Below are 71853 nucleotides of genomic sequence, written 5' to 3'. Positions count from 1 at the left end.
TTCAGGCAGTTAAGGAATTAGTATAAATCCTCCCAAGGTATTCGATCCCCTGAACTTCTACCAGTTAGCAGTTGTCTGTTGACCTGTGTGCATTCAATCACTACTCTTAACCCAGGGGACAGCAAAACATGGTGCGCATAGAGAAGTCCACACAGAGAAGAGGCAGCAGAGCTGAAGCCAACCAAACGTGAACACTGACCATCCAACACGTGTTTCCTGGGCTGTTGGAGCAGGTGCAGGAATGTAGGGATACATGATGCAGGTGGTCTGGGTTCTCAATCCCTGATCCAGGCAGATTACCTTCGTTTTTGTGAGTAAATGGCTTTATTTTCTATATTGGTGAGCATGCTTTTCATAGGAATACATGTCCATCCTAAGAGGAAGACTATGCCCCTAGACCCATGCCCAGCCTCATATGAGCATTTAATGTAGGTCTATAGAGCACAGTAAGAATTAGAGAACAACTTTATCACAACTGGGGAAACAGGCATCTTCAAAGCCATGGTTAACAAGTCATGAGGGTCTTGTCCATAGAGCATGGACTGGCTCATCTACCCCTGTTCTAGAAAACCAAGGTGTTTTCTCCACTCTCTGCCAAAGAGAGACATGGCTGAAATATATCTGGCACCACACACACACACACACAACTGAATGGATGGATGAATGGGTTTTTTTTCATCTACCTGAAGCAGATCCAATATACAAAAACAAGTTTGGAAGGAAAAAAAAACCTTGGGTTTTATCATGTAACAAGTTAAACATTACACTATTTTTGTGTCTAACACCTTCCTTCAAGAAGCTATGAAGACGTTCGACATCACTTATGTCAGAATAGACAATCCAGCTAAGATAAAGGGATATGCCCAAAACAAAGATCATATCAAATATATGACACCAACTTTAAAGCTTCAGGAGTTTACAAAAAAGACAGTCACTCCAGGACCAAGTTGACTGATAGGATATGGAGCAGTGGGTGTTGAAGGCCTTGAAAGATAGTAGGCTTTAGATTACTAAAGGGGTAGAGGAGGCATTTTGAAGAGATAGAACACAAGCCAAGATCTAGCAGCAGAAACAAGCCTCCTGTTTGCCGATAGCTAGGACAGCCCCGGCCCTGACCAGGGCTGCAGGAAATAGGGCTCATTATAGGGTGGAGGCTGGCCATAGAGGAAAAGCTAACAAGCTGCCTGAGAAATTGATTTGCTACCTCGGGGAATCATTTTAGGGTCTTGAGTAGGAGTAACAGGGTGTTTCCACAGGAAGGAGAGAACTCACCCCAGGACTGCTTTAAAGAACACACTCCCCTTGACCCTGAGTCAGTGATTTCATTTGCACTCAGCTTTTCAATATCCTGTCTCAATGGTTCCCATCTTACAGGCCACAGAGTTACGGCAGCGGTCCCCGAAGTCAAGTAAGCGCTGCCTGGAGAATGACTTGCTCCCGGAACATGGCCGCTATCGTGTTCTCATAAATGTAGACACAGTGTGAGACCTAAAATGCAAATTCACTGAAAAGCAACAGTAACCAGAGTCACCCCAGGCACCAGCCCCGGTGTCACTGGCACCAATCTTGCCCTATTCAGCCGTACTTCAGCCTCCACCAAAATGCACTCTTCAAATAAATAAAATGACCCTCAAGCGTTTCTAGGAGTTTCCGGGAATTTTCTACCTGTGCCTGCAAATGAGTTCATGCTCTCCAGACAGCCGCTGGGTGGCGCTGCGTCTGCAAGGCTCTGTCTCCAGCTCCTTCTCGCACCCTTTGCCCCAGACCCCTGCAGGGCCAGAAGCTGCAGGATGGTTGGTTCATCGAGAGCAGGGGAAAACCCTGCTTGCTTTCTTTTGAGCTACCCCTCCCAAAGCGGGCATCTTTGTGCCACACATACTATTTTACCAAGGAATTTTTTTTAAGGTTTATTTATTTTTGAGAAAGAGACGGAGCATGAGCAGGGGGAGGGGGATAGAGAGGAGACAGAGAATCCAAAGCAGGCCCTGAGCTGTCAGTGCAGCAGAGCTCAATCTCACCAACCATGAGATCATGGCCTGAGCAGAAGACGGACGCTTAACAGACTGAGTGCCCCACCAGGGAATTTTTTTTTTTTTTTTAAACAAAAAGACTACTTCTAAGGTTTTCATTACATTCCCTAAACTATAAATGACAACCATCCGATACAGGTGGGTCAGGAAGACGAATACCGGGGACAGATCCCATTCTATGCTCGTCATGGTCTCCCATACACTGCTGTCAGAAAGCAGATCCTCTTTGACCCGAATTAAATATCAGAGCGTGTGAGTGAAAAGTGTGGGAGGATGTTCACTACAGATCCTTAGTTAGCATGCCGAAGAATACCAGGTATAGAAAGGGTTGTGACATTTCTATGGTAGGATGACAGGGGGCTATTAAAAACGAGGAGGTTAGCTCAACAGTACTGCTATGGAAGATCCAAGGTGCATTCAGTAAAACCAGTCTGTCGAAACCGGTAACCAAAGAGTTAACACGGCAGGTAGGCACAGCCCCACGCTTTTACCCCAATCTGCTCATTCTAGGAATGCAGCATACTACACTTTTCTCCCAGATTCTTGCCTGACACCATGATAGGCAAGCGTTAAGCGTTTTTGCAGATACTCAGGTTTCAAGAAGCTGGCCAGAACCAGTCAGGACCACTGACCTCCTCTTTGAGTACAACAAAATGAAAAACCCTCCCCTACGTAGTAACTTCCCTTATCTGATTTTGAGTCACACAGCTCCTATCCCCTTCACCCAGACCCTTTTCCACATGCCTTTAAAGATCATGGGGGGCACCTGGGTGGCTCAGCTGGTTCAGCACCCAACTTCGGCTCAGGTCATGATCTCGAGGTTCGTGGGTTCAAACCCCACATTGAGCTCTGTGCTGACAGCTCAGAACCTGGAGACTGCTTTGGATTCTCCCCCTCTCACTACCCCTCCCCTGCTCACACTCTGCCTCTTTCTCACGCTCTCTCCCAAAAAAAAAAAAAAAAAGATCCCGGACTCTTCCCCTTCCCAGAGGTGGATTTGAGGCTTACCATCCTGTCCCCTCCTGTGGCTACGTCTTGAATAAACCCCTTCCTCACTGTGTACTTGATGTCTCAGTGATTGGCTTTTGCTGCATGCGTGGACAAACGTGGGTTCAGTTATACAATCAGGAGACATTAGGCATGTGATCCCATTTCAAAATGGAGGATGGTGGAGGAGGAAAGAAAGGGGTATATGTGGTATACGTCAGGAACAAAGCCTGTTGTAGTAGTGACATTTCCCCCACCCCCATTCCTAAAGCGGAGTGGTTTCTCACTACACGGATCCATTTTAGAACTTACCTGGGAGACAAAGACAAGTGCTAAGAGCCCTCAGTTGGCTGAATTGTCTCCAACTGCTTAAAATCTGGACCATGGGAGGAGAAAAATCTGGCTGAAGTAGGATGTAAGCATCCACCGCTTGGTCAAGTCCCATGTAACCCCTCCACGGAGTCTGCCAATAAACCCATGACCAAGATCTAGAACACCAGTGAGGTTTGGGAATCAGGCTTGTGTTTCTTTTGCCTGTTTCTGTGCTGCCTATGAGGTGAGAATAAGGAGCCTAGTCGAAGGCTGCAGGTTTAAGAAAGGACCAAGGAAAGACATTCCAGAAATTGTCCCAGTGGTTACCTCTGCAAAGTTAGATTAGGTACTAATGGACTTTGTTACAACGAACACGTATTATATTCATGCTCTTAACAGCTCTGTCTCTTACTAACACTCAGACAGGAATTTGGGTGAGGCAAGTAGGGTGCAGAGTTTAAGGAAGCATTGGCTCTCAGGGTCTTGCCAGCTCAGTCAGCAAACGCCCCCATGAGGGACTGCTTGCTTAAATTTAGCACCCTAGCCACCCTGCTGGCCTCACCCCAGTCCTCGCTTTTCCAGTTAACTCTCAGAGCTCTGAATCCCAATTTTTTTTTTAATTTTTTAATGCCTGTTTGAGAGCATGTGAAAGCATGAGCACAAGATTGTGCAAGCAAGGGAGGAGCAGAGAGAGGGAGACACAGAACCACAAGACTGTGACCTGAGCTGAAGTCGGACACTCAACCAAATGAGCCACCCAGATGCCCCCCGAGTCCCATTTAAATTCAAGCTGGATGCTATCTGCCACACACACAATACAGAGCACGCGGTCATTGCAAAAGTATTTTCATATACCTATTTCACTGATTCTTTACAATAATCTTGGAGGAAAACAAGATAGGTATTGTAATTCCCATTCTACAGATGCAAGACTAGAAAGGTTAAGACACCCATCCAAGGGCGCACTGCTAAGTGGCATAGAACTCAACCCAGTTCAGCTGACTCCAATGATTCCCACCCCCTAGTGTTTCCATGGCACTGGGCACACATGAAAAAAATGATACTGTTCTCGTATCAAAGAGAAGTGAATTTCTGAAGTGAAACGTAACCCAGATATTCACATCTTCCATCAAATAAGGCTGTGCATCCGCCTTGCTCCCTTAGCAACCACAGCAAGCAGAAGCCCATAGAAGATGAAGGCACCCTCCAGTCAAGATGGCCGCACCACCAGGAGCAACCTTTCATGAGGGCTTACAAGCAGGTCCATGGCTGTGGGTTGGGACCAGGTGCGAGCCATAGAAAGTTTTTGCAAGCCTGGGGGAAGGGGTGCACTGCCCAGGAGACCTTAATCCAAGAGAATCTGAGTTAGAAAAAGCTAACAGGAATGCAAGCCACTGCTGGTGGTCAGCACGTCCAGGGTTTCTCTTTGACATTAGCCAAAGGGAAAATATAGCACCATCAGCCGCAAACCCAAAAGCTCAGCCAGGTGGCCTGGTGACCTGGAAGTTGGCTTAGGGAGTTCGTTCAGGCAGCCCCTGAACGGCCCTTTCTGTCCAGCGCCGTTTTAGGGTATTGCAAGATCCCAACACTGCACTTGATAAAAATGAAGTCTATCTCTCCCCCCCTGCCTTCTGAGGATTTGATTTTTCTCTGTTCCCAATGGTACTCTTTTAAAACTGAAGTAAATAAATAAGAAACCGGAAAAATACTCTGGCTTGCTAAATGTGTGTGTTTCCATTCACGGAGGCTGTATCACAGCTGGCAGAATTCTTCCTGTTCTTGTTTACCTGCTCCTTTAAGAAGAAAAACAACTCATTCCTCTCTAACCTGGGGTTCAAGTATACTGTTTAGCCAAGTCTTTGCCTCCCTCTTCTGTTGAAAAGAGAAATGACATGCAGCAAATCCAAGTTCGGAATTTGAGAAAACTCTTGCGAGGAGCTCTACCCTAGGATGTTTACATAAGCTGTGTAAAGTGGCTTTAAAGAGAGTCTGGTATTACAGTGTTATCCATATAACACTCAGATTAATACTTCCCAGAAAAAATAAACTTTAAATCAGAAAAAATCTGGGTAAATTGCACACCACCTGGGTAACTGAACAAAATCAATGGAGAGATTCCTTGGCCACTGGACTAAAAGATTCAAGATTGATTTTTCTCCCCTTTTTAGTAAAATACGAAACTCCCCAGCAACCTCAAGTATGACTGGAGGCTTGTATCTTGCAAGAATTTATGTGGCAAAGACATAGCAATTTATCTAAAAACTTTCCTTCAACAGCTATACAGAAGGCTGAATTTGCATGATCTCATCAGGCAATGATTTTTGAAAGCATTAACTTCAAAACTGGGGGGGGGGGGGAGGGGACTCAAGTTTCCTGCCAAGTATCAGAAATCTCTTTTTTTTGTAAACTCAGTTATATCCTAAAGTAATCAACTGTGACCTCTTGCAATATTCAGGGATACGCAGGGCACTGTGAATTTTCTAAAGGGCCTCATGCTTCCATAAAGGCATGGAAGATTCCTTTTAAGGGAGTTTTTCTTTTTGAGGCAGATGTCCGCGCACCATGGCCTACTGCTGGGCCCACTTTAATTACGAACTGTTTCCACAGTGGGGTCATCTGGTAGCCACACAGTGCTGCTCCTGACCACTACTGAGCATTGTATTAGGCACCGTGCACATATACAATGAGTCATGATTCTTTTCTTTCCCAGCCTAAGAAACAGAATTTAAAGTAACTTACCTGAAACGGCAGGTTAGGTGAGAGGCAGAGCCACGGTCCTAGACAACGGAAACTGGATGTCTGTGCTCCTGAGGGCAATGCCGCCTCTTTGGGTTTTTTTAAGTTTATTTACTTCTTCTGACAGAGCGTGAGCACGTGGGAGAGAAGGAGAGAATCCCAAGCAGGCTCCATACCGCCAGCACAAAGCCCGCTGTGGGCTTCAACCCACGAACCTTGAGACCACAACGCGAGCCAAAGTCAGAGGCTCAACCAACTGGACCACTCAGATGCCCCTACACCACCTCTTTTAAAAGCTCCTCCCTTACCAGGCAAGAAAGCACACCTGAGACCAGTATTTCTCTGGTGATAAGAATCACCTGGAAAGCTTATCCACTACAGTTTCCTGAACTCCCTGCCCTGGAGATTCTAACTCCTCAAATGCCAAGAAACCGTGGTTTTAACAAATGATCCAGGTGATTCTTATCCTGAGAAAATTACGGGAATGGTCTCAGACCAGGGGTCAGCAAGGTAAAGGGCCAGAGAGTATTTTTGGCTTCGTGGGACATATGGTCTCTCTCACAACCATTCAGTTGTCATGGTAATGCAAAAGTAGCCAGAGAAATTTCATAAATGAATGGCGTGGCTGTGGTCCAATATTTAATTTACAAACAACAGGTGGCTGGCTCTAGTTTGCTAGTCCTTATCTCAGACGTTCATGGTGTCGTTAAGAAGAGCCATTAATGCTTGCTGTTTGTCACCGTACTAAGGTTGCTTCTCAACTGGGTGACTGATCCAGTGAAAATCTCCCCAACACCATGAGGCATCACCTACATCAAGAGGTATAGTCAAAGTTGTGTCTTCCCTCCCTCTTCGGGGAGCAGCACTTCTAATGTCGGATGCAGGTTTGTGACCAACTCTGTCATTGCAACTCATGACATAGGGGAAGACATACGTAGGTCAGGCACAGGCCAATAGGCAAAGCTTTCACTTCCGCCTGTTGGTAAGTGCGGTAGGCAGAATTCTCCGATGGCCCCCACGTTTTCCAGCTCCCTGAAGACACACCTTCTTCCAATTATCTGATTACACAGGAATTTAAGTGCCTCTCTGCGGCAATTTTGCAGATGTAATTAAGGCCCCAAATCAGTTAATCCATACCTTAAGATATGGAAATCATCTGGGGCGCCTGGGCGGCTCAGTCGGTGAAGGTCCTGGCTCTAGGTTTCAGCTCAGATCATGATCTCACAATTTCATGGATTTGAGCCAACACCGGGCTCTGAGCTGATGGTGCAGATCCTGCTTGGTATTCGCTCTCTCTCGAGTGCGCTCTCTCTCTCTCTCTCTCTCTGCCCCTCCCCCAATCGCACTGCCTCTGTCTCTCTCAAAATAAATAAATAAAACAAAAACAAAAACAAAGAAGGAAATCACCCTAGTGAGCCTGATGAAATCAATTAAGTCCTTTAACCCTGAATCCAGAAGTTATGGAGTCAGAACCAACATGAGAGGAAGATATGACTTGAGGGCAGAGTCTATTATTGGTGTTGCAGATAGAGAGGGCCACGAGGCAGGAAAAGTGGGTGACCTATAGGAGCTGAGAGTTCCCCAGCTGATAGGCAGCCAGGTTAGGTGTCCTCAGTCCTACAACCATAAGGAAACGAGTTCTTCCAATGACTAGTGAGTTTGGAAGAGGACGCGGGACCCCAGGTGAGCACCGAACCCCAGCCAACACCTTGACATCAACTGGGTGAGACTCCAGCAGAGCAGAGATCCAGCCACGACATGCCTGGGCTTCTGACCTCCAGAAACTGTGAGACAATAAAGTGATGTATGGAAAACTGCCAACTTTGTGCTCATTTGTTGCACAGCAACAGAAACCTATTACAGAGAGGCCCAGGGCTTTGGTGTCTCCATGACTGTTAGAGATTTTTAAGTCCAACAATTTCTGGGTTTAAATATAGGTGGATGTGTCCTTTATAGCCATATTCATCCATCGTGCCTGCCTCCTGTGATGCAGGCCTGTGTGCACTGCCCACCTTCCAGGAGTCTAGTTAAAGATGCCTACTGCAAGGGGTGCCTGGGTGGCTCAGTCAGTTAAGCGTCTGACTCTTGATCTGAACTCAGGTCATCCATCTCACAGTTTGTGAGTTCGAGCCCTGCATGGGGCTCTGCTCTGATGGTGTGGAACCTGCTTCGGATTCTGTCTTTCTTTCTCTGTGCCCCTCCCAACTTGGGCACAGCTCTCTCTCTCTCTCTCTCTCTCTCTCTCTCTCTCTCTCAAAATGAATAAACAAACATAAAAAAAAAAAAAGATGCCTACTGCAATGATGTTTATCCAAGATCAACTTGCAGGCTTCTTTCAACACACCTGTCATATGCAAAGCATCAAACCAGGTATTGGGAGGTGGATGGGAGATCAGCGATGAAGTTTACATCTTGGATGAGTGAGGGACAGATGTTTGAAAAAATAACTGCCAGGGAGGCATTATAACTGAAATGTAAGAAAACCGTACAGGGGCTTGGAAAGCAGGACAGTTAATTCCCATCAAAAAAAGATGGGATTTACCTGAGAGGCCACCATCTAAGCCAGAGAAAAGAAGTGCACAGTATTTTAAAGAACTAGAATGAGGTTGTAAGGGTAAAATGTTAAAGATGGTGGGGGGCTTTGGACTATGTTCTTTGGGTAATGGACCCCAAGGGCCCCAGATCTCTTCCTACGTCCTGGTTACTAGTAGCTCTGGCCACCAAGTAATCTTTCAGGGCACCTACTTTTCACTCCTACATCAGGATGACTGATACTTGGCTGAAGCCCGAAAAGCATGTCATGTGCCTGTTGTCCTCTGGGGACGCCCCTGCCCAAAGGCATGAAAAGTCACTCAACATCACAGACCATTCAGCCACGAGTGTGAGGGCCTCTGTCATCTTATACAGCTCACAACAGCCAACAACCTCTTAAGATGTCCCCCCAGTGCAAGACACAGAGGTGGGAGGGCAGGTGGCAAGGAGGGTGTGTGGCTTCATACAATGGAGTTTCTACTGGCACCGACTCCCAAGCAACCTTTTAACAGAGATGTTTAATTGATCTTTATTGAGCAGAACCTTCCCTTCTGCTTATAAAAGAAATGATGGCCCTTCCCCCTGGTTCTGTCTGGAAGACTTAATAGCCCCAGTTTCCTCTTGTAGCAGAGGTACTTAACGACAGGGAGACCATCATAAATAGAGCTCATTGTCCGAGATACAAGCCATGTTCTAATCAGCCTTCACACTGAGATGACTTTGGTTGTGTCTGTTGATTTTTGAAGGGGCTTTTTCCAGGCTGACAAGTACACTGCGCTTGTCCATTCAGGGTCTGCTGACAAATTAACAAATGGCTTCAGCAAAATAATCCATAGGGCCTTGCCAAAGACCCTTGAGGATGCCATAATGGGTATTGATTGGATCCCCTCGTGCAGTAGCTCCTAGATGAGGTCCAAGAGCCCAGCCATAATCATTTGCACGCAGTGTGCACAGATACACAATGTGTGTGCGGGTATGAAGAGGCTCATTGCAATACTGTCAGGATTCAGAGAGAATTCCAGGAGTCGGGACAGATAGAACCATGCTTGGTGAGTGATAAAGAGTGAGAGGAAAGGTAATACTTCCTACATTACTTTGGTTCCTTCTCAAAGAGCTTTATTCATGTTAGCATCACTCCTTGAAATAACTTTCAAACAAGCAAGTATTAATACTTCCATTTTGGGGTGCCTGGGTGGCTCAGTCAGTTAAGCATCTGGCTCTTGACTTTGGCTTAGGTCATGATCTCATGGTTCATGAGTTCAAGTCCCACATTGGGATCCACACTGACAGTACAGAGCCTGCTTGGGATTCTCTTCCCCTCCCCGCTTGTGCTTTCTTTCTCAAGATAAATAAATAAACTTAAAAAAAAAATTGGGGGGGGCAGTGCCTGGGTGGCTCAGTCGGTTAAGCATCCGACTTTGGTTCAGATCGTGATCTCGCAGTTTGTGGGTTCAAGCCCCGCGTCGGGCTCTGTGCTGACAGCTCGGAGCCTGGAGCCTGCGTCAGATTCTGTGTCTCCCCCTCTCTCTGCCCCTCCCCTGCTCACGCTCTGTCTCTGTCTCTCAATAATAAATAAATAAATGTTAAAAAAAAATTTAATACTTCCATTTTAGCTAGGAAATTTTGTATTGAATGTTCCTACTAGTATGATATTTAAGGAATAACCTAGAGGCTAGTACTCAATGCCATAGAAAACTGTTATTAGTATTTGGGGATTTGTTCTAGAGTTACAGATTTTCTCACTCTTTTTTTTTTCTCTCCTCCCTCTGGCTGACCTCGCCCACCTGTCACCTGCCCATCCCTCCCCATCCTCCAAGTGGCCATCTTGATATGTTAGACACCTTGGCCATAATTCCTAAACCAAATTTTGGAAACTGTTTTATAAAAAATACAAGTGTTCTTAAATGGACGCGAGCACAGAATTTTTGAAATCAAGACTGTCCAAAAAAATCTAAGTTATATGATCACTCTAATAGTGAGGCTCTGACATATCTCTCAAACAACTAGCAGGAGGTTTGGTAAGGGAAGCACCTGTCATTTATTGACACACAAATATCATTAAGGCAGACATAAAACCTGGGCCTGAGGTCGTGCCTGAAACATAAGGCTTTCCACTTGAGATGTTGGCTTTCCCCCCAGTGTTATCGAGATATAACTAAGGAATAACATTAGTTTAAGTTATACAACATAATAATTTGATATATGTGTATTTGTGTAATGACCACCACACCAAGTCTCGTTAACATCCATCGCCTTGGGGCGCCTGGCCGGCTCTTGATGTCAGGGTCATGAGTTCAAGCCCCACATTGGGTATAGACAGTGCTTAAGTAAATAAATAAACTTTTAAAAGAATCCATCACCTCACGTGGTTGCAATTTTCTTGTGAGGAGCACTTTTCTACTTAGCGATTTCCAAAGAAACAACACAGTATGAGCTACAGTCACCATGCTGTACATTACATCCCCAGGACTAATTTTAATTTTTTTTTTAATGTGTGAGTGGGGGAGGGGCAGAGAAAGAGGAAGACGCAGAATCCAAAGCAGGTCCAGGCTCTGAGCTGTGAGCACAGAGCTGGACAGGGGACTCAAGCTCATGAACCATGAGATCATGACCTGAGCTGAAGTCAGACATTTAACCGACTGAGCCACCAGGGCGCCCCTCCAGGACTTATTTTATAACTGGATATTTATACCTTTGACGCCCTTCCCCCACATCGCCCCTCCCCTACCTCTGAAAACCACCAGGCAGTTCTCTGCGTGTAGAAGCCCAGTTTCCTTAGATTCCACATGTAAGTGAAAACATACAGTATTTTTCTTTCTCCGGCTTTTTTCACTTAGCATGATGCTCTCAAGGTCCATCCTGGCTTTTTCAGTTGGTATCACAGTTAAACATTAAGGACCATGTTGGTGTTATTACCAGGTGCTTGTCAGGTGTTGTGGGCTGAATTGTGTCTCCCCGACTCATATGAAGCCCTAACCCCAGTACTTCAGAATGGAACTGTATTCGGAAACAGGGCCTTCAAGGCGGTAATTAAGTTAAAATTAGGCCACTAGTCCAGTCTGACTGGTGTCCTTATAAGAAGAGGAGATTAGGATCCAGGGATGCCCACAGAGAAAAGACCATGTGAGGATGCAAGGAGAAGGTGGTTGTCTAATAGCCAAGATGGGAAGTCTGCAAAGATCCTTCTCACAGCCATCAGAAGGAAACAACCTCGCTGACACCGTGATCTTGGACTTCCAGCCTCCAGAACAGAGCAAAAATAAATCTCTACTGTTTATACTACCCCAGACTGTGGTGTTTTGTTATGGTAACTCCAGCAAACTAATAGAGTGCCCCAAAAATGAACATGGAAGGAAGTATGGGACAGCTGGTACATGACAAGCACTGAACTAAAGACAAGGCACTATTATTCTCAGCCCCATTTTACAGATGAAGAAACTGAGGCACAGACGGGTTCAGTGAGGTGCCTAAGGCCATATGTCTAGCATGTGGAAAAACCGGAACGTGAAGCCACTTACTGGTCTGGGAGTTCTATTTTTCCTCAGATTTCTGCCGGTGGGGTGCCTGAGTGGCTCAGTTGGTTAACCATCTGACTCTTGATTTTGGTTCAGGTCACGATCTCACGGTTTGTGGCCTCGAGCCCCACACTGGGCTCTGTGCTGACAGTGTGGAGCCTGCTTGGGATTCTGTCTCCCATTCTCTCTCTGCCCCTCCCCTGCTCTCACACTCTGTCTCTTGGAAAGTAAATAAATAAACTTTAAAAAAGTTTCTGCCTGTATCTCCCTAACGGCCATCGACAAAACTTTTCAAAACTGGCCTAGGAGGCAGCATGGAAAGCAAACGCGAGGATACCGTGCCGCCTCTTGAGAGGCTGGGGATCGCCAGCTGGGTAGCATTGGAGAGAGCAGGAAAGCCGGCTCCTCTTGAAGGCCCGTGGGACGGAAGGAAGCTCCACGTGGGCCTGATGCACTGAGGGCCCAGAGGCAGGAAGGTCTTCCCCACCATGGCGGTCATCCGGAGCCACAGCCCTGCCGGCAAGGGGCCTTGGGCTCTTCCAGGCATGTTGGCTCCAGTGGGCACATATACCTGATGTGGACTCAGAAGTGGCTCCCTCCCTCTCCAGCAGCTATTCCTCCAGAACGAGCAGGGGAAAAGATGCCAGACTGAGAAGCAGGGAAGACTGCCTTCGTCCTCCAGGCCAGAGTTTCTTGACCCTGGCTCTAGTGACAGTTTGAGTTAGATCTTTGTTTGTTGGGAGTGGGAACGGTTGCCATGTATGCTGTAGGATGTCTATCGGCACCCCTGGCCCCTACCGACTAGATGCCAGTAGCACACCACCCACTTGTGACAACCAAAAATGTCTCTGGACACTGTCAAATACCCCCTCGGGGATAAAATCGCACCCATTGAGAGCTTCTCTATCCTCTAAGAAAAAGAGCAAACAGTACTTCCTCAAGACACGACTTCCATCTGTCAGAAAGCTGTCATAATAACACAAGCAAATGTTCTACATCAGTGTTGTTGTAGAGTGCACAACCTGCCCAAATGCACAGAGCAGTCCTCTTCCTCCTCGTTCCCTCTCAAGACTCAAAAGAGAATGAGGCTAATCTGCCCCACACTGCATCATTCCTTTCTATTTCCCATACTTGTAAGACGCTATGAGGAACCTGAGAGCTGACTACACTGTCAAAATTCTAGCTTCCTGACCTAAGCTTGGGATCGGGTTTGGGATTGACCTTTCTCCACCCTGAGGTAAAGATTAAGAAAATAAAACCCATACTAATCCTTCTGATTTTCTAGTCCAGCCATTAATGTGACAGGCATGAGGTGCTAATAACATTTTTTCTCCCTCATTGCTGAAGCAATAGATAAAACAATTTTATAGCTGTGTTCCCCTACCCCTAAAGCAGGAAGTATTAATTAGGAAATAAAGCAGTGACAGGGTGTGCATTAATAGGCTATTAATGCCTGCCGTGGGTGCCCGGCATGGTCTGAAGCCAAAGGCCAGGCAATTTCCACCGCCCAGTAAGCGCGCTAATAGCCAATTAAAGTCTGTCCTAAATCGGCTCCTTTCTCTTGGTCGGGAGTTTTTTCAATTTAAAAAGTCGTGAAGTTTCCAAGTAAGCATAGGTTTGTTTTAATGCATGCTCCTTCTCCCTTGCAATAAAAGGTGAATGCACCCACAGGGGAGAAGGAGAAGAAATGAAATAAAGAACAGGAATGACAGGGGCTGACCTTCTGACCCTGAAAGCCAACCTTTGACCCTGCCTGCTGGAGGCGAGAGGCCCCTGGTGTGGACTTATTTACGCCACCAATTTCTCCGCTGTGCATCCCAGCTGCAGGAGGCCAGAAGGCTCACATTCTGTAGGAACGTTTGTCTTACAGATTCCTTAGTTCTGCTGACATCTCGTCTTCTAACAGTACTTGTCTCCTGGTAAAAATCAGAGCTAAGGTAACACAACCTGGGTGTTCACTATGTGCCTGTGCTGTTATCTCATTCAATCCCCATAATAGCCCCTGGGAGATTATGATTATCTCCATGCTGCTGATGGAGATACAGACACAGAAGGTTAAATAATTTACCCAGGAACACACAGCCAGGGGATATGAGAGCCAGTTTTTATTTGTATTTTTATAATGTTTATTTTTATTTTTGAGAGAGAAAGAGAACGCGAGCAGGGGAGGGGAAGAGAGAGTGGGAGACACAGAATTCGAAGCAGGCTCCAGGCTCTGAGCTGTCAGCACAGAGCCTGATGCGGGGGGCTTGAACTCACAAACCCTGAGATCATGACCTGAGCTGAAGGTCAGAGGCTCAACCAACTAAACCACCCAGGTGCTCCTAGTTTTTAAACCCAGACTCTAGGGGCGCCTGGGTGGTGCAGTCGGTTAAGCGTCCGACTTCAGCCAGGTCACGATCTCGCGGTCCGTGAGTTCGAGCCCCGCGTGGGGCTCTGGGCTGATGGCTCAGAGCCTGGAGCCTGTTTCCGATTCTGTGTCTCCCTCTCTCTCTGCCCCTCCCCCGTTCATGCTCTGTCTCTCTCTGTCCCAAAAATAAAATAAACGTTGAAAAAAAAAAATTAAAAAAAAAAAACCCAGACTCTCTGCCTCCAATTCCAGGTGCCGGAAATCAGACCCACAGCCTACAGGTCTCTTTTGCTCTCCTTGACCTGCTGGCACAGGCCTCTTGCCTGTGAGGGAAATAGGTTTCAGAAATCCCATTACAGGGGCACGTGGGTGGCCCAGTCGGTTAAGGGTCCGACTTTGGCTCAGGGCATGATCTCACGGTTCATGGGTTCAAGCCCCGAGTCGGGCTCTGTGGTGACAGCTCAGAGCCTGGAGCCTGCTTCGGATTCTGTGTCTCCCTCTCTCTGTCCCTCCCCCACTCATGCTCTCTCTTTCGCTCTCTCTCTCTCTTTCAAAAATAAATAAACATTAAAAAAAATAATACTTCCCATCACAGAAGTTTTTTCAGCAGCAAACATCTGGTGCCGGGACAAAGACAAGAGCCCCTCACCTTTGCCATTACAAGTATGGCCCACGATCCAGCAGCAGGACCATCACCTGGGAGCTTGCTGGGAACAGACCCAGGCCCCACACCAGAACTACTGAATCAGATCCTGCATTTTCACAAGATCTACAGGAGATGCAGACAATATTAAAGTTTGAGAAGCACCAAGCTAGAGTCCAAGTGGCCCATCCCTAGGGCCAAGTTCTTCTCTGCCACTCATTAAAAGGAGGAAAAGATTCATTCCATGCCTACTCTGCCTCAGTCACCTGGTACCCCACAAGCTCACTGAACACCCACCCGCCCCAGGACTTCAAATGATACCGAGGGTCAGAGTGGTCAGGCACCCAACATTCTGCCAGAGAACGTGACCAAGGCACACTGGAGCCCAGAGCCCCTGTCAGAAAGGCCCCTTAGCACAGGGCCACAGCACAGCGGCCCAAGCCGTGCGTCAGGACGGCGGGTTCACACCACTCTGCCAATGTCCTCAGCAGAGCACGAAACAAAGGAGAGAAGGAAATTCTTATCATGGAATCTCTGAATTTCGAGATTTAAAGAAGAAAAAAAACTCTTTTTCTGGGCTGGTTAAAACAGTGCTACCAGGGAGTAAAGAGAAGGTGTCTCAAGGCCCTTTCTGGACGGAGAATTTAATACCTATTTATTGAGAACCTCTCTGTGCATTTGCTCAGTACTACATCAAAATGGACTCGTTCTCTGTGCCCTAAAAGCTTATGATCTAAAAAGGCCACAGAAATGGGGGAGACGTAAAAAATGCCAGAACAATGCAACAGCCTTAATCAGACCATCTTTGCTTTTCTTTGCTTGTAAGTCACTGGCTTTAAATTTAATATAGTGTCATGTCTTCATTTTTCTTGAAGTTTTCTTAAAAGACCATATAAAGATTTTCTTCCATGGTAAGACTTTTATATTGTATTTTTCTTAAAATGGAGTATGGTACATTTACCCTTCATCAGATGATTGCTTATAACTCACCTTGCTTTATTAAGAACACTGCTAGAGGCTTCTAGGCCCCTAGTAATAAAAATGTATTTTCAGGCCCATTCAAACCAATGAAAATCTGAGTTTGCAGAGCACAAGATAATGAAAATTCTCTAGATCAGTGTCTTTTACTACTTTTAATCTGTTAACAGACCCTGAGCGTCTCAGATGAAAGGTACTCTAGCGTGAATTGCTATCGTTAATAGCATTCCATACAGGTAACTCTTGATTATTCCAATTTCTCACAAATTTGGACACTTTTACTACCTCTATAACATCTCTAGGGGGTGTGAAAGAAAAGAGGACTGTACAATTTATTTCTCAAAATATACACAGAAATATAATTGCTCATACACAGAGGGAACCTTCTCAATAATGTATGAGGAGTGGTAGGATGTCAATCCCAGAACTCCTCATTTGGAATGACAACACCGGTCTCAAAATGCCCCCTCACCCAAAGTGATGGGGAATCTTAAGGGACCACCAAGCAGAATTCTAGGAATCTGAGAGGTCTGGAAAATGAAGGTTCCTGACCACCACTTTGAGGAAGGCAACAGCTGTCTTCCAAAACTGCAAAAATGGCCCACATGATCTCCTTGTATCCTCATCCTTGGCAAGGTGACTTTATAGCTTCTCCCATGGAGAGGTAGACGCAGTTTCCCCACCCTAGAATCTGGTTTCACCATTTTGCAGGCAATGGCCAGTGGAATGTAGCAGGGACGACGGTGTGCTAGTTGAGAGCCAGGCCTCGAGATGCAGTGTCTACTCTGCCTCCTGGAAGCCTGTCACCACCGTGAGCACAAGATCTGCTGAGGGATGAGACACGTGGCCCCAGCCCCACTGACAGTCAGTCCTGAGCTGATCCCACAGGTGTGCGAGCAATCTCAGCCATGATAAACTGGGTTTTAAGGGATAATTAACAGCGTACCATACGCTGTATAAACTGTTCTGCAAACAGGAGTGCTGGGTGACTCAGTCGGTTGGGCGTCTGACTTCAGCTCAGGTCATGATCTCACAGTTCGTGAGTTCGAGCCCCGCGTCCGGCTCTGTGCTGACAGCTCAGAGCCTGGAGCCTGCTTCAGATTCTGTGTCTCCCTCTCTCTTTGCCCCTCCCTGCTCACATGCTTTCTCTTTCAAAAATAAAATTAAAAATTAAAAAAATATATTTAAGCTGCTCTGCAAACATAAGATACTACTTTTTATTTTTTTATTTTTTTTTTAATGTTTATTTTTGAGAGAGAGAGAGAGAGTCAGAGTGTGAGTGGGGAAAGGGGCAGAGAGAGAGGGAGACACAGGATCCGAAACAGGCTCCAGGCTCTGAGCTGTCAGCACAGAGCCCGATGCGGGGCTCGAACTCACGGACCGCGAGATCATGACCTGAGCCAGAGTCGGACGCTTAACCCACTGAGCTGCCCAGGCACCCCAAGATACTACTTTTTAAAAGTATTTTACTGTTGTTGTGAATCCTGCATGGGCATCTTAAAGGCAGCACTCTGGTCAAAGACTACTGAGAGTAAAATATACCGAGCACAGCCAGATTCACGTACGATTTTTATGAATTAGTAGACAATCGTCTGAAGAAAAACAGATTTCGATGAAAAAAGAATCCAAAGAACAAACGAGGGTGAAGAAACAGGTCGGTATAACACCAACCATGCCTGAAGGATAAAATGGAAAGTATATGTTTGGTTCTTTGTATAGTTTTGATCACAAAAGCGTGATTTGATTTGTATATACTTGGAAGAAAACAAAGCATTAAGATTATCTGTTGCTGGTGGCTCAGTCGATTAAGCATCAGACTCTTTTTTTTTCACATTTTATTTTTTAATTTTTTTTCAATATATGAAATTTATTGTTAAATTGGTTTCCATCACCCACCCTCCCCTCCCTCCCACCCCCCATCAACCCTCAGTTTGTTCTCAGTTTTTAAGAGTCTCTGAGGCATCAGACTCTTGATTCAGCTCAGGTCATGATCTCATGGTTTGTGAGCTCAAGCCCCGAGCTGGGCTCTGTGCGGGTGCAGAGCCTGCCTGGGGTTCTCTCTCTCCCCTTCTTTCTGCCCTTCCCCTGTTCGTGCTTGAGCACTCTCACGCGTGCATGCTCTCTCTCTCTCTCTCTCTCTCTCTCTCTCTCTCTCTCTCAAATAAAAAAATAAACTTAAAAAGAGTACCTGTTGGTTTGCATACTGGCCGCGGCCATGGAGGTCGGGGGAGACAGAGGACAGGGGCAGGCCGCTGCAGACGGCCAGGTGTTGGTCTTAACAAGCAAGGGAACTTACGAGGCTGGTCTCGGGCGGCCGCGAGGCAAGAGCGTCTCTGCCAGAATCTTCAGAGTTTATGTTGAAGCCTTAACAGGGTTCAGAAGGTCTCAGCGACATATTGCTCTCCCAAGACTGTGTGCCGCCGTAGGAATGGCTGGCAGGAGGGTGTGGGGCGAAGAGCCTCCGCTGGCCCAGACCCGGCTTGCGGGTCAACTGGGGGTCATGACCTCTCGATGACCTCCTCCAGCAGTATCAACAAGAACAAGGAAAGATACCAGGAAAGATAGCCTAGGGCAGGAATCACTCGCCCCATTATAAAGAATGCCAGGGCAACCCAAGCAGGAGATAGGTACACAAGTCTCATTAGGGCTCGGAAGTAGGAAGCGTTTGGGGACTAGACTTGGGCTGGTGCTGACTTCCGTCCCCTGAAGGACAAGGGCAGCAGAAAGCCGGATGGGGTCAAAAGAGAAAATGAAGAGGGGCGCCTGGGAGTCTCAGTCAGTTAAACGTCAGACTTCGGCTCAGGTCATGATCTCCCGGTTCATGGCATGGGTTCGAGCTTCGCATCAGGCTCCACACTGACTTTGGATTCAACATGGAGCCTGCTTAGGAGTCTCTCTGCCCCTCCTGTGCTCTCGTTCTCTCTCTCTCTCTCTCTCGCTCTTGCTCTCAAAATAAATAAATAAATAAACTTAAAAAAAAATTTTAAACACAGAGAAAATAAAGAAAGGCAAAGCTATGGGGCACCTGGGTGGCTTAGTCAGTTAAGCATCTGACTTTGGCTCAGGTCATGATCTCACAGTCCATGAGTTCTAGCCCTGCATCAGGCTCTGTGCTGACAGCTCAGGGCCTAGAGCCTGCTTCTGGTTCTGTGTCTCCCTCTCCCTCTCTTTCCCTTCCCCACTCATGCTCTGTTTATGTCTCTCTCTCAAAAATGAATAAATGTTAAAAAAAAATTTTTTTTTTAAAAGGCAAAGCTGGGCGTGGATCCAAGCACACCTGTCTCAGAACTGAAGCACAGCCCACCTTCTCTCTCTCCCGTTGCCCTTGACCCCCATCCATGGGTGCATAGACTCAGGGCTGGCTCACTTGGCTGCCCCATCACCTCCCCCTACCTACGCTGTTGACAGTTCCTTGCCCGCAGTGAACCAATCTCAAGGGACCTGACAGCTGCCAGGGAGGGGTGAGACCACCAGGAGGCAGGGGAGAGAGCAAGATGTCAACGAGGACCATGCGGGCAAGACAGAAGCCATGCACAGTGAACTGACAGTGGACTGAAGAAGTAGGGTCCAGCTCTGAAGAGCCAAACAGGGCAGGTGTCAAAACCGAGAAGGGAAGGGGGATCGTGAGGATACAGTCAAGTCCCACTATATGGACATTTAATTCGCATACTTTATCCAAATTCTGTTAGATCTGCTCTGAATAAAAACGAGACGAAAATGATTTCAGCCACGTCAGTGATTGTACCTCTCATTGTGCAGGAGGAGCTCACGGCCAGAGTGAGAGGGACGTGGGGTGTGAGTCTGCCGTCCTCTCGGGAAACCTCAGGGCTTGCAGGCTCACACCGAAGTGTCTCCCCTTTTGCGTTTTTTTAAGCAGATACCCGCCGTTGCTGCCCCACCACTTGCCTGAATGCGCTCTCCTGGATGCCCGGTGATTTCTCGGTTGACGGGTTCAAAGCTGTGCTTCTCAAGCCTCATCTATGTGACCTGTAAGCAAAGTTACAATCTCACACAGTCTCTATCGGGACAGTATCTTCCTCCCTTGGTTTCCGTGCTGGCCAACCCTCCCCAAGGTTTTCTCTCTCACCCTGCCCTGTTGTCCCCTGAGACCTGGTCTCAGGCGGCTCTCTGCCCTTCTTCCCCTACGCTGCCTCTCAGAGGATCTCACCCATTCCCCCGGCTTCAACTACCGTGGAAACCCATCTCCATCAGTCACCACTTGCTGCAGCTTTCCACCTGTGGATGTGACCACCTGTTGAACAGCTCCATTTAAATGTCTCGTGCAGGACCCTCGAACTTATCATGTCCATATTACTCCGTGGCCACTCAGAAAAATAGCCCCCCGGGGCACCTGGGTGGCTCAGTCGATCAAGCGATCCAACTCCTGATCTCAGCTCAGGTCCTGATCTCTGGGCTGGTGAGTTCAAGCCCTATGTTGGGCTCTGCACTGGGCGTGAAGCCTACTGAAGGAAAGGAAGGGAAGGGGAGTAGAGGGGAGGGGAGGGGAGGGGAGTGGAGGGGAAGGGAGGGGAGGGGAGGGAAGGGAAAGGAAGGGAAGGGAAGGGAAGGGAAGGCAGGGGAAGGAAGGGAAGGCAGAGGAGGGAAGGGGAGGGAAGGGAAGGGAAGGCAGGGGAAGGAAGGGAAGGCAGAGGAGGGAAGGGGAGGGAAGGGAAGGGAAGGGGAAGGGAAGGAGGGGAGGGGAGGGAAGGGAAGGCAGGAGAGGGAAGGGGAGGGAAAGGGAAGGGAAGGGAGTAGAGGGGAGTGGAAGGGAGGGAAGGGAAGGGGAGGGAAAGGAAGGGAAGGCAGGGGAGGGAAGGGAAGGGAAGGGAAGGGAAGGGAAGGGAACGCAGGAGAGGGAAGGGGAGGGGAGGGGAGAGGAGGGGAGGGGAGGGGAGAGAAGGGAAAGGAAGGGAAGGGAAGGGAAGGGAAGGGAAGGGAAGGCAGGAGAGGGAAGAGGAGGGAAGGGAAGGGGAGGCAGGAGAGGGAAGGGGAGGGGAGGGGAGGGGAGGGAAAGGAAGGAGCCCCAAGACAAGCAGTTTGATAGAGCAACTTTCATCCAGTGATGGAAATCTAAAAAGCCAGACGGAATGGCAAGACAGCCCAGAGTCACAGCAGCAGAAGGCACAGTCACCTCATGGCTGGAGGGACAAAGAAGCGGATGGTGTTGCCGAGGCCAGAGCCAGGCTGCCAGGAAGGACCTGAAGGCGCAGTGGGAATGGCTGCCTGGTGGGCCGGGGACTCAGAGGCCCAGCTGCAGGTGCCCCAAGAGAGAAGAGGGCCCAAGGGAGAGTTGCCCTGTCTTCGACCTTCCTCCCACCCTCCAAGCCCCTGACAACGCTTTCCACGGCTGACCCTGTCTGGGAGAGTTGGCGAGCCAATCTGAGAGACGGGTTGCAGGGGCAGCCCCAGCCCCGAGCACAGCAGTGGAAAGGCAGGGAGCAAACAGGCAAATGACAGCACGGTACCGCCTTCTCCCTGCGTCCCCCATCCCGGTGAGTGGGACCATCTTCCACTCTTCACATCACACTTGACCGTCCCTTCCCCTCACCTCCCACATGCAGTGGGAGCTCGTCCATCCCCCTCTCCTCCCCACAGCCACCACCATCACCCACCATCTCCCATCTCCAGACTCCCCCCTCTGATCAGGACCTTTCTCGAATGCACATCTTGCATCACTATGCTGCTTAACGGCCTACAATGGCTAATGTCTGTGCTTAGGATCAAGTCCAGATTCCATGGCAGGACTTCGTTGCCTCACTGTCTTCCTTCTATGACAAAACTCCTCCACCCACCATGTCCTGAACTTCATGTCCCTGAGTTCCCTGGGGTGGCTTGAGTCCCTGTCTTCACATATGCAGTACATCATGTTCTTCATGGAAGACTGCCCTACCCCCGCCCTCTCCCTACTAACCCCTGATGTGTGGGCCTCCATGGAAGTTCTAGGAAGCTTTCACTAGCCCCCTTGTATGTGTTCCCTTGCACCTGACACTTTCCCAGGTGGTGGGGTTACCAGATTTAGCAAATAAACCATGCAAGTTTCACTGGACTTCTTGTATTTTATGTGGCAGCCCAACCTGGTTTTGCACTTTACCCAGAGTATGACAATTGCACATAAACATTTTCATTTTCCTACCAGGCTCCAAATCCTTTCAGGATAATGATCTTGCCAACACTGTTCCCCATTTCGTTAAATGAATAGGTAAGTGTGAGTGCCTTGGGTGGATGGATGAATGACTTGGGTGTGGGATTTTTACTCAAACTTCTAAAGGACTGGGGGCGCCTGGGTGGCTCAGTTGGTTAAGTATCTGACTTCGGCTCAGGTCATGATCTCACAGGTTCATGGGTTCAAGCCCCACATCGGGTCCGTCTGCTGTCGGCATGGAACCCACTCACTTCGGATCCTCTACTCGCTTTCACTCTGTCCTTTCACACCTTTCACTCTGTCCCTTCCCTTCTCATTCTCGGTCTTCTCTCTCCAAATACATAAATAAGTTTTAAAAATTCTAAAGGACTAGACTTCAGACATAAACAGGAAAGACACTTCAGGTACTAAAATGAGACCAAGCTGGAGAGGGTCAGTTCTGGGCCAGGCTTTCAGGCCATGAGAGGAAACTGTAGAACGAAGGGGAATGACAAGAGGGCATAACTGGCAATGATGATTTCATGCTTTCAGGCTGCACAGAGCCAACAGACCGACGCCAATTGGTTTGGGGATTGCTCTAGCTCAGTTCTGAGAGTCCTTCACACAGCTATAAAGTTCGTTTTTGTACTTCTGCAAAGGTAAAAATGGCGGAAGAGGCCAGAAGGGTGGTACCAAGGATAAGATGTCTTATGTTTTTTGCCTTGGGATGGTTTTCTATTAGAAAGCTTAAACCTTGCAGGGGCGCCTGGGTGGCGCAGTCGGTTGAGCGTCCGACTTCAGCCAGGTCACGATCTCGCGGTCCGTGAGTTCGAGCCCCGCGTCGGGCTCTGGGCTGATGGCTCAGAGCCTGGAGCCTGTTTCCGATTCTGTGTCTCCCTCTCTCTCTGCCCCTCCCCCGTTCATGCTCTGTCTCTCTCTGTCCCAAAAATAAATAAACGTTGAAAAAAAAAAAAATTAAAAAAAAAAAAAAAGAAAGCTTAAACCTTGCTATTTGCAGAGCCAGTACCCAAGGCCAGGTGGGTAACAAATATGACCCCAAAATTGGGCAAGGTAGAAGAAAGGCAAATTAGAGCCTTTCTCACCATTAACAAGCAGCATCTACTGGTTCCAGACGTTTGTCACCACACCAGGCCGGAATGTTTTACCCCTTCAAGAAAAGACAAGGATCAAGAATGCTCCTTCTCATGATTTTTTAATGTGGCCATTAATTTAATAATAAGTAGTAAATGGTTCAAACAAAACACAACTGAATTTATCACTCTGTATGGGCTTCCAAAACTGAAAAACGCAATCAACATGTATCTCCATGCTTAGAGCCCCTCACCCTGCAAACCTCGGGCAGATGTTGATTCAACTTCCAGAAGCTTCTAGTAGAGAATCAATGCCTAAGACACTTCAGAATCTAGGGAAGCTTTTGCTAATTTGTTCTGGGGTGAAATCTTATCAGTATCAATCAGGCATGAACGTAGGTTATTTTCCAATGGCTGTCAATATAGTCATCCCTATGTTTAGTCAACATTTACTGGATATCACATATGGAAGGTTTGGTGGTCCCTTGACAGTGGGAAGAGGCTAAGAAGAACAAGATATGCTCAGGGTTGAAATCCAGCAAGTACACACTCTCCTGCTATATAGTTGTTTACCTACTTATCTACTTCCGTCCTACATAGTTCACTGTCACCATCCAAGCCCCAGCCCTGCTGGCCCTCAGACCCCTGCAGGAAAGGGAGCGCCCCAGGCACCACAGTGGCCAATGCAGGGTGCTCATCCCGCCCCCTGTGGTTGTGGTCACCTGTGGTCAGCTGGTGCTTTCCTGCAGTCGTCCTCATGTGGTCACTTATAGGAACTGCAGCATCACAAACCAACTCTTCCAAAAGAAAATAAAATGATAAATGTTCCCCCCAAAGGCCCAAATGGCTCGTCTCTCCCTGATCTCTTTTCTTGATTAACTCCTGCTCTCCCATTCAGATATCAATTCAAACGTCACTCCCCACTTCCCAAACCAGACTGCATCCCCCTGGCATAGAGTCTCACAGGTCCATTCCTTTACTTCATATCTTGTACCCAATTATTTATTTATTGTCTGCCTCCCCTACTAGGCTGTGGGCTCTATGAAGGCAACAGAAAGCAGAATTGATTTGCCAAACCGCACAGGCTTCCATATGGTTTCGGTGTGGTTGGCCACCCACCCTACTATTTGGTTCAGGAATGGGAACCTGACTAGGACAACCCCAGCAGAGCGAGCCTGGACACTCTCACTGGGGAGGCAGAAACACAGGTCTGTTGTCATCCCCTGGTCAACCTAAGTACTAAGAGCCGATGTCTGGAACTCACATTGCCACAATATTATCATGAAGCAAAGCAGGAAGGTCTAAAGGTCCTAGAAAGGTGAACCCAAAGGCTACACATCATGGGCCTCTGGAGCAAACCAGACCTGGTGGGCCTTGCCCTTGAATGTTTCAGTTATGTTAACCAATGGATTCCTTCCCTGCCTTTTTTTTTTTTTTTTTTTTTTGCCAGTTTAGATCAATTTTTCTATCTATTGTGACCAACAAAATCATAAATGATACAATACCTTGATTATTTGGCTTGCCCCTGTCTCCCCAGGAATGCTCATGGAAGACACTGAATTACATACCCACTGACCAATGTGCTACCAGGAGATGGGAAACGTCTTAAGGGGAAAATGCCTGGGTGATAGTCAGCTGGAGCCTTCATTTGAGCAGATTTCTTTAGAAAGTGTGTAAAATTATCCTAGATTTATTTTTTTTTAAGTTTATTTATTTTAAAAGAGAGAGAGAGAGAGAGAGAGCACAAGCAGGGGAGGCGCAGAGAAGGGGAGAGAGAGAATTGCAAACAGACTCTAAGCTATCAGCATAGAACCCGTTGGAGGGCTCAAACTTATGAACCATGAAATCATGACCTGAGCTGAAACCAAGAGTTGGATGCTCAACCAACTGAGCCACCCAGGTGCCCCACCCTAGATTTAAATGCATCAAAAATTCAGAAATATTTCCCCCAGTGTATTTTATAGAATGGTTGCTACCTGAGGTTATTAACTTGCTTACCTGTCATTTCCTAAGAACTCCTAAGGATTTCTGCTTCAACCCCTGGACTTACACCCTAAAGAAAGTGTATTTTTCAAGCGGGGGAAGGGAACAGGAAAAAATATTTAGCCGGCAGCAGCCTTCTACTCTGCTGGATAAGATCATTATTTTTCCTCCCAGAATGACCTATAACCTCTTATGTTTCTTACATTTCAGCTTCAAGTTTTATTTCTCAGTCATTTAAGATGCTTCCGGCTTTTTACCTGCCTAGATGGAAGCCGAGATTTTATTTTTCTCTTGGGGGTTCTTCTGCTAGGCCAGAATCTTCAGAAGCAACCTTAACTTTAGGTTGTTATATGGTATCTTTCAAAGTATAATGAGGCTGTGTGGTTCATGATCCGGCTATTAGATTAAAGGTCTGTGTTGCCAAAGCCCTGTACTTCTAAAAATATTGAGATATAAACAAACTTGACTGGACAGAGAAGAAAAGTTCCACAAGTTGGCCCCTATATCCTGATAAGATTTTTTCCCCTTCTCTCCTGGTTTCCCAAAAAGCACACTTTACCCATACTATTCACATTTCCAAAATACATCTGTTACTCTTCAGGGCTCCTGGGATATATATCCCCAGCTGTTGGCTTCTGACTTCCCAGTGTACTTTTTTTTTGCACACCTTTGCTTATATTTTAGTGTTTTGTTTTGTTTTTCCCTTTGCGAGAGAGAGGAGTAGGTTGTAGAATTACTGGTGGAACATCAGCAATAAATCACTTTACCTTTTCCATCATGAAGAGCAGAATGGTCGAAATAACTCTCCATAAACTACTTACTACTAACCACAAAGGGACAAATGATAACTTGGCAGTGGAGAAACCTCATGGCACCACCTTAAGCAAGACACCGGTGAGGCAGATAGACAGCAGGTGCCTCTGGCGAGGACGCACAGAGGACATTGTATATCACTTCTGCCCAAACAATCACGAGGAAACAGGACAAACTCAAACTGACACTATCATTTTACACTACACGCAGCTTACACTCTTCACACTCAATAGCATGAAGAACAACGAGGCCAGACCAAAGAACTGTTCCATATTTAACTGAAACAGACATGACAACTAAGTACAGTGCATGATTGTGGGCTGTTTCTCGGGCTAAAAGAAATAGCTATGAAGAATGTGACTAGAATAACTGGCAAAATTTGAAATATGGACTATGGATGAGTCAACGGTCTCAATGTTACATTTCTGATTCAGATCATCGCACTGTGGGGACAGAGAATGTTGCTGTTCTTAAGAAATCATCACCAGTTGGAGGTAAAGGGGCACAATGTCTCCAATTTATCCTTAAATGGTTTGGGGGGGAGGGGAATGTATCTATGGAGAGAGGGGGAATGACAAAGCAAATGAAGCTAAATGTTAATAATTGGTGAATCTAAGTAACACAAGAGTTCTTTGTACTAATCTTCCAACTTGACTGTGTTTGAAATTATATCTATCTACATCTATACCTCTACAACTATATAGATATATAAAACAAACCACAAAATTCAAAATAAATTCATCACCCAGTGCAGCAACCTAAACTCCAGTCTATTTCTCAGGCACCATTAGGCAATCTGTATAGAAACAAGGATAGGATACCAACAGTGACCGGGTCAGCAGCTTCATTAATTATGGCGCTGTCTACATTTCTAGTACCAAAGAGTATGTTTCATTTGAATAAAATGCATGGGACTTCCTTAAACTTAGTGCTAATTGCTAATATGCTTAAACACTCCAAGTACAAATTCCATACTTCCCCCAGTGGGGCCCAAGGTTGTCAATATTCTCATGCACTAAATACTATAGCCTAATTGCAGAACTCCTGTGCACGCAGAGTTTTTCTAATATGCCCAGGTCTCTATTTTCCTAGAAAATTCAATTTACATCTCTGGGATGTCAAATACCACAAATACCATGCTGTCGTTTTTATCACATCAAATAAACTATTTTATCCTTTACCTTCTTAAGAAGAAATTCAATAAACCTTTGCTCACTGCTGGCTTTTCTACCTCTTCCCAAATATCTCTTTCTTTTATCAAGCTTTTCCATCCACTCTGGAATAATCCAGAGGTAATTAGAACTTCTTACCTTCTTTAGGCCCAAAAGGAGCCAATTTATCACAAACTGTCATGGATTCCAATTCTAAATTACCAAGAGTCCAATTAACGACAGAGGCAAGGAATCTTCTTTCCAATTAAAGTGATTGATTTCTTCCCAAACCCAGTAGCATTTCACTTTTTAATTATGTTCATTCTGATCAAATGTGAGAAAATTCTTCCTCATTTTATTTTCCTTCCAAAGAACACATTGCAACAAACATTAATCATGAGGTGATACGAGGCCAGACCAGCTAATGCCTTCGGCAGAAATGAACATCTCATCTATCAGTGGGTCTTGTCCATTTCATGGGTCTTAGTGGCGCTTTCACCTCCAAAGGAGGCGGGGGCTAGAGAATTATTTGTTACATCGCATAGTTCACCAAAGGGCTTGTCAAACCTTCCAGGATCAGCTACATTGTGATGAAGCGGCATTGAACATTCAGATAAACATACAGTAGCGGGGGAATGAAGACCCGGAGAGAACACGAATTTTGTTTCTCGTGCGAAGAACAGAACCACAGTGTTGGAGACCAAATAGTGTGCGGAGATAAACACGAAGAACATGGGAACGGTTTTGTTTTTTCTCACTCAAAGTGGCATTAGAATGATTTATGTATGGGCAAGAATTTTGAAGGAGAAAAGTAAAACTCCAAGTTCAGTTTGGAGTGAGTAGAATTTGGAGCATCCGGAGGAATGTGAGGCCACTATGCCTTACAGATTGACCAAGGCCTGAAAGACACTTGTTTTATCTGCTTTGCTTTTAATCTTAGAGGGAAGACCAGCCGGTTCTGGCTCCTGCAGCCTGCTGACCCGGGAGCCTGCGTCCCCTTCCACCGCTCTCCACGTGCTAAGCAGGTTGGCATCAGTTCATTCACTTGAGACAATACAAAGGGCAAGGTTTTCACTGGACACACACCTCCCAGCAATCGGAGTCCCAACAAGTCGCTACCCTTGGCACTCCTACAATGCTGTTGTGACCATTTCCCAAAAGCATTCACAGATTTAGAAGAATGGGTCTGGGAGCCCTCCAAGATTTTAAATCTCCCCATTCAACCGCACACCTACCGGATCAGTTTAGCGTAAAATGGAATATGTTGTACCCTAAGCTTTAAAAATAATCCATGTATGTAAGATTGTACCTTTGCCTTTACTCCAGGTTCGGTTTGTGAAACTCAGGAAGACCGATATGACCTTCATTAAGACTTTTCATTCCTTAAACAGACCGTTGTTGGGTCCCTCCTAAGGGAAAGGATGCTGGTGCTGGAAGTAGAGACAAGGCTCCTTCCACGGTGCTCTACAGGGAAAGGGAGAAGCAGAAGTCTCAGGAGAGAATGCAGGTGTGTGATGGGATAAAGGGTCACCCTTGTGAGAACAAAGGAAAGGAGCATTGTTCCAATGGAAGCACAAATAAGGCAGGAACTCTAGGCCATTGTGTATGTGTCACAGCGTGGGAGAACGAATGCACGGACCATTCCATGAACCATTAACTGTAAGAAAGACGAGGCTAGGCCAGATGCTGCAAAGTTACAATGCCAGACTGAGAACCCTGGTTTGTTTTTTTTTACCTACCAGGGAGGAGCATGAGGGGAGGTAATACTCCAGCTGGTTGTGCAGGGGTGGGGGCTGGGAGAGAGGAGGCTGCAGAAGTAATCCGCCAAGGGCAGACAGCAGAGCAGGCCACAGCAACAGGAGTGGATAGAAGTGGCCAGGAGGGGCACATGGGTGACTCTGTCAGTTGAGCATCTGACTTTGGCTCAGGTTGTGGTCTCACGGTTCGTGAGTTCAAACACCACACTGGGCTCTCTGCTGTCAACCGGTTGGTGCAGAACCCACTTCGGATCCTGTGTCACCCTCTCTCTGCCCCTCCCCCGCTCGCACTCTCTCAAAAAATAAAACATTAAAAAAAGAGAAGGAGTGGCATTTGGGAGACTCGGGATTGGTACAAACCACAGGAACTTACCATCATGAAAGTATGAAGAAGGTGAGGCAGACGCTGAGCACTATTCCATGTGAATACCTGAGTGGCCTCCATGGGCTGGCTGGCTCTCACTATTTAAACATTTCTTATAGTTATTATTCATTATCTTGCATTGAGCTCTCGTTTTAAGCTCTTAAACATCTCTGGGACAAGTGGGGGAATTATTTCAATCCTTCTTTTTACAGCTGAAAGAACTAAGACCAGGGAAGCTTAGCCCTGACCAGGGAACCTCAAGTAACCCAACCTATTGGTGCAGAGCTGGGATAAGAGATCAGGAGTCCCTATTACACAAACCAACGAAACACAGATCACTCAGAACTGTCCTGCTGGCATGTTTCTGGCCTCCATGTGACAGAGTTCATAGACCTTTATACGAAGAGCTGTGCTGTAAGGTGGTTTCCTGATAACGTCCATTCCAAAGCCAATGGAAAGCCACCAGTTCATGGAATCATTAAAAAAAAAAAAAAAAGAAAAAAAAAATGGACGCATCCAGGTCTCAGGTCTTACACCTACATACCATTGGTGGAACTAAATCACCCTCATCCGATGCTACTTTCACACTCAAGTTTTTCCATCATAAATTTTTTAACAGAACAATGCACCTAAAAAGCAGGTAAAGTGGGGGCGCCTGGCTGGCTCTCCGAGTTGTAAATTTGAGCCCCAAGTTGGGGGACTTGAAAAAAAAAATCAATAAATAAAAAGCAGGTAAAGAAATTCACTGACAAAGGTTTAGGTGTTTTAAGACTTTAATGTCCTCCACATAGTCATGAGAAAATACTGACAACGGATAAACAATAGGGGAAAAGACTCTTCAGCAAAGATCATCCGGAACTCACAGCATCACTGGTCCGACACTCTAAAGACAACCATCAAGTGAACAAAGGAGAAGGGAGTTTAACAGAGTATTTTAATTTAACAGCCTCCCTGAAAAATGAAGAGCAAAGCCACCAAGCAACCTTCTCTTCTCCCCACTAAAAGGAACGTAAAAGGGAATTTGGGAACTCTGAAATCTTGCAAAGCAGTTTTTTTAAGAGGGAAGAGAGAGGGGAGGGGCATACCGTTGCAAGCGTAACGCATACTATGTGAGATCGATGATTCTAAGGTCTCTACATGCATCACTAGGAACCATATTATTAGAAACATGTTGCATAGAATATAAACTATTGGGTATTAAAAAACACACCTTGCTATATAAACATACAGTATATCACTTTTATCTCTTTATGAGAATAACAGTATAAAGAAAGATCCCCAGTTTGCCTTTTAGCCTAGAACCCCTAAACACTCACTACCTGGTCAGTGTGGACTTGGAAGTAACAGGTGCAGAACCCAGGACACCCCTCTGTGTCATTCTGTAAAGGATCAAGATTCAGCACCTAGAGGTCCCCACCCAGCCTCCATGCCTTGTTTTTGTGTTTCCAGAAAAAGTAACTTCAATTTGCATAACTGAGTCCACAGGCGAGTTTGAATATTGAGATCTAGCCAGGAAAAGTAGCGGCAAGGACAAAATCAGCTGGAACTCACTAGGAAAGCAAAAGGTTTTTAAAATGCTTCCAGTTCAAGTCAGAATTAAGGTGGTGGCTGTTAAGTCTCCCCAGCTTTGCACAGCTGTGGACATGTTGCTGTTCTTTGAAAAACGAGATCTATGATAAGCATGTTCACCCGAGAAAAATACCATGTCTGCTAAGTTTCTGTCGTCATTGCCGAGGTACTTTCAATTTTGTACACTGTTCAAGGGCAGAGTACACACTGGTTAAGATGTGTTCACGTTCACAGCTGATGCATCTCCAGAAAGTTCTTCATGAAGGCAGCCAGCTTCTGCACATCCTCAATCGTGACGGCGTTATACAGAGACGCCCGGATGCCTCCCACAGACCTAGAGGGACCAAAGATGCCACCATGAAGAACAAAAGCATCCAATTTAGCATCAAGACAACCGTCTTTCCAGTTCCCAGTCACCGGCTCCTGAGACCAACGCAGCACCTGAGGCCAGCATGCCCAACCTGTCACCTGAAAGCCTCACAGATGGCCAGGAGCTTCAAACCTCTCATCATTAGGAAATTCTCCCAAATGCAGTGAAGGACCATCAGGCTCACACATGACCTAGATTAACTCAGCTACCCATGGGCCTGCCGGGTAGGGAGGAGGGGGCTAGCAACCACTGCAGGACAGATGTCTCACCTCCCGTGTGGCGAGGACACATTTTTTCATAGAGCATGCAGGACTTTCTGATGCCCAGCAGGAGCAAGAGTGATCCTTTCTCACCAGACATGAGATGGCAACCTCTGTGCGAGAAAGGTCATCTAACACATTTTTAAAAGTAATGTTGACAAAAGCCTGTAGAAGTGGCTCCACCATGCACCCAGCCAGGAAATCATGCTAAGGGGCTCTATAAGCAAGAGGAGGGGCGCCTGGCTGGCTCAGCCAGTAGAGCATGAGACTCTTGATCTCAGCATAGTGAATTCGAGCCCTGTGTTGGGTGTGGAGATCACTTAAAAATAAAATCTACGGGGTACCTGCGTGGCTCAGTTGGTGAAGCGTCCAACTTCGGCTCAGGTCATGATCTTCCCGTTTGTGAGTTTGAGCCCCGCATCTGGCTCTGTGCTGACAGCTCAGAGCCTGGAGCCTGCTTCAGATTCTGTGTGTGTTTCTCTCTCTCTGCCCCTCCCCCGCGTGTGCTCACTCACTCTCTCTCTCTCTCTCAGAAATAATAAATAAATAAACTTAAAAAAATAAATAAAAATTTTCAAAAAAAAAAAAAAAAGAACATTACACCAGTGACCTGAGCTTTTGATCTGGAAGCATACTCACCTATGCCCTTTCAAGGAGATCATATTGAGTTCGAGAGCTTTATCGAGAAATCTTTTTTCTAAAGCATCATCTCCTTTGGCATTGCCAATGCGGAATGGAATATTCATCTTGCTTCTATTCTGGGGCTCCACCGGACATCTGAAAAGCATGTTTATTATTCCAGCTACTTTTCCAAAATGTGCGACAGCCATTAACAATCAACAGAAAAATTGTTTTAAACATTTTGTTATTACAATAGAAGATTTAAAAAGTCTGCCCCAGGATATTTTATAACTTTTACTTAAGGAGATCATTCTTGCATATGGAACAGTGAGTTAGCACTGCCTTGTATGACTTGTACTTACTTTCCATGAGCCTCAGTTTTCTCACCTAAATAATGGAAATAACACCTCCATTTCAGATTAGTTGTGATAGTTCAGTGGCACAACATACATGGAGCTTCCAACATATGGCAGCCACATGACAATGTGACATTGTTTCTCTACAAGGCTAGAGAGAAAAAATACGTCGGTCCTAAGAGTGGCTGAAAAACTTAATAATAATGAACAGCTTTCGAATCACTTGTCAACACTGATTGTCCCAAGCCGTGTGACCTTGAGTAAGTTACTAAACCTCTCTGTTGTGCCTCACTTTCCTCATTTATTGAATAGTGGGAAGAGTAATGGAACATACCTTCTAAGGTTGATGTAAGGATTAATTGAGCCACGACTTATAGGGAGTTTTTGAGGTATATTGAGGTATATTTTTTAAATGGCCACAAATTCTCTAGAGCTCTCCCAGCAAGAACGGGGTCTAGCTCTCCACACCTTTTGAATCTGGGCTGGCCTTGTGACTTGCTTTGACCAAGAGACTGCAACAGAAGTGGTGCTGTGCAACTTGCAAGGGGAATGCGGCCTCCATAGCTGTCCTCTTAAAACATGGCCACCATATTAGCAAGCCTGAGCTAGCCTGCTGGAAAGAGGCCCAGGTAACAGCCAGCACCAACTCCTATACATGTGAGTGAGGTCATTGTAGACCACTGGCTCCAGGTGAATGAACAGATGACCTTGAATGAATAAACGTCCCAAGTGAGAGTGGTCGAAGAACCACCCAGCTAAGCCCAGCCCAACCTACTGACCCAAAGTCATGAGCAAAGAAAATGGCCCTTGCTTTAACAACTGTCTTGCCTGATCTGGGATGCCAAAACAGATAACTGATACAATCCAAAATAGTGCCTCGAACATATTGAACTATATAAGTATCAGTTAAATTCAACAAATTCATCTTTTTATTCCCAGCACCTTGCTCAAGACTTATACAAACTCTCAAAAATGAAATGATGTGTGAATTTTTATCTAGGAAAGGTTAGAAATTTGACTTCGGTTTCTGATTTGAAAAATAAGCAGCCAAGATTAAGTCCCATTGACAATCAAAGGAGACAAATGGAAGAGCTGACATCTAAACCCAGAATAAAAGAAGAGTCAAATATGTAATAACCCCTTCTCCATTTTCAAGCTCATCCTGTTTTGTTCTTACACTTCCACAGGGTGTGATTCATTAAAATTAAACAGCAAATAAAAGCAGTGTGAGGAGGCCCCTGTTAAAAGTTATGCTCTCCCCTAAGGGCACATACATAATTCCTGTTAAAGTTAATAAGAGTCAAGTGCACACCCACAGGCAGAAGAGACGCCAAGGAGGGAAACCAAATATCCGGTAATAGGCTTTGAGCCCGAATTCCACGCACCCCCCTTTCACTAGGTGGTAGGTTTCATGGCTGACATTTAAATTAAAAATTCATTGGCTACCCTCTTGATATTCTGCTGCCTCAGGCTCCCAACAGGAGGGTCCAATTATAGCACAAAGCATGTCTAATTTAAGAAGAGAAAAAAATTAAAAGGAGGAAGAATGAAATATCTTATTTACAGTTCACCCCCACCCCAAATCTACCCCATTCTATCATGAAAGCAGACGGCAGCAGGAGAGCCATGCATTGGCACACAAGTCGTTCCCTTGAGCCCAAGAGGGTCTCTGGCGTAAGGCGCAAGAAGGGAAGCAAAGATTAAAGGGAATTCACTGCCCCCATCTGGTGTGATGGCTGTATAGGGAATTAAAAAGAACAATGGCTCGCAGAGAACAGAGTGGGAACACCAGAAGTTGGAGAGACCTGCCAGAAAGCTCTTACAAAGAGGTTTCCTGCTTGGAAGAATGAGGGCCTGTGACTAAAGCAGGGGCACTGGGGAGCCTCAAGCATGGGGGGTAAACTCAAATGCCAACAGGGGCCCGCTGTCATATAAATGAGAACAGGTCCGTAGGCCACACCAGCACAAACTCCTTTTGTTACCTAACAAATGTGACTGCCCCGTTCTTTGCCTCCCCAGGGAAATATGCTCCTTCTTCTTCTTGAAACACATGGTCCTCCTGACCAAAGTCCCCCCCCACCAGCCCCACTCCACTGTCAGGGACACATGGGTTATGAAGTAAGAAATCTGGAGTCGGTTGAGCGTCCAGCTTTGGCTCAGGTCATGATCTCACGATTCATGGGTTCAAGCCCTGGTCAGGTTCTGTGCTGACAGCTCAGAGCCTGGAGCCTGCTTCAGATCCTGTGTCTCTCTCTCTCCTGCCTCTCCCCCAATCATGTTCTGTCTGTCTCTCTCAAAAATAAATAAACACAAAAAAATTAAAAAATGAAGAAATCTGGATTTTTAAAGATCTTCCCGTATTCCGATATCGGCTTAAGTTGTGTTTTAAACACTCTGCAAGGTATGCCTGGGTGGCTCAGTCGGTTGGGCGTCCGACTCTTAATTTCGGCTCAGGTCATGATCTCGCAGTTTTAGGAGTTGGAGCCCCGCGTGGGCTCTGCGCTGGCGACACAGAGCCTACCTGAGATTCTCCTTCTTTCCCTGTCCCTCCCCCGCTCATGCTCTCTCCTTCTGTCAAAAATGGTAAAATTAAAATTAAATTAAAATAAAATAAAATAAAATAAAATAAAATAAAATAAAATAAAGTAAAATAAACGCTCTGTGAGCTTTACAAAGCACTGTTGTGGGCTGCACTTGGCCACTGCTCCCCAGTGTGCAATCTGGGGAGTTACTACTGAATTTCAGAAGCTAGCAGAAGGTGTCAAGGCTGAGAGAGCTAGGGTGGGTCCTGGTAGGCAGGGTGTAATCAGCCGGGTAATCCCAGGACTACAAAGATTTAAGGAGAAACTCTAAGCAGGGCTTCCCACTATGTCTATGGTAAAAGTGGATGTGGGAGGGATTACTGAAAAAGCAGTTCCATGGCCTGATAAATTTAGCAAATCCTGCAGTCAAAGGGTTAAACCAGTTTCTGGACTCCTACTAAACTTCCCGGAGCCTGTCATGAATTTCATATGAATTTTAAGCTCCCCGCATGATCAATTCCTATAGGGATACAGTTTTCCTCAAATGCATGTGGCTGAAAAACCCTTTGGGTCTCTGGGATTAGAGCTCCAGAATGAGTTCCCCTGAGGAACACAAGTACTTCTCAAGGTTCCGGAGCGGACCGGGTGGGGCAAAGGCACTGCTTCAGCAATCACCCACCTCACAGAGGGGGTGAGGGTTGGCAGGGCACAGGACGTGACCTTCAGCGATGTCCTTCTATGAGGAAGCTGAGAAGCACAGGGAGCAAGGAAAAGAACACACCCAGTGGGACAGAAGCCTGCAAAACACCATCACGAGGCCTCTCTTTACTGCCAGATTTTTTAAATGAAGCTAACTTTAGGGGCGCCTGGGTAGCTCAATCAGTTAAGCTTCCCGACTCTTGATTTTGGCTCAGGTTGTGATCTCATGGTTAGTGGGATCGAGACCCAAGCTGGGCTCTGCACTGGAGCCTGTTTTAGGATTCTCTCTCCCTCTCTCTCTGTACCTCCCCCACTCAGCCTCGCTCTCTCTCTCCCTGTCTCTCAAAATAAACATTATTTTAAAGTTAATTTTAAATTTCTATACAACTTATGAAAATCTAGAGTCAACATCCCCTTCCCCGAGACGGCTACCATCAGTAACCTGGTGTGCATTCCTCAGCATCTTTTTAAACATACAAAGGTGTGTGCAGACATGTATATGTACGTTCATATGTGTATATATACACCTATGCAGGGCTTACAAATATACATGTTGTGGTTTTCTAAGTGAAATAATACATGCATCATCCTTTCCTACACTTACTTTTTTCTTCTATCCCAATGACAGAACGTGGCCAGCCTCCCACGTCTGTTCACACAGACCTCCCTCACCCTTCTCACCGCACGCGTTACCCGATTAGGACGGACCCTAACTTCTTTCGTCACACCCCTCCTGATGGGCATGCTGTTTGTCACAGATCTTCACCTAACAGCACTGGACTTGCAGGGACCAAATTAGGCATGCATCTGTATCCACAATGAGGCACACCTCTGTATTCACAAAGAGAAAGGACACAGGCATCTACTTAGATGTAAAACTCCTTGGGCAGAGAGCGAGAGTTTTGAATTCTGATGGGTGATGCAAACGTCACTCCAGAAATATCCAAATTTATACTTGACACACCAAGTGCGTTCCCTTGCCTGACGTTATCAATCTTTTTAATTTCTGCTGATCAGCTGTTTCCGATTCTGTGTCTCCCTCTCTCTCTGCCCCTCCCCCGTTCATGCTCTGTCTCTCTCTGTCCCAAAAATAAATAAACGTTGAAAAAAAGTTTACAAAAAAAAAAAAAAAAAAAAAAAAACTAAATAATTTCTGCTGATCAGAGGGGAAACACAAAATCTCCTGATTATAATCTGCCTTTCTTAAGGAGGTTGGCATTCATTGCCTATTAGCCAGCTGGGTTTCTTCTGGGTCACTGGCTCAAACCATTAGCAACCACCCCATTTGTATTTGGTTATCGTTTTCCACTTGTGGGCTCTTGCCAAGGATAGTCACTTATATCTTTTGCTACTACACATCTTTTCTCACGTCTGTCATCTGTTTTTGTTTTCACTCTATTTGTGATGTCATGAGCTGTGTGAATTTTAAAGATTTTCACGTAATTAAGTGTCTTTTACTTCATGGCTTCTGAGTTTTATGGCTTGTTTAGAAAGACATTCTATACTCCCTATACTTAAACTCTCTCCTATATTTTCTTCTGGTATTTTTATTTCAGTTTCTTGCATTTAGATCTTTTGACTAATTAGAACTTGTTTTTGAGCATGGCATGATACAAATATCTAACTCTACAATTTGTCTAAATGGATTACAATGCTTCAAATATCAAAACTTTAGAAAGTTTCGAACATTCTTCTCTAATTTAAAATGCAATTCTCAAGTAGGAGCACCTGGGTGGCTCAGTTGGCTAAGCTTCCGACTTTGGCTCAGGTCATGATCTCACGGTTCTTGAGTTGAAGCCCTACATCTGGCTCTGTGCTAACAGTGTGGAGCCTACTTAGGATTCTCTCTCTCTCTTTCTCTCTCTCTCTCTCTCTGTCTCTGTCTCTCTCTGTCTGCCATTCCCCTGCCCAAGCTCTCTCTCTCTCTCTCTCTCAAAATTCATTAATTAATTAATTTTAAAAAATAAAATGCAATTCTCAAGCAAACACGGACAGCTTCTGGCCTTGACTCTTCCACGGACAGTAATACTGTCTGTCCCTACCACTGCCCCACTACATTAACATGGATGAGTTTTAGGAGACTGTACATTAACATTACATTTGATTAATGTAAATATGTTATTTTTTTTTTTTAATTTTTTTTTCCAACGTTTATTTATTTCTAGGACACAGAGAGACAGAGCATGAACGGGGGAGGGGCAGAGAGAGAGGGAGACACAGAATCGGAAACAGGCTCCAGGCTCTGAGCCATCAGCCCAGAGCCCGACGCGGGGCTCAAACTCACGGACTGCGAGATCGTGACCTGGCTGAAGTGTGACGCTTAACCGACTGCGCCACCCAGGCGCCCCTATTTTTTATTTTTTTAATGTTTACTTATTTACTTTTGAGAGAGAGAGACAAAGAGAGCAGAAGTAGAGGAGGGACAGAGGTAGACAAGGAAGCACAGAATCCGAAGCAGGCTCCAGGCTCTAAGCTGTCAGCACAGAGCCCAACGCAGGGCTCAAATTCATGAACAGTGAGATCACGACCTGGGCCGAAATAGGACGCTTAACTGACTGAGCCACCCAGGCGCCCCAGGAACTAACTCTTAAGGAATTTTCCCTAGGTGCCAAGTACTTCTTCCAGGGCTTTCTATAAGGTAACCCACGCTAGAACCCTTCTTCTGAACCCTTGTTATATATTCTTTATTCACATGGATTTTCATTTACTTCTCACAACAGTCATAAGAAGTATGTACCATTAGGGCACCTGGGAGACTCAGTTGGTTAAGTGTCCAACTCTTGGTTTGGGCTCAGGTCACGATTTCATGGTTTCAAGAGTTTGAATCCCATGTCAGGTTTTGCACTGACAGTACGGAGCCTGCTTGGGATTCTCTCTCTCCCTCTCTCTGCCCCTCCCCCACTGCACTGTCTCTGTCTCTCTCAAAATAAACAAACTGAAAAAAAAGTATACCATCATTACACCCAATGTACAGATAAGGAGACAGAGTCTGGAGCAGTTAGGTCATTTGCTAATAAGTGGCAAAGAGGGGTTCACTGTGCACATGGGCTCAAGTCAGGGTCAACCAGCACCATGTGGATAGTTAGACTATGTAATGAACTCAGGGACTTCGAAGGCTGACTTTTCTAGTGTCAGAGTCCATGCCAGGGTCACTGGCAGAGCTGGTACAACCCCCTAGAAACTGCCCAGAACCATGTTCAGTAATGGGCTGCCTTATGAGTTGGGGGGAGCCAAAGCGGAGGGGAGAACAAAAATAAGGAGCTAGAGGTGGTGGTAAGTGACAAAGTCTAATTCTAGGCTATTCGGTATTCTTCTTTAAAATTGCTCACCTCCCTCGGGGGCCATATGTCTATAGCTGAAAAGACAAGCGAAGAAGTTCCTGAAAATCCAAGTGAATACAGGAAGAGCTAGTAAGCACCCACTGCAAACACTGAGCGGGGAGCAAGCAAAAGGCCGCTGGACTCCAGTAACAGGGTCCCACAAGAACGTCAAGCGCCAGGATGACATTTTCTGGGCAGGCAGCCCAGGGCGGATGGAAGTTCCCAGAAAGAGGTTTACTCTGAAGATGAAAATTCTGGGTCAAGGTTGTGCATAAGTAAATGAAAAGTTTTAGGTGGGAAAGTGACCTGATTCCTCAGGAGACAACCCGCCTGCCATGTTGGCTTCAGCAGGCTGTCTTCTGGGAAATGCCAGGCTGCGTGCTTGGAGTATAAGAACCTTGGGGGAAAAAGGAATTCCGGGGTTTCTCAGTGTTTCTCTCCTATGCCTTGTTTTGCTTCTAATTCTCTGGATTCTTCCAGAGGCATTATCATTCTTTCTGTCTTCTCATTTCATGCCTACACATCTCCTTAGAAATAAATGGAGCCAAAAGCTAATAGAAAATTTGGTCTCCCCTCCACAACAGCCAAGTGCTTTCACTCACATTCAGGTTCTGAGCACTGTGGGGGTCAGGAAAGGTACCTTATTCTTCTGTGTATCCCAGGGCCTAGAACAAGGTTAGCCCAGAGAAGTGCTCAGGAAAATTTACTGGATGGATGGATGGATGGATGGATGGATGGATGGATGAGCAGGCATGTGGGTCACGATGGGATGGATGGATGGACGGATGTGTGTGGATGGATGATGGATAGATGGATGGATGGATGGATGGACAGGTGTGTGGATGGATGATGGATGGATGGACGGACGGGCATGTGGGTCATGATGGGATGGATGGATGGATGGATGGGTTGGTGGGTGGACAGATGGGTGGTTAGAAGGGTAGGTGGGGGGGTGGTAGATGTGTGGATAGGTGGATAGGTGGATGTGTGGAAGACTAAACAGGTGGACTAAGTGTGTCTTCAGACCTTTCCAGACCTTCCTTCTCATTCCAGCACAACCATCCCCTCTAGGCAACCCACTCTTAGCTCCCCAAACACAATGTACTTTCTCCCCTCAGTACCTTTGCAGGGCTGGGCCCTGCCTTCCTAAAAATTCCTAAAAGTACTTTTGCCCTCCTCTGACTAACTCTACTCATGCCCAAGGTGCAATCAAGCTCATTCAAAACCCCCCCTACACCTGCAGGCAAAGCATTATCATCTTACTGCTCCAAGCTTATAGTAACTATCACCGAGCCCTTGGCTGTGAACTCCTCGGATCATCTACCAAGCCCCCAGTCTGTACTTGGCTGTTGTGCAGAACCAGAGTAGACAGAAAGCACAACATGCACACCTCTCCCCAGACCACAGGTGGGGGAGAAGCCTAAAGGCTAAGGCGTCCATCCAAACCCAACTCCCCCAGGGCCTGTGGCTAGAGGGTCACTGCATGCCAAGAACTCACAGGAACAAGCCAAAAGCATTTTAAGGACAGAGGGAGTAGTAGCATGCTGCTTTATCCTACCTACTCCACAAGTACACCCCCACCCACCACCCATGGGTGGTCAGGGAGAAGTATTAAAAGTTAGGCCTAAAGCATCGTCTTGTCCATCTGTCGTGGCACACTGAATTCTCAAAGAAGAGTATACATTCTCTAGTTCCTATCAGTCAGTTACTATCATGGAACCCAAAGAGTAACAGTCACTGAGGAGGTCTCAGGCTTGGTAAATGAGTATGTGTTTATGTGTTTATGTATATGCATACAAATGTGTACACACAAACATACACGTATGTGTGTACATGTACATACACGCAGCATCAAGTCTCCTACACCTGTATGCCACCTGGAAGGGGGGGGGGGGTGGACGCAAATGAAAACACCATCTATTAAGCTCCCTGTGTGCCAGGCACTGTGCTAGGTGCTTCACATTCAGCATTCTGGTGAGAGGTCTATGGTAGGGGACTGGATAGTGGCCCCCCAAAAGGTAGATCCATGTCCTAACCCCTGGAAAAAGGGTCTTTGAGGATGTAATTAAGTTAACGGTCTCTAGTTGACAGAAAGCATCTGGGATTATCTGGGTCGGCCCCAAATCCAGTAACCAGAAGCGAGGACACACACCAAAGGTGAGGTCAGAGACTGGGGTGATGCACCATAGGCCACGGAATGCCTGGAGCCACAAAGAATGGTTCTTCCCTGGAGTCTCTGGGGGAAGCAAAGCCTTCCTGACACCTTGCACCTCAGGCCTCCAGAACATGGAGAATGGATTTCTGTTGCATTAAGCCATCGAGTTAGATTCACTAGATTCCAGCACTTCTAGGAGACGAATACAAGGCCCATACGTTTTCTCTGTCCCTCATAGGAGCAGGTCCAGTAGTCAACACACATTCATGAATCTTCTGGTCACCAAAATGTTTTTTTGTTTTTTAAATTTGTTGTTTGTTTTGTTTTTTTTTTTGAGAGAGAGAGAGACAGAGTGCAAGTGAGAGAGGGGCAGAGAAAGAAGGAGACAGAATCTGAAGCAGGCTCCAGGCTCTGAGCTGTCAGCACAGAGCCCGATGCGGGGCTCAAACCCACAAACCGTGAGATCATGACCTGAGCTGAAGTCGGTGCTCAACCGACTAAGCCACCCAGGCTCCCCAGTCACAAAAATGTTTAACTAGAAGTCTCCTCATTCATAGACTGCAGGCCTGGGATGGGAATATTTGTCCTATAATAACGGAAGCAGTGAACTTCTAAAAAGGTAGGCGACCCGGCTGAGGGGATCAGGAGTAGGTGTTTATACCAAGGGCCTCCAGTGGAGTCCCTACATAAAGGGGGGTGCTTCCAGCAAATCTGCGTGATTTTTCCCAAGGGATGTACCAAGGATGCAGACGGTGGGAGAAGGGGTCTGCCCCAGGAAGAACTGAGACTCTTCCCCAGGAGAGATCTTTGGTGTGAGAAACATCACCACCCCCCGGGAAACAGGTCCCTAGGCCTGGGATTCCGCAGGTGGGGCTGTACAAGGGGAGAACCCACCTGCCTCCAACTGCTGGGGCCCATGACCACCCAGCTCACTGGCACTTCAAAATCAAGAAAGGGAAGCGTGTCCACTTCTCAAAGGCACACGTCATATACACATGTGAAAATTCACAAGAGGCAAGGAGCACCCGGGTGGCTCAGTCGGTTTGGCGTCCGACTCCAGCTCAGGTCACAGTCTCACGATTCCATGAGTTTGAGCCCCACATCGGGCTCGCTGCCATCAGCACAGAGCCCACTCTGGATCCTCTGTTCCCCTCTCTCTCTGCCCCTCCCCCGCTTGCGTGCTCTCAAAAATAAATGAAACATTTTAATTAATTAATTAAAGAAAATAAATTCACAAGAGGCAAGATGTGAGAGAAAGTCCATCAACTTACACGTAGAATCCTTGCGAATTATCAATGATGTCATAAATCATCTGCGATTTGACGGAGCTGAGGTTCTCCATGGCTGCTGCACCGCCGTTGTTCTTGATCCACTCCAGGACCAAGCCCATGACATAGATGCTGAAATAAAGATTAAAAACAAAGAAAATCCATCTAGTTCAGCTTTGCAAAGGTGGAAAGACATTCAAGCCAACTGTTGTTTTGCAGGAAGCATCCTCCCCACCCCCACCCAGTTAACCCTTCACTTCCTACACTCACAGAGCCCATACTTCCCATAGTTTGTACCATTCACTCCTTTATTTTGTATTTCTCTGGGCCCATGATCTGGACTCTATGGTTGTGGAAGACCTGAAGCACAGTGTTCACCTTCTCTACAGCAGAGCCCTCACAGGGGGCCTGGGGCCTCTACCTGGAGGGAGAAGTGTGGTATGGCACTAGGAGCAGGGGCTCCGAGTCAGTCTTGACTCTGGTTCCACTGCTGCCACTAAGACTACCCAGGATTAGTCACCTTGGAAATCCAAACCCCGGCTTTCCCATCTGGAAAGAGGGACACCTACCACCCTATGCTGGACACCTGGCATTTCAGCTGTCCCAATCTTCCTAACCCATGCCCACCCAACGGGCAGACCCAGCAGGGTCCCTTGTCCTCTGGTCTCAGAGCTGGGCAGGGGACCTAACGGGGCCGATCAGAGCCCTCCCTGGGATTCTCTGACCTGGGAGTGAGGCCAAAGAGGCAGACCTAGCGCTGGTCAAAGTGTGAGACTTGAGTAAGAACATGTGACAGAGACTCATCTGCTTTCCAGCAGAAAGAAGCAAGGATCAGAAACGGAGAGCAAGTGGGGTGGGATTTGTGTCCCTGGTTCCAGGAGCAGCCACTGCACCCCAGCCCCTCCTGGAGCTTGGCAGTGTTCCTCTCTGAGCCAAAATGTCAGCTCGGCCACCTGTGAGACATCGGGGCTCGAGGGGACCGTAGGAGACAGATCGGGTGAAGTGCTTAGTGCAGGGTCTGGCACGTGGCAGGTAGGTGACACAAGTGTAGTCAACAGCATCTTCATTACGAAGTGCTCATAACTGCACTGAACACACATGTTGAAGAGCAGTAGATGGTTTCCCAGTGGCCTTCTGAAAGCCCATCTCTCTCTTTTTTTTAAGTTTATTTATTTTGAGAGAGAGAGCGTGTGTGTGCACCAGAGGAGGTGCAGAGAGAGAGAGAGAGAGAGAGAGAGAGAGAGAGAGAATCTCAAGCAGGCTCCGTGCCTGAGCCACCCAGGCCCTGAAAGCCACCCTGAAAGCCCATCTCTTAAAGGAGCCAACAGCTCCGTGTGCACCTCACTGAAAGTTTGTGGGGGCAGGAGCACAGGTCTCCAAGGGAAGAGATACCATCTACTTGAGCTGGGAATATGCAGATCAGCTCTCGGCTGTGCACTCTCCAGGAGTGGAAAAGAGGTCCCCACCAGGACCTGTGCAAACCAAGTGGCCAGGAGTCAATGCCCAGCAAAGATCTGGGGTGCTAACCCCTGGACAAGAGCTGCCTCGTTCATTAACACCACGGGTCTGTTACCACCGTGACAGGTTGAAGAGGGAGATCACTGGATCTGGAAAGCACTCTACTGGCCAGAAGCTTGTCCCAGAGGAAGCCCGAGGCACTAACTGGCTCATTCACTGTGTCAACCTGGTAGGTAGAGGACCCCGGTGTTTCCATCCCCAGAAGTTAGCAGAAGCCAATGCTGGGCTGCTCAGTAGGCAATGGGCAGACAGCAGCCTGCACTCACAGACATGTAATAGCCTCTCCAGAAGCTTCCCCAGCTTGAGGAATGAAAAACAGTAGCTAGTGGCAAAAAGGGAAGAGAGAATAGAGTGGAGAACAGCCCCTGAGTAATTTAGAACCTCAGCTGCAGCTCTGTGGATAATGACTGAGAAAGCAGAGGGACAAAGTGGAAAGAAGAAAGGCAGAGGAGTGTATTCCAACATCTATTATGGGGCCAGGCAGCCTGCTAGTTGTTCCTTCTTTTCTTGATCACAATAATCCTGAGATCGGAGCTACCATCATCCCATTTTACAGATGAGGAAATTGACGTTTGGGGAATTTAATTTGGCTAATGTCACCCATGTAGTGGCTGATAAAGCCAGGATTGCAACCCCGCCTGGTCGGACTCCAAAGCCTGGGCTTTTTTCACAGTAACCAAGGCATCTGGTTTTGTAGGGGCTCCAGGACCCTCAGCCACTACCTCACCAGCTAGTGGGGCAGCCAGGCTGGCACCAAAGCTCAGACACAGCTGCCCTTGCGGCTGCTAGAGCAGCTTCACAGCACACCTGTGTGGATGTGTGTGGATGTGTGTGTGTTCCAGATAGGACGCTGCCCGCCTCTCTCTCTCTCTCCGGAAAAAAAAAGGGGGGCGCCTGGGTGGCTCAGCCAGTTGAGCGGCCGACTTCGGCTCAGGTCATGGTCTCATGGTTTGTGAGTTCGAGCCCCACATCGGGCTCGCTGCTGACAGCACGAAGCCCATTTCGGATCCTCTGCCCCTTTCTCTCTCTGCCTCCCCCCCACTGCCCCGGCTCGCTCCCTCTCAAAAATAATAATATAAACATTAAAAAAAAACACAGATATGACACTGCCCACCCACTCCTCTGTTCGGTGACCCGCTCTAGAACTCCCTTCTAACCCCAAACTCACTCTCCCACGAACCACAGAAGCACACCCCGCCCCATGACCCAGGCAAAGCCACTGGTGCCTATTCACTGACTGTACCCTTCCAAGGCCACATTTCGCTTTCACCTATAGCTTTGGTATCCTAGCGTTCCCTAGCTGCTTTCTCGCTACTCAAATCCAAGGCTGCAGCAAGGTCCACAGTCCCAGCCAGTTCTCGGCACCAACACACTGCCCTCTCCGTAGCTGTCATGCTCAGACTCAGTGCTAATCTTAATGGGATCTGAGCAGGTGCTCGGCAGAAAGCCCTCCCATCTTCCATGCTGTCCCAGAGCCGGCACCTGGAGCCTCGCCTATGAAGCCTCAGCATGAGGCAGACCGCTCGGAAGGAAGCGGGTTCTCCCTGTGGCTTCCGATTCATTATCAACTCAAGCTTCTAGCCCCACACAATCCAAACTCTTCAAACCATAGGGACCCTAAATGTTCGGTCTCAATTCTCCCCATTAACCAATTTAACATGCCTGATTCATGCCTTCACCTCTAAAATGCCACCTGCATCACACAGCATAGGTTTACCATCGAAGCTTGTCTATTAAGTTACTAAATAAATCACAGTAGATCCATTCTGTGGAATACCACTGGAACACCATACAGCAATTCAAAGGGGGGGGGGGGGAGGGAAGGCAGGTATTTGAGCTTATATCGCATAGCATAGTGTTCATGGCAGATTGTGGGGTAGAAAAAAGAAATTCACAGAATAGTCTACAGGGTAAAGTCCCACTCACATAACTAAATACAGCTCTGTATATCTGCATACGCCCAGTTAAGGGTCTGTCGGGACCCACAACGAGCAGTGAATAGTGGTTACCCCGGCCGGTTCTGCTCGCTTCAGTAATCTTTGCTAGGAACACGTTAGGTGGTTCAGTTGGTCAAGTGGCCAACTCTTGATTTCGGCTCAGGTCATGATCTCAGTTTGTGGGTTCAAGCTTTGCACTGGGCTCTGCACTTACAGCGTGGAGCCTGCTTGGGATTCTCTCCGTCTCTCCCTTCCTCTCTCTTTGCCTGCCCCCCTCCCATGCCCTTTACCCGATCTGAAAATAAATTAACTTAAAAAAATAAAATTATTTAAAAAAAAGAATACATGTTAACTTTTTAAAGCAATACAAATACTCTCTGTGCACTAAGGCTTAGAAAAGCACACCAGAAATCCTCAGAAAAACTCTCCCTGGCTGTTTGTTCTGAAGATTCTAACTGCAGAAACTCATCTGCTTCTGGGGCTCATGAGGAGCAAGGCTAAGGCCCTGGGCAGGCCCTCACTCCTACTCTGGTAAGAGAGGTAGCCTTGATTAACGGGGTTATTTTCTTATTAGTTACTTTACCTCGTACTACAGAGAAAAAACAAATATATACTTACAGGGTCAGAGAACTATTTGTGAGTACAGAGGGAAGTGTGTGTACCTTCTTGCCTGTGCATTCATTGGGCTTCGTGTGATGTACTAAAGGGTTAAAACAGAAGGCCCACGCGATCCTTTATTCCACCCTAATTCACAGCTCAGGGTTACAGGCAACTATGTGAAGCGTTACTCAGCCCAGTTCACACAAAATGCCCAGAGCCAATGGTCATTCAGCTCTGATTTTAAAAGGAAAAAAAAAAAAGGCTTCTTTTCAAACAACTTGGGGCCTTTTCAAGGACTTCTGTGTGATTCAAAGCTCAGGAGTCTTCTGCCTGTCTTATCGGCTCACATTCAAGGATCGGGGAGGGCATCTGGCACAAGTCTTATCTCTAACTTGGGGTCTGTTCTCACTGCGCGAGCTAAAATTTTCTAACCTTGAAGGTTGTAAGTACCAACAAATGAACTAAGTTGGTTTTCCAAGCCATAGATTTACGGTAATTGGTCAATTGAACGGACTTTTATTTCTCTCCTGTTCTCTTCTTTCGGGGTAAGAGAAAGGACGGCAACTTCCAGGGGGTCTTGGTCAGAACACATTTGAAACCGGTCTTTCTCTGCTACATTTACACTATTCTAATCGAATATTAATGATTCTGCCCCTCGATGGTCTCAGCACTGTTCTGATCTGCCTGGGGGGAAAAGTTTTGCCCCTTTTCTGCCCTTGTTTCTGGTTCAGCCCCCTCTCCTGAGGCAGGAAAGCTCTGGGGAGGCAGTGACAGCCCTCCTCCACCCAATGTAACCCTCCTCCAGGTGACCAGGTGACCAGCTGAGGTGACCAGCTGAGCTGACCGGTCAAGGCCCAGGCTGAGGCCTGCACAGGAGCTGGTAGGGGAGGGACCCTACATGAGAGTCACTGAAGAGTCCTTCTCTGTGTCTCTGGGTCTGACTCCACACACTGTTGTCTCCTATCATTTTGTCATATTTATTAGACAGACTGACCTGTTTTCTCACTGTTCCCACTGACTTTTCACCCTAATGTTAACAAACAAACAGCATTTTAACATATTCATTGTATGTTTTAGAATTTGCTTCCGGTAACTCTTAGTCACCAGAGAAAGTGCCAGAGAGTGTGCCCTCCCCCCCGCCCCCCCCCCCCCCCCCCCCCCACCCCCCCACCCCCCCGCCCCTCCGGGCTGTGCTGTGATCTGAACTTGCCAGCTTTCAGACCACATTTCAGGACAGTGTTCCCCCCGCCTCCTCCTGGAGCCCACGGTGGTCTCTGTCTCACCCTGAAAGACCCACCTGATGGCGAGCCAGGCCTCGGCCCCACCTTCTAACAGGGAGGACAAACACCACCTGTCACTGTGCAGCCTGGCACCTAAGCCCCTTCCCCAGGCTCCCCTGCACCTGCATCCTCACCACTCGGCACTTCCAACTTGTTTCCAACTTGGCCAGTGATCACTGGCGCCTGGAACTGCCTGGAACCCCAGAAATAGGACCGATGGACAAGACATTCAGCCCCACTGTCCCCACCCTGAACAGGCATTTCAGAAACATTTTCAACCAGGGTGAAACATAGTGGGGTTTAGAAGTGACCAGGACAGTAACCACTAGAACACCCCATTCCCCAAGGAAAACAGGAGACACAAATTAGCTGCTGTGCCCCCGTCAGCGGTGAAGAAATCCAGTGGAAATTTCCGTCAGAATTTTAACTTTGAGGGACACCTGGGTGGCTCAGTCGGTTAAGCGTGTGACTTTGGCTCAGGTCACAATCTCACATTTCGTGAGTTCGAGCCCCGCATCCAGCTGTTGCTGTCAACACAGAGCCTGCTTTGGATCCTCTGCCCCCGCCCCCCGCTCTCTGCCTCTCCCCTGCTCATGCTCATTCTCTCTCTCTCTCAAAATAAATAAATTAATCTAAAAAAAAAAAAGAATTCTGGGGCACCTGGATGGCTCAGTCGGTTGAGCATCTGACTTCAGCTCAAGTCATGATCTCATGGTTCATAGGTTCCAGACCCGCAATCGGCCTCTGTGCTGACAGCTCAGAGCCTGAAGCCTGCTTTGGATTCTGTGTCTCCTTCTCTATCTGCCCTTCCCCGGCTCATGCTATGTCTCCCTGTCTCTCAAAAAGGAATAAGTGTTAAAAAATTTAAAATTAAAAAAAAAAAAAGAATTCTAACTTTGAGAAAAAAACACTTTTCCTTCCTAAAGCCAATTATGTAGAAGATTTTCTAGAAGCAGCCTCTATCAGGAAGAACTCAGACAAAGTCCCAACTCAGAGGGAAATGCTCTCTGCGCCAGCCTGAGCCTGCCTTTCCACATGCTCTTCTGAAAGCACTTTCCCCCCAGAAAATTCCATGAGCAGAAGAGCTGAACTCCAACAGTGATCTCCTAAGACGAATCCTTCAGACACAAAGAAACACACACTGGTAATTTCACCTGTGGAGAACACTTAAGGTACAGGGTGAACCAACCCAAGCTCTGGAACCAGGCTGTCCAGGTTCCAATCCCAGCTGTGCCACGACCTGCAAGTATGGCCTTTGCTTCTTTACTTGCAAAATGGGAATAAAAAGAGTATTTACCTCCTCGGGTGCTTGGGAGCACTAAAAGGGTCATACAAATAAAGTATCACCATTCTATATCATACATGGCCTGAAAGGTAATCCATAAATTCTGGCTTTTTCCTCCCCTGCTAAAGCTCTGGGAACTAGCAACAAGAGAAACAGTAATAATAGAGCAGCTAACATTTATAAATTACCATGTGCCAACCACCAAATGCGTTTTATATGTAAGTAAGTCAATCAATCAATCAATCCTCACAGCACTATCAACAGGGTACTATTATTACTCCTGGAGGAACCTGCTACACAGACAGGTTAAGTGACTTGCCCAAGATCACACAGCTAGTAAGTAGTAAAAATCTCCCAGGCAACTGTTAAATCCTAGGTGTCACAAGATTTTCACAAAATATCTGAGGCTTGGCGTTAAAAGACCATGGGGCAGGGAAGCCTCGCTGTCCCTGAATGTGCTTTAATACACTTTTCTCACTTGGCTAATAGGAAGCCAGGCGTACCGGACAAGCACAGACTGGGTGAAAAGCCCAAGCCAGTATGTTCGCTGCCTGGTGGCCAGCTTTGTGCAGGCCCAGCAGGGAAAGAAAAGAAAGCCGGGGAGGCCTGGCCTTTGAAAGTCCTTTTCCAAAGTTTCATGGAAGCTTCCAAAGCTTCATGTTTGAGATGCACACCTGCCACTCATTTGCAGAGAGCTTTTGGATTAATGGTAAACTCCTAAGGCTATCAAGACCAAACAAAAACACCACCCCCCTAAAAAGGGCAAGGAAAACTGATCTAACAGTGCACAGGGGATAACAGGGAGAGGTGAGCTGGGCAAAGAATCCTGATAGGATGTCTGAGCCATTAGGTCACTGGCTAATGAAAACGTGCTCTCCTTCAGAAAGCTACCTCCCTCCACTTTGATGGGAAAGAGTGAGACCTCCTCCGTCAGTCCCCGAGGCCCCCGAGCCATGCCCCGGAGCTAACCTGAAGCACGGAGGTGTGTTGTACAGGGAGCCGTTTCCAGCCTGCACTTTGTAGTCCAGGACGGATGGGCACTCCCTGAGGGCGAACCCCAGCAGGTCATCACGGACGATCACCACCGTGACCCCGGCAGAGCCTATGTTCTTCTGGGCACCCGCAAAAATGACACCAAACTGAAAAAGAGAAGGCATGCTGTTTTAGATACACTTGGTCATTTTTCATAACTGTATTCAAATTTCCCAATGTCTTTCTAAAGTATGAGGAAGTGATTCTATCCTAATCTTGCTCAAAGTGCATTCTATTCTCTAAAGGCATCTCTGCCTGGGAGAGTTCAGAGGCCTGCAGGTTACACATGTCCCTGGTCCCACTCACCAGCAAGGGGCCAGCCCGAACCAATCACTACAAAGACCTTATACATATTCCTATCACTGTATATACGTCCTTTCTACACCCAAACCAATATTTAAAATGGGGCTGGGTGGCTCAGTCGGTTGAGTGTTCCAACCCTTGGTTTCAGCTCAGGGCATGATCTCACAGTCCCATGAGTTCAACCTCCCCATCAGGCTCTCGCTTGGGAGTCTCTCCCTTTCCTTCCCCACTCACACTGCCTCTGTCTCTCTCAAATAAATAAAGAAAGAAACCTTTTTTAAAAAAGTATAAAAAAATGGGGCTAACTGTTCTTGGTAACCAAAAGAAACAGTTTTGAATGCATTCATGTTTGTATAAAAGGACAATCGGAAGATGTTGAGAAATAATAGACAAGCTGCCTGAAAGAGAAGAAAGTTTAGGCAACAGATGTTTAAAGGAACTTCAGAAAATTTTGTCACGTAAGATCCAGAACCCTCTCCCACGTCCTCCCATGAACGCTTTGAACGCTTTATAAATATCAAACGGCATCCCAAGGACAAGGAGGGAAGACAGCCGGGCCTGATAGGGAGTACTTTAGAGTTGACACTGTTTAGAATTGCCAATGCGCAGCAACTGGTCATAAAAAGTGGATTATTCACAGAATGTGGTATAACCGCACAACGGAAGATTATTCAGCCTTAAAAAGGAATGAAGGTGCGACCCCTGCTACCGCGTGCATGACCCCCGAGGACATTTTAAGTGAAATGAACTTGACACAAAATGACAAATATTGCCTGAATCCCCTTCTATGAGGGACCCGGAAGAGTCCAATTCACAGAGGGTGGTGGCTACCAGGGCCTGGGGGACGACTGAGCAGAGTTCCAGCTTGGGAAGATAAAAAGTTCTAGAGACAGATGGTGATGCTGTTTGCACAACAGTGTGAATGTACTTAATGCCAGTGAACTATACACTCAGAAATGGTTAAGGTGGTAAATTTTATGTTATGTATATTTTACCATAATTTTTTTTTTTTAAAGGCAGGCTACCATTTAGTGAGTTTGTTTTTAAATGCTTTAAAGGGGGCGCCCGGGTGGCTCAGTCGGCTGAGCTTCCAACTTTGGCTCAGGTCATGATTTCATGGTTCGTGGGTTCGAGCCCCCATTGGGCTCCGTGCTAACAGCTCAAAGCCTGGAGCCTGCTTCAGATTCTGTGTCTCCGTCTCTCTCTCTGCCCTCTCCCGTTCACGTTCTGTCTCTCTCCCTCTCAAAAATAAAATAAGCATTAAAAAAAAAAAAAAAAAAAAAAAGGAAATGCAGGGCGTCTAGGTGGCTCAGTCGATTGAGCGTCTGACTTCGGCTCAGGTCATGATCTCGCGGTTTTTGAGTTCAAGATCCGCGCTGAGCTCTGTACTGACAGTTCAGAGCCTAGTGAGCCTGCTTCGGATTCTGTGTGTATCTCTCTCTCTGCGCCTCCCTGGCTCGTACTCTGTCTGTCTCTCTCTTTCTCTCAAAAATAAATAAACACTAAAAAAAAAAAAAAAAAAAAAAAAGTAAATGCTTTACTTTTTGCACCCCCTGGTTGCATTCAGCTGAGTGCTGTGCTCCCCCGTCCACCCTGGTGTGCCACTAGGAAAGGCTATATGCCCTGTTGATGCTCTGGGAGTTGAGGTCAGCTCACGGCCAGGTGCAGCTCCTTCACACATCCCCTGAGCTTGGATAATCTGCATTTTCCCTGGAAGACAGCAAGCTACTCCCATTGCATTGGCCCAAACACTTCTAAGAGGGACCCTCGAAGGCAGATAAACTCCCCGAGGACTCCAGTGTGACCCTGTGAAGCAATCATTAACACGGGGTAACATCAAAAGGTAAGCATTCTGACAACCCACAGGAAATAAGCAACTGTCAGCCCATCGCTGTGAGCTGCCCTGGCTTCGGGATCTCTGCTGGCCCAAGACGCTCTAGGCCTTTCCGTGTCCTGGTACATATGTTAAAATGCTCTCATGGAATCCGAGACACTGGGGTGCCCCCGCCAGGCCCTTTTACACTCTACCTGGGAAACATCCACTGGCTTGGATAGGAAGTTTGAGGACATGTCACAAACCAGCACTGCTCCCTCGACGTCTGGGATAAAGTCAAACTCCACTCCGTGCACAGTCTCATTGGCGCAGTAATATACATAGGAGGCATCGGGGCTCAGCTTCCAGGTGCTTGGATCTGGAATTTCTACCACAGAAGAAAAAGTGGAGACTCTGGACTTTCATTCTGCCTTCCTTGTGTAGGTGGGACTGACACACTTCCCCTAGCAGTAAAAGGCTCATCCCAAAGCCCTCCCAAGTGAAACCACTCTATCCATCTTGCATTATAATCCCCATCAACGACCTAAAAAGATTATCAATCCCACCCCTTTGACAGTTATTGGGGGTAACTCATCTTCAAGAATGGTGTGGTGGGTATTTGTCGAGTTTTTTCTCATTACCCAGCATCCATCTATCCTATGTCCACTGAGTTTCTTCTTGGGGCTCCAGCCTCCCCAGCTCAGCCCACATAGCTCCAGTGTGGCCAATTCCACTTGCAGTCACATGACTGATTGGGAATGGAACACAGGAGACGTCAGACTCTAACTGGAAATGTTTGCGCAAAGGCACTGAAACTTGGGAGAACAGAAGGTCAGGAGCATCTTCTAAAAGGGAGTACAGCTTTTCCGACTGTGGAGCCACCACAGAGGAGACGAGGGGAGACACCAGGACCTGCAGGCACTGTTGGGGCCCTTGATCAAGCCATTCCTGAAGCCAATCGGCCTCTAGGTTTTCAGGTGAGAGAACCTATGAATACTTTCTGTAGCAGCCAGTGAACAGTCTTAACAAGTACAACCATCCAGTCTGAATGGTACCAAACCAACTATTGACCAGAAGAAGGAATTAAAAACTGCTGGTTGCCCTTGGCGGGGGTAACCTGATATCTAAGGAGGGACTACCCACCCATCAGCATTTGTCAGCATTTCATTATCACTGTTGAACTCAGATCCCAGCACTTACTCGTGTAACTCCCAAGTTTGGGGTGGACGATATTCACGGTCCCAAACTTCTTGGCTTCTTCGGCGGCCTTAGCTGACCAAGATCCTGTCACCACATAGTCGGCACACCTTCCTGCTTTCAGGCCAATCAGGTTTAAGGGGACAGCACTGAACTGGCCAGACCCACCTCCTTGCACAAAAATCACCTTGTAGTTGTCTGGAACGGCTCTGGGCAGAAGTACATGTGATGGTAAAAAGAGACACACAGGGCGCAAGAATGAGTGATGCTCTCTACCAGCACTTTACCCTGGGTGGATATACTACAAGAAATATGGTAAAGTCCCCCCACGGCTTTGCCTTCCCCAATCCAGTCACTTATCTATTCCCTCCTTGGACAACCATTATCGGGCTCTGTGTGGAAGCCTATGGGGAATGTTTGGAGGGAAGTCAGTAACACCCTGCTGGTCATCTTCCTACCACTCTCAGGCTACATGGTTCAAGGGAGGCCAACCCTTGCTCCAGCAGAAGAGCACATGACCCGAGCTGGCCAGTGGGGTTTGGTTCTGAGACCTTTGCTCAAACTTCAGGAAAAGGGGAACGCTTTCTACTGACGGAAAGGATAAACCGGCTAATCCTACAACCCCTGGTGGCCACCTGGTGAAGCCAACACCTAAAACAGCAGAGCCAAAAGATGAAGATAAAGACCTTCCTGAACATCACCTAAATCACTCCTTCACTTTACAGTTACACACAGTAACACACCCCCTCTTTCACTTAAGCTAAGAGCTGGGCATCTGTCACTTACAACCAGAAGTCCTAAAAATAGATATGTGCTGGTCCATGCTATGAACCAAGCGGACAGTGATAAGGATCGTAGATAATGTTTTAGGCCTAAGCATGTAATCACATACGGACATACATCAAGACTAACAGGGGGGCGCCTGGGTGGCTCATTTGGTTAAGCGTGCAACTTCAGCTCAGGTCATGATCTCAAAGTTTGTGAGTTCGAGCCCTGCGTTGGGCTCTGTGCTGACCGTGCAGAGCCTGGAGCCCACTTCGAGCTCTGTGTTTTCCCCTCTCTCTCTGCCCCTTCCTCAGCCCAGTTCACACTCTGTCTCTCACTCAAAAATAAATAAACATTAAAAAAAAAAAAAAAAAAAAAAAAACAAGACTAACAGGGAAATTTCTGGACTCCAGCATAGAAAATGAAGATGATGGTTGGAATGGCTCTAGGCACTAAGAGAAGGCCAGCTCCAGAGGGACTAGACCATGGAAACTGGACCCAAACCTTTGAGTAAGGTCAGAGCTTAGAAACAGGTATATGGAAAGCAGATGGCTACAGACAGGTCCAGCACCAAGGTAAGAACCAAAGGGCAGGGCAACCCGAGAGGGTCCTGGGGAATGGGTGCTGTGCAAATATCTGGTCCTGAACTATGTCTGCCTGTGATCATCCAGTGCCTACTGGCAGGTCTCATTGAGAGGTTCTAAACATGAGGTTCTCAGCAGCTGAGAGGGTTCCAGGTCTATGTTATTCAGATGCCAGACAGATAAGAAGGCCAACACCTGGATGGAAGGACAGCAGATAGAGACAGAGCAGACAGGGGTACAAGGTAGGCACTTGGTTAGAATAAAGGACAGGCCCATAAACTGAACTGAGAGTCTAGTCCCAGGAGGCTCACAGCCCACATCTTCTGGGGCCGAGGTTCCATGAAGCACAGGATTATGCTGTGGACAGGACACAGGACCCAGCAGCCAGACCCGGTGAGTGAAGTCACACAAACGATTACTGGTTCTGACCACTCGCATTGCACTGGGCTTCTAGGGGCTCCTCACAAAAGTGTCCCCAAGCCTGCCCCATCTTGAAGCGTTTCATCAAGGCAATTTAAAAGGAAGTAGTCCATATAATTCCAATCTTGTTAACGAAATAATGCAAACATGAACCCTAAAATGTTAATAATAATTACCTGACTGATAGGGTTATGGATAGTTTAATTCTATCCATAGTTTAACTATCCAGTAGTTTAAATTCTAGTTTAATTTGTGATATTCAGGTTTTCCCCTAAACTTTCTACCATGAACATACACCAGTTCTATGAGCAGAACGAAAATGTGGATTCCCCCCCCAAGATTACCATATTCATAATGTTTATGTGAATATGTATAGATAATATATCTCTCATTTAAACAGCAATCTATTTACAAGTAAGGTTTCCTCTGGGTAAGGAGAATGGTACAGATAAGCTAAGAGGGACCACCTGAGAAGTTCCTGGAGTGAAGAACTCTTAAAATTACCCAAAAAGTTTGCAAAAGATGAAGTTCCTACAGAGATTCTGATTCAGCTGGGCTAGAGAGGGGCCCTGCACTTAAATTTTTTAATACCTCCCCGCAGCCAGGTGATTCTGACAGGTGGTCTGAGACCCACATTTTTAAGAGCCAGTAAACTAACCAAGATGACCATTTCTTTGTTATCTAAATCCCTATTAAGCCTGAAAAATCTTTCTTAGATATAATGATTCCAAATCTTTGGAAACACCACATAAAACAAAAACACACAAACACAGGACAGCAAACAAACAAAAAAAAGCATGATGTACTAATTTAGTGACTTTGGAAGAATCTTTAAAAGATTATTTTTAATTATGAAATATTCTTAACATACAGCAGAGTAAATACTATAACAGACACCCAGGTATGTGGATTATCAAACAAAAGTAACGAATTTGGTCTTTAAAATTTTGAACTTACAACAATTCTCGCACAAGATTCTCTGTGTTGTTAATAATCTTGGCAAAATCTGATGACCTGTGGCTCATTTCTGTGGAAGGAAAGAAAAACAAGAAAACGCAGTTCCAGTTCAAAACCAAATGAACAGAAGGAACTTTAGAAGCAAGTGCACAATTTGCAAATAAAATAATAACGGGAAATTGCAGTGATTTTGCAAATTGTGGGCCAAGGCTCACTTAGTTTAGGGGAAAAATCCAAACTGATTTTCCAATTGCAAACATTTGAGCCTTACAGCCACAGCGGAATGATCTTTCAAGTCTCATACTCATTGAATGAACCATTTACTAATTCATCCTTCCGTCCGTGTGATTTCTCACAAACACGAACCCATGCACAAAGGCTACCCCCGAGAACAGCAGCACAAATTTCCGCACTGCGGTTCTCATTTCACAGAAACCCAAGTATTCGTCCCAAACCCACAGGAACAAAATTTAATAGCAACAAGCATGCAGTTAACCCTATGATCTCTTAATACTATGTGGCCTTTGGAATTACCTAACAAGAAAAAGGACATTAAATTTTCAAGAGGAAATTTTTAAATTCCAAGGTTCTCTTCCTCAATAATGTAAGAGAAACTTAATGAAATTATTAACACGCAAGATCTTGAGCAAAGGCTTGTAGACCTTTAAACATTTACTGAGTTCATTTTTAAGTATAGCCCAGGCTGTACAATGAATGTGAGGCAATACTACAAAGGTTCAGAGCATGGTGAGGCATGTGATCTCCGATGCTATGAACAGCAAAAACCAACCATGAAAGGGTAAGCGGAGAGGTAAGAACCCCTCACCAGCATGGGTACTGATTTCAAAACTGCTTCCATCAATCATGCGACCAAAATTACTAAAACTTAAAAATAGATCTACAAAGGCCTAAAGGAAGACCGAGAGGAAAAAATTCGAGGCTTGATGCATTTTAATCAGTTTCCTTTGGAACCTGGATATTCAGAGTTATTCAAAAAGTAAATCTTACCAAGAACACTAATCCCAATTCCTTTGTAGTCTAATAATTCCTTTTGTATCTCTAACAATACCTAGGAAAAAACAAGAGAAAATAAAATGATTTGGATATTCTGTGCAGAGCACTCCCTCTGGACATCAAAGAGAGGGAGTCCACCCACAGGGCCTGTGAGGTCCAGAAGCTTCTGTCGTGTCCACGGCCAATCCCCTTCCTCCCATCCAGCCCACAGAGCCCTGCTAATGCAATTTACACACAAGTTAAGTGTGAAATTATGTGATGCGATTGATGTTAAAATACAGCTTTTCTGGGGCACCTGGGTGGCTCAATCAGTTGTGCATCAGACTCTTGTTTTCAGCTCAGGTCAAGATCTCATGGTTCATGAGATCGAGCCCTGCGTCAGGTTCCACACTAATGGCACGGAGCCTGCTTGGGATTCTCTCTTCCTCTCTGCCCCTCTCCCAACTCGCTCTCTATACTCTCTCTCTCAAAATAAATAAAAATAAATTCTAAAAAAAAAAAAATACAGCTTTTCCAAAAGCATGAATTTATTTAGGTATAAAAATTCACCTGGATTCAAAAAATAAAGTTCAAATAAAGAATTTTTCTGATGACAACCCTCAGCTGTCAAGATAAGACCTTTGGGAAAAAACGGACGTGCTAAAAATATCCCCTCCACTATCACATTTCTCACTCTGAAAGCAGAAATACAACAAAATGCATAAAGTTCTGGGTTCAAGGAAAAACAAAAAAGTCGGTGAGGCTGAAATTAAACTGATAACTCAATTTTCCATCTTTTTAGTCTAAGGTGCTCAAATGGAACAGGGTGGGTGTGCGGGAATTAGGAAGACCCTGCTGTGAATGAAGGGGCTCCTGGGTGGCTGTTGGTTAAGCGCTGGACTCTTGATTTGGGCTCAGGTCCTAATCTCACCGGTTCCTGAGATCCAGCCCCCTGTTGGGCTCCGAGAAGCCTGCTTAGGAGCACGTGTTCTCTCTCAAAATAAATAAACATTTAAAAAAAAAAAAAAGAAAGAAACACCTGTTGTGAAAGATTAATGGGCAGGGGAGGTAATGACATACCGACAGAGCCATGAGGGGGATATTCCTATCCCCAATGTGCAGATGAGTAATATCAGCCAAGGCTCTGAGGGCTATGCACCTGGCCAGCCCTTTGACCCCTCTACTAAGATTACTGCAGTCCCTTAACCACATTCTACCTTACAGGGACAACTGGGCAGGGGAGACCCAATTTACCACCAATCCCAAAAAGTCAGGAAATGGGGCACGGCTCACCAAACCTTACAAAACACAGCTGGCTCAGGGGGAGCCCCATTGATGTTTTGTTCCTCCGAAGTAAGTAAAATGCAAGTAACTACACACTGAGAAAAAAGAAAACAAAAAAACACCAATCCTTTATTTATTTTTCTTAAAGAAGGAAGATAAAATCCTATCAGAGATGAATGTTAAAGTGTGAAATGACATGATATCTGGAATTGGCTTTATTGTTTATTAATTTTTTTTAATGTTTAATTATTTTTGAGAGAGAGAGAGAGCTACAGAGAACAAGTGAATGGTGGGGGCAGAGAGACAACGAGACACAGAATCCGAAGCAGGCTCCAGGCTCTGAGCTGTCAGCACAGAGCCCGATATGGGGCTCGGAGCCTAGAACCATGAAATCATGACCTGAGCCGAAGTCAGACATTCTACTGACTGAGCCACCCAGGCATTCCTGGAATTGGCTTTATTATTTTTATTTTATTTTTTTAATGTTTATTTATTTTGGAGAGAGAGAGAGATACAGAGCACAAGCAAAGGGTAGGGGCAGAGAGACAGGGAGACACAGAATCCAAAGCAGGCTGCAGGCTCTGAGCTGTCAGCACGGAGCCCGACGTGGGGCTCGGATCCAACCAAGAACCATGAGATCACGACCTGAGCTGAAGTCAGACGCTCTACTGACTGAACCATGCAGGCGCCCCTGGAATTGGCTTTAAAATCATCCCAGAGCCGGTGGGGAATAAGAGCGTGCTGGAGGAGGGAGTGCTGAAACAAGACTGGCAAAACGTCCACAGAATTCAAAATCCTCAGAGATGGGTCCATGGATTTCACTGTATTATTCCCTCTCTACCTTTGTGTATGTGCAAACTGTCATGAAGTACAAAGAAAGGGGAAAAATGCCCTGAAAACATACATTAAACAGGTGAGATAAGCCCTCTGTAGAGGCATCCTGCCATCAGAGGTTTCCTCGAAAGACAGAGGCTAAAACAGGACGGTCATAAAACAATCTAAACTGGAGTGTAATTTGTCTAAAAAAAAAAAAAAACTTTTTAAGAGAGAGAGTGCACAACGCGCACAAGCAGGAGTGAGGGGCAGCAGGAGACAGAATCTTAAGCAGTCTCCACATTCAGCACAGAGTCTGATGCCGGGCTCCATCCCACCAACGTGAAATGATGACCTAAGCTGAAATCATGAGTCCGATGCTCAACAGACTGAGCCACCCTGATGCCCCTGAAAAAAACAACATTTTAACAATAAAGAATTAAACAAAAGGTTCCTTTGGCAAGGGCAGGGGGGGGGGGGGGGCGGGTGTCAAGAATTTGTCATTGTTGGGACACCCGGCAGCTTGGTCAGCGAGCATGACACTCTTGATTTTCAGGTCGTGAGTTCAAGCCCCACTTTGGGTATAGAGATTACTTTCAAAAAAGAAAAGAAAGAAATCATAAAAGCTAGCATTAGAAAAAAGGATTTGTCATTATTCTGTAAACTACCGGACGCTTATTAGCATTGGCTGAACAAATAAACTTTAGTGAATCCATCTTTGAACTCCTGTTTAAGACTGGATTTCTCACAAAATAGATGAACACCGGAGAAGAAAAATAAAAATAAAACAAGATAAAAACAGAGAGGGAGGCAAACCATAAGAGACTCTTAAATACGGAGAACAAACTGAGGGTTGCTGGAAGGGAGCTGCGTGGGGGATGGGCTAAATGGGTGAGGGGCATTAAGGAGGGCACTTGTGATGAGCACTGGGTGTTATATGTAAATGGTGAATCACTAAATTCTACTCCTGAAACCAATACTACACTAAATGTTAACTAACTTGAATTTAAATAAAATCTTGGACAAACAACAACAAAAAAGACTGGATTTCTCTTACAGACAGTATCCCCTAAAATGAGGTTATAACCCAAAACATTACAAAGAGTTTTAAAAGACTTCTCCCCAAAAATCATGCCCCTCTACTCCAGTGGAGTTTCTTTAGCTGCAGAGTACAATCCCTTTTGTGGGTCACAACTAACTTTTTTAAAGTTTATTTATTTATTTTGAGAGAGAGACAGCGAGCGGGGGAAGGCCAAAGAGAAAGGGAGAGAGAGAATCCCAAGCAGACTCTGTGTTGTCAGCACAAAGCCCAACACAGGGCTTGAACCCACGAACCGTGAGATCATGACCTAAGCGGCTATCAAGAGTCAGACACTTAAAGGACTGAGCCACCCAGGTGCTCCTCACAACTAATTTTTTAAATGAAATAGAACAGACTAGAGTGGAATAGAATACAAAACTATGTATGTTGTAGTTATTTAGGCCAAATATTTCATAAGACCTTAATATAAGGCTTTCATTATAATTATATGCATGTATTTCGTCATTTTGTAAAATATATTTTCCATTGTGGTCACAGTCAACAGTAAAGTTTGAAAACCTTCTCTAATCCTAACAATTCAATCAAATCAAAACTCATAAAAAGCAACATCTGCCACTTCCACCCACCCCCTCCCCCACCCAGAGAGGGCATCTGAGGGCAAAAATCTTCCCAGGAAAACAATAATTACGTCACTGATGATCACAACTGCCATTTTAAAAAATGCATAAAGAAACTGCACAAGGAGGGGTGCCTGGCTGGCTCAATGGGTAGAGCATGGGACTCTTGATCTCAGGGGGCCTGAGTTCGAGCCCCATGGGGGTGGGGAGAGATTACTTTAAAAAAAAAAAAAGAAAGAAAGAAAGAAATTGCACAAGGAACAAATAGAAGATTCCAAAACAGAGAAAGGACAAAGGTGAGGTGGGCACAAGAAACGTTTGCACAGCTCTGACAGGGAAGGAATCTCGCCTAAAACCGACTGTAATAGGTGAGAAAAAACACGCCCTGTTCTCTCAGCTACCTCGAGCCCTGCCCCTGGAAATGCAAGAAATCTTTCCCTTCTAAAATTGTAAGATTCTCTGTTCGTACAACACAGAGGAGGCTCTATCCCGGGGAGATTTCTACTCTGTTCAACAATAGATAATTGTAAAGCACTTGGCTATGCCTCATGTTGCAACAACATATTATCAGTCATTCTGGTTAGAAAAATAAAAATATAACAGCAGCGATAGCAGTTTGTCATTCAAGGCAAATCACAAACTGCCTTCTTCACAACTGGGGAGTGGAGGGGGGGGTGATGGGGAAAGGAGGAATGGGTGTTGGGGGAGGAGCTGGAAGCTGGCATGGTGCCTAGGAAGGCAGGGAGTCAGTTCCACTTGGACTTGAAAAGTCTGGTTGTGGCCCCAGGGAGAATTCAATCATTCCATTTCCTCCAAAACAAAGTGAAGCTAACTGGGCAAGCAGCCCAAAGCCTAACAATTTGAATACTCGAATGCTTTTAGGAAACAAGCCAGTTTAAAAAAAAAAAAAAATCTACGCGTGGAACAGAGCTGAAATAAAGGGGGGGGGGGCAGCTTCTCTAGGGGAACAAGGAAAGGGTGGACTGAAGGCTTTCAGATTTACATTTCTGAAAAGCAACGTTCCCAAGTGCCGGCTAAACCAAACACTCCTTACGAGGAGGGGTCATGCGCGGGACTCCAGTTTGTCATCCCCTCCAGTTAACGCGATCCTCATTCACCATTCATTCAAAGTATCCATTCACAGATCCACTCGGCACTGCCTGGCTCTCAATGCCGGCCGGGCAAGGCGAACGCAGAGATGAGAGCTCTTGCCTTCCCGCCGCGCCCCGGGCCCAGCCCAGGAGAAGGCACAGCACCGGAGTCTGCAGGTGCGCCGCACGGGCGAGCCGAGTCGTGCACGCCGCGCCCAGGGCAGTCGGCGCTAGGGGCAGCTGTAGAAGCAAGTCGCCGAGTTTCCTTTCCCCCAGATGCATTCTTCCAGAAGCCCACTTGCGAGGGATCCTGAACTGGGCATGCACTCTGTTGCAGAACGCTCGGAAGACTCCGAGCCGGGAGAGGGGATCCGAGCGCCCCGCCTCAGAGATACACTGCGAACCGCGCGCGCTCCCGCCCGCACCGCACTCTCGGCTCGCGCTCGTGGGGACTTACCGAGCGCGGCAGCTTGGCAGGCCCGGGCCCGAAGTTGACCACCTGCCTCCGGGCGCTCATGATGCGGCAGCGCAGGAGGCGAGGGAAAACGAGAGAACTGACCGCGTGGGCAGCGCAAGTCTACTGCTGGCTCAGACCTTCTGCCTCCTCCCAGCGCCCAGTCGGCGCCCCCATTGGCCCGCGCTGTCGCAGGCCCTGCGCTAATTGGTTCGCGCTACGGGGCTCGCATCCCCATTGGTCATGCGCCTCAGCCAAGGCCCAGGAGCAGTTGCTCCTCCTCTCGTCTACTGCCTCGGTTACTCTCTTTCTGATCAGTGCAAGGCGCGCGGGAGATTGCACCAGCCGCTCAGCTCGGCAGAGTGCCCGCCCTAGGATCGTGGGCGGCGGGAAAGGGCTGCCCCTGCCAACGTGGGTTCGTGCTTCTGCGGCCTGGATCCGGACCGTTTCCGCCCTCCAACCGCAGCCCCTCTCTCTTGGTCGCACTGGGAGACGTGGAGCAAATCCTTCCCCAATCCAACCACTTCTTCACCCGCCCTTGGTCTGGGCTCTGATGCATGCTTCAGAACCAGCGGTTACTAATTCACGAAACTTTTCTAAGCGCCCCCCACCAGCCCCGGATGCCGCAATGGAGAGGCAGGGCTCTCAAGAATGGAACTACAGGGTGAAGGATGGACGGACGGGAGGGGGAGTGCGGGGGGAGGGGGAATGAGATTCCTTGCATGGGTAGATGGGCCAGGAGTTCCTGCAGAATGAAAGGATGGAGCGGCCAAGCACTCGAGGAGGAGCACTGGCCTGGGAAACCTGGATGCCCCCCCCCCCCCCAGGCAAGTCCTTTCAAGTTGCTGATTCTCCATTTCCTTTTGTGAAAAGAGCGAGTACGAACCTGGCATTAGCTCTCAGGTTGCACCGCTGCTGACAAGCTGTGGGTTTAGAAACGTGAGGAGATATTAACGGCAATGCGAAACCACTAGGGAGTCAGTGCAAGCCTAGGGAGAGGCCCAGAGTCAGTCTGCAGCCCAAGCCAAGCCGGGCGCCAGGCCAGCGCTGCTCAAACTTTTCCACAGACGCATCCTTCTCAAAAGAACTCCCGTGGAGACCCGCATGGTGTTCTGAAACAGGGAGGCCCCCTTCCCCACAAGAAAGACATTTCTTTGAATTCTGGAATTTCATTATTTTTTGAACTGCGAAGTCTGCTTTCTACTCCATAATTTAACCTAGTTTCTTTGAATATAAAGAATATGTTACCAAATCTTTGAGCAAAATTAGTGCTCCAGGAATACACACTGGGGCTTCCTGTAACACCACCCACAGGGGGACCTACCGCCCCATTTGAAAAGGCTTGTAAGATGACTGGTTTTTTTTGGCTTTTGTTTGTTTTTTGTGGTATGTGGGTGGGATGGGGCTGGGGGTGGAGGTCCTGCTTTGGATTTGTGAGTTGGAGGGCAAAATTTCTAGAAAAAGCTCAAATGAACAAGGTCACTGCCTTCCACACCACCCTCATTTAAGAAATTGAAAAACTGAGTAAAAAGGTGTGAATCTCAGTCCATAAACTAAGATGTGCAAGAATAGTCACTTATCCATTATTTTATATAAAGACTTATCTGTAGACCCTGAGCAGCCAATCCACTGAAGGAGTGGGGGAGCTGGCCTTCCTCCTTCCTGGAGTCCCTAACCACAGGGATTTACATCGCCCTGCGGTGTGGGATGGAGAGGGGAGCACCCAGCCATTTGGTCTCCATCCCCCAAATTTGGCTGAGTTGTCTCCACTATTCAGGTTTATATGGCTGCTTCAGTCAATTAAACCACGTCTATGTCCCACAAGGAACACAGGAAATTCGGGTGGGCTGGAGGTGGCGATCATCCTATCGGCCGAGACAGGCCACGAGGTCATTCCTTCTAGGGCTTTCCAGTTTCTGAGATGATATTACAGGGAACTGAGGCACACAGACCCTCTGCCCAGGCAGGTACTGCTGACCTCTGGATTTCTCTCTCTGTCTCTCTTCCTTCCAGCCCAAGGGAATCTCTTTTTCATTCTAGAGAGAATCCACTTCTTTCTGTTTCTTCCTCACATGCTGGGCACAAATACCTTAATTCTGCATCACAAATTCCAGCGTATCCTGGGCCACTTGGGAATAGAAAGGTGGTGGTGAAATTGTAGTGAGTTGGAACGTGCCCACCCGTTTGTGCAGGAGTTGCATAGGCCCACCACACGTTCCTGCTTTCCTTCCAAGGAACAGAGTCGTCGCCAGGAAGTGGCGGCCCAGCCAGTCTCCTCATTTCCCAGCTCTCCTTGCGTCCAGGCAGATCGCGTGCCTGGGTCCCATCAGTGGAATGGAACCGAGGATGTCCCTTTCCGGGGTGGGGAAATGGTGTGTTTCTGCACTTCTTTTCCCCACTCCACAGGCTGAAATCAGAGACTCTATGGTCCCCGGAGATGGTGGAGACACGGAAAGGAAGGATCTCCATCCAGTCTCTGTATCACCGACTCCGGGCTTGTTATTCACAATCGAGAAAGTATCTCTTCTTTTGTGTCGTGCCACTGAAATCGGAGGGGCTTTTTGTTCCGGTGGCCCATGTTATCCTAATTAATACCCCACTCTCAACACGACAGCTGCAGCTCAGGTCCAGCTGTCGTTGCCAAATGGGCAAAGTTGATGGAGCTGTCTTCCCATTTATAAGGAAAAACCAGAAACCCAGATGTTGATGTGATGTTTTCCAATTTTTAAACGTCTCCGAATTTAAATTTCAGAACACACTGTACAGGTCAATATTGTTAAGGGGTCCCGCCTAGATTCCCTCCAGGCCTGATTCAACTTGCTGGCCACCAGCTCTCCTTCTAACGACTGCTTTACAGTATTCTGCCGCGTAATTCCCTCCTTCAGCGAGGAATACACTCTGCTCCCTGCTTGAATGAGAGAACGAGAAAAGAAAAAAAACCACTGGGGAAATGTAATTTAATCTCAAAATATCCCTCTGTCACCCTTGCCTATCTTGCAGCGCAGATGTATAAAGACAGCCCAGGGGATTCCTGCATTTCGGGAGGGCCCCTCCCCTCTTAGTAGGCTCTCACTGAGGTTAAAAGCAGCTTCTTTATGAAAGATGTATTTTGCAAATGTCAGTTTCACAGGTGTTATTTCTTGAGCCCTTACTGTACATACGTGAATGTGCCGCCATTTCCAGTCAGGTTGGCCATCCCATTTAGAGGGGAAGGAGAAAAGGGGCGCCTGGGTGACTCAGGCAGTTGAGCATCTGACTCTTGATTTCAGCTCAGGTCATGATTTCACAGCTCATGAGTTCAAACCCCGAGTCAAGCTACATGCTGACAGAGCCTGCTTGGGATTCTCTCTCTCTCTTCCTCTCTCTTTCCCCCACTCAGGCGTTCTCTCTCTCTCTCTCAGAATAAATAAACACACTTTAAAAAAAAGAGGGGAAGGAGAAGAGAACTGAACAGAAAAGAAACCTGTTGGGAATGAGGGAAGAGTATTTCTGTTGCCCTTTTCTGTAGTTGGAGCTGAAGATCCTTTTCTGTTATTACTCCTGGAGGAAATGAGGGACAGGACAAGGGACTCAAACAAAAAGTCAAAATCCTATAACACTCTTCATTCTGACCCCAAAAGGTGGGAAAAGTTACTCACCCTGCTTACTTTACGACCTCAGTTTATTCCCTCTCCCTACTTCACTGCATTTTAAAAATTTGTGATAAAACATACATAACAGAAAAGTTACCATTTTAACCATTTTTAAGGGTACAGCTCAGTGGCATTAGTACATTAAGTGTTGCACAACCGTCACCACTGTCCATTTCCAGACTTTTTCGTCATCTCCAACTGAAACTCTGACTGTATCCATTAATCAGTAAATCCCCACTCCCCTTTCCCCTAGCCCCCATAAATCACCGTTCTTTCTGTTTCTATGCATGTGGTTGCTCTGAGTACCTCTCATAAGGGGAACACGATGTGGGAAACAAAGGCAAAAGAAAAAAATTAAATTTCCTTACAACTTTACAAGTCCTTGAGACAGGCAGAATGACCTTGCTCTAGGAACTCAGCAGTCTGGATGTTGACACTTTGTTAAGGACAAAAGGCAATCTTAGCTTAACATTATCCTGACCTCCAGATTCTTGTTTCTTTTAACATATACAAATTCCTTTGGAAACTTCCTTTATCTCAAATCCCTCCAAGATATATGTTAGCAACCATTCTCCAAGCATATGGACCACTGATATACATATGAATGGTCTCATGACTGAGGTTTCATTAGACAGTAACAAATGACCTATTCCTAACAGCTAGCCCCCTCAAGGTCCTGGAAACATTTCTTCCAAGATTCCTTAGAGACTTACGCTATCCCTAACCCTCTCCCAACTTGTGAGTATATAATCAGTCGTTCCTCACAGCCCCAGTGCAGCTCTTTCTGCCCATGAGTCCTATCCCTATGCTTTTAATAAACCGAAGACATCTCAAAAATTCTTTCTTGACCGTTTCTGCCAAACCCCAATATTTCCACATCTGAATATACAGAATTTGTCTTTTGTGACCAGCTTATATCACTTAACACAATGTATTCAAGGTTCATCCATTTTGCTTTATTTTTTTTTTATATATCTTTTTTAAAGTAGACTTTATCTTTAGAGCAGTTTTAGGTTCACGGGAAAATTGAGAGGTAGTTATTTTTCCTCTACCCCATCCCCTACATACGCATAGATGGCTTCCTCTATTATCAATATTCCCCACCTGAGTGGTAAGTTTGTTACAAATCAATGAACCTATGTTGACATATCATTGTCACCCAAAGACCAGAGTTTACATTAGGGCTCACTGTTGATGGTGTAAAATACTATGCATTTAGACAAATGTATAATGTGTATAATGTTGCATATCCACCCTGATTAGTATCATACAGAGTAGTGCTCTATTCATCCCTCTGTCTCTCTCTCTCTTTTTTTTTTTCATTTTTTTAAAGTAATCTCTACGTGTGGGAGCTCACTTACAACCCCAAGATCAAGAGTCACATGCTCTACTCACTAAGCCAGCCAGGCGCCCCCTTTGTCTCCCTTTTTGAATGATCAGTATAGAGAACATTCTACAGCAAAGTTTGCACAAGTAAAATCTCTAAGGGAGTCATTTTAAGAGAAACGCTCTGTATGGACCACTGGGCATCCCCCACAGGGGACTGCACACTGCTTATATCTCCCGACATCCTAAAAGGATTCTGTTATGGAAAAGGCATCAGGATTTTTTTTAAACCTGAAAATGTACTTATTTCACTACTTTTGTGTGTGTGTTTTGTTTTGTTTTGTTTTGTTTTGTTTTGTTTTGTTTTGTTTTTAAGGAAGAGAGCAACCCCTTGACACCATCTGTCTGATGTATAGACACAGTATTCACCACACCCGGCCGGGCTGCCCCTGGTCATGTACCTGTGCAGTTTTGGATTAACACTCTTCACCTCGGCTGCCTCACCTGGTTCCAAGTGGAAGCATGAAAATGGGCCACGGAGCACTTGTTCAATCAGCTGTCCAAAGTCTTCATGTGCCTATTATAGAAACCATCAAGTGTCTTTTAGAATGGCTTTTGCAGGGGCCCCTGGGTGGCTCAGTTGTTAAGCACCTGACTTTGGCTCAGGTCACGATCTCACGGTTTGTGAGTTCAAGCCCCATATTGGGCTCTGTGTCTGCTTTGGATCCTCTGTCTCTCTCTCTCTCTGCCCTTCCCCCTTCATGCTGTCTCTCAAAAATGAATAACCATTAAACAATAAATTTTTTTTAAATGTAGAATGACTTTTGTAGTGTTAATAATCTGGTGGTGGTTTTATTTTTTCCTTTTATTTATTTATTTTTTAATATTTTATTTTTAAGCACTCTCTACACCCAACATGGGGCACAGACTCACAACCCCCCCGATCATAAGCCACACACTCTACCCACTGAGCCGGCCAGGCGCCCCTCATTTTAAATTTTTTTTCCTCTTCAGGGGCCAGAGCAAATACAAAGATAAAGGAAGGAGCTAGAGCAAAGTCAGGGATAATGGGGGCAGAGTCAGTGCAGGACTTGGGACTTCCTGCTTCTGACCCTGCTTTTTCTTATACCTCAACTAAATCCCAACTCCAACATACACTGCCTCAGAAATAAATGATGACCATCATCTAATTTATTTACTGGCCTATGTTTGGTATAGAAAGACAGCAAAGATTAATAAAAAATAACAAGAATTGGGGCGCCTGGGTGGCGCAGTCGGTTAAGCGTCCGACTTCAGCCAGGTCATGATCTCGCGGTCCGTGAGTTCGAGCCCCGCGTCAGGCTCTGGGCTGATGGCTCAGAGCCTGGAGCCTGTTTCTGATTCTGTGTCTCCCTCTCTCTCTGCCCCTCCCCCGTTCATGCTCTGTCTCTCTCTGTCCCAAAAATGGATAAATGTTGAAAAAAAAAAATAAAAAAAAAAAATAACAAGAATTGAAAGCTGCATAGGTGAACCATTTCTGTAATCCTAGAGATGAAACAGAGGAAAGGACAGATGGGCAATGTGGCTGGAGGGAAACAACTGGAAAACATGGGAAGGCCAGTTTAATAGATCGTGGTTTATGCACGTGGTGAACTGCTATACCACTATTACATGGAATGCACACGAAGACTTTTTATTTTATTTATTAGAAAAATTTTTTTTAATGTTTACTTATTTTTGAGAGAGAGAGAGACAGAGCATGAGCGGGGGAGGGACAGAGAGAGAGAGAGAGAGAGGCAGAGCTAGAACAGGAAAGGGGCAGAGAGAGAGGGAGAGACAGAATCTGAAGACAGAATCTGAGCTGTCATCACAGAGCCCAACGCGGGGGCTTGAACCCATGAACCATGAGATCATGACCTGAGAGAAATTAGATGCTTAACCAACTGAGCCATCCAGATGTCCTGAAGACTTTTTATTTTTGAGAGAGAGAGAAAGAGAGAGAGAGACAGAGCGCGAGCTGGGGAGAGGCAGAGAGACAGGAAGACACGGAATCTGAAGCAGAATCTGAAGCAGCCCAACGCAGGGCTCACAAGATCATGACTTGAGCCAAAGTCAGAGGCTGAACTGACTGAGCCACCCAGGCGCCCCGCAAAGACTTTTTAATAACACAGGAATACGCTCAGTAGGAAAAATCAAATGAAAACAAAAGCCACTTGATATCACTTCAACCATTAACCATCTCCATTCTTCAAACATAACAATGATTCCCCCATTTAAAAAAAAAAAAACCTGCCTCCTTGAGGGGGGTCACAATTCCTACTCAAATTTAGACAACAATTTATAGTCCCAAACCAGAACGTTAATAAATGCATTCAGGTTCATTTATTCATTCCACAAATACTGTGTTCCTACCATGTACCACGAACAATGAGGCATATTCCCTGCCTCCTGCAGCTTCTGGTGTTTGATAAATTTATAGAGAATCTATTTATATTTGGCAAAAGTCATCAGCTCAACAAGGCCTTCCATGATCACCCTGATAACATCGAAACCGCCCCATCCACACCTGGGGCTCCTGCTTACTCTTACCTTGTTAACATTTCTCTTGTTTCCAAAACAAGAATCACCTCTACCAGGCAATAGAATTCATTCATTTATTATTTATTGACGTGTATGAAGGGAAGGAAAAAGTCTCTGTCCTTCAGGATCTTCCAGCTGGACTAAGAATTAAATGGATGTGAGACCAATTAACAGAAAAAAACCCAGAGATTTTATTTTTTATTTGTTTTACTACATGCTCACGGAGGACCAATAATGAAATTGAGATCTAAGGAAATGACTGAGGCATGCAGTTTTTACACTTTCTAGACAAAAAGACAATACATCTGTGAGGAATTGACAGGACAAAGAAAAGTTAACTTTGGGAGCTTCGGTTAGTAGGGAATTCTAAACAGAATTTGGGCTGGGGGAGTAAATTAGTAAAGAGTAACAAGGTTGTTTATTCAGCCTCCTCTGCTCTGAATTGCCCATCTCTGGTGAAAAGGATGTCTCTTTACTTCATGGTACAGGGAGGGTACCTTTCATAGGGAGAGTTATTTCCTGCTTTCAAGGGGACGGAGGGGGGGTCTGAGTGTCTTCTGGCACTTAAGAAACTTTTATTTATAGGGGCGCCTGGGTGGTTCAGTCAGTTAAGCATCCAACTCTCGGTTTCGACTCAGGTCATGATCTTATGATTCATGAGTTCGAGCCCCGTGTGGGGCTCCAAGATGAGCCTGGAGCCTGCTTGAGATTCTCTGTCTCCCTCTCTCTGCCCCTCCCCCCTGCTTGTGCACACACTCTCTCTCTCTCTCTCTCTCTCTCCAAGTAAATAAGCATTTTTTTTCAAAGAAACTTTCACTTACAATAATCAATATTCCACAGTGGCACATTTTGGGGCAGGCCTACCCGTGGTCCCTACATGTCTAGTCTGTGTGGTAGAATCCAAAGTCTGTGAATTTGCTAATACACCTAGATCAGTGCCTAGTCTAGGGTAAGCTACAAGGATTTGTGCACTGAGAAACTGAATTTGTAAGTACTCCTGCATATACTGGGACTCCTGGGTGGCTCAGTCGGCTGAGCATCCTACTTTGGCTCAGGTCATGATCTCGCAGTTCGTGAGTTCAAGCCCCGCATCGGGCTCTGTGCTGACAGTTCAGAGCCTGGAGCCTGCTTTGAGTTCTGTGTCTCTGTCTTTCTCTGTCCCTTCCCCTGCTCACACTCTCTCTCTCCCTCTCTCTCTCTCTCTCTCAAAAATAAATAAACATTAAAAAAATAAATACTGTATATACTATGGTAATTTTCCTAAAACAAAAAGGTCTGTTGAGGTCTCTACCTCTACAGACAGAAAGCAGCTTGCCTTTAGTAATGAATTATTCCTCACCCCATTCTGCAAGGTTTCAGAGAAGGTTTTGTCTTCCCTCATTGTTATCTTCAGTTTCTTAGCAAGTCTATTGGACCTCCAAACTTTTACCTATTCCATCTACTTCTCTCTGTCTTCACTTGCCTACCCAAGCTCCCATGGTCTTTTCCAGACCTCTAGACCTGGGCCCCTTGCATTCACTTTGCCCCCTTATAGTTCATTCCTCAGACAGAGCAACAGTCATCTTTGAAAAACATATATGAAGTAGATCATGTAACTTCCCTGCTTAAAGCCCTTTAACAGCTGGCCATTACCTTTAAAACAAAGACCAAACTCCTAACAGGCCCACAAGGTTCTACCTGGCCCGGTCCTTGGTCACCTCTTGGCTCAGCATTTGACTTGCTTCAACCTCCCTTTCTCAGTCAGTCCCAGGACCCCCTGGAGCTCCTTCCCTCCCCGGCATTCTCTGGCCTCCCCCAGGCTGGCTCTGCCTGTCCCTCAGTCTACAGTTCAGACCCCACCTCCTCAAG

The 71853-nt window shown here is 46.4% G+C and overlaps 1 protein-coding gene across 1 annotated transcript; it reads right to left on the bottom strand.

Annotated features, from left to right (window-relative positions):
- Positions 1–30118: 30118 nt before the first annotated feature.
- Positions 30119–62795, bottom strand: PSAT1 (phosphoserine aminotransferase 1). Its single transcript, XM_045469743.1, has 9 exons — positions 62492–62795; positions 57203–57263; positions 56195–56264; positions 53472–53677; positions 52487–52659; positions 50093–50262; positions 42507–42635; positions 32202–32339; positions 30119–31266 (listed from the first exon to the last, which is right to left on the bottom strand). Exons 1-9 carry the CDS (start codon positions 62549–62551, stop codon positions 31161–31163), a joined length of 1113 nt encoding a protein of 370 aa, XP_045325699.1. The 5' UTR covers positions 62552–62795; the 3' UTR covers positions 30119–31160.
- Positions 62796–71853: the final 9058 nt, after the last annotated feature.

The sequence above is a fragment of the Leopardus geoffroyi genome, chromosome D4 (genome assembly GCF_018350155.1).
Source record: "Leopardus geoffroyi isolate Oge1 chromosome D4, O.geoffroyi_Oge1_pat1.0, whole genome shotgun sequence".
Lineage (NCBI taxonomy): Eukaryota > Metazoa > Chordata > Mammalia > Carnivora > Felidae > Leopardus > Leopardus geoffroyi.
Note: the sequence above shows the minus strand (reverse complement) of the source record. Positions and strands in the feature narration are given on the sequence as shown.

Coding starts and splice junctions, on each gene's coding strand:
- PSAT1 (XM_045469743.1), bottom strand. CDS start 62,551: ATGAGCGCCCGGAGGCAGGTGGTCAACTTCGGGCCCGGGCCTGCCAAG. Junction 52,660..53,471: donor CAAACTTGGGAGTTACACGA/GTAAGTGCTGGG, acceptor CTTCTGTGGTAG/AAATTCCAGATCCAAGCACC. Junction 32,340..42,506: donor AATTCGCAAGGATTCTACGT/GTAAGTTGATGG, acceptor CATGCTTTTCAG/ATGTCCGGTGGAGCCCCAGA.